Source organism: Lates calcarifer, linkage group LG18 (assembly GCF_001640805.2).
Source record: "Lates calcarifer isolate ASB-BC8 linkage group LG18, TLL_Latcal_v3, whole genome shotgun sequence".
In the NCBI taxonomy this organism is placed as follows: domain Eukaryota; kingdom Metazoa; phylum Chordata; class Actinopteri; family Centropomidae; genus Lates; species Lates calcarifer.
This window is the reverse complement of record NC_066850.1, coordinates 3,341,839-3,403,659: the sequence shown is the minus strand read 5'-3', so window position 1 is coordinate 3,403,659 and position 61,821 is coordinate 3,341,839. Positions and strand designations below refer to the sequence as shown.

Here is a 61,821-nt window from a genome sequence, read left to right as displayed (position 1 = left end):
AAGCATTTTAGCTGTTTTTCTCTTGTTGCCACAATTTGACCCTAGCAAAGCACAAAAACTTGAAAAAGTTTAAATATTATCAAACTTTTGAATTACTTCAAAATCTGGACTAAAACCTTCAGCAACAGATTTGTTGGCCACTAACAAGTTTAAACTGCTGTAAACACAACTGACATATTTTTGTAGTCAAAGCCAACAAAAAGCCAATGGGATTTTTTCATGTTTCAGTTTTTGATTATTGCAGAAAATAAGCTTAGTTTATGGTGCTTACTTACATAATAAGAACTGGTCAATAAAATGTGAAAATGTATTAAGCTTATGTTAAAGCCACAGACCTTATTTCAGACATTTAACCAAAAACCCATTGACTTTTGGACGAGGAAACAGGAAAAGCTAACATGCTAACTAACTTCCTGGTTTTAGGACTCATTCCTGCAGCTTTCTGTTAGCGTCCTGGTTACTTAGCAACCTCTTTTCCTCTCTGAACAAAGCTAACCAGACTTAGCTACATACCTACTGCAGACACCATAACACAAAGAAAAACTGAGTCGCTTTCCGCATCCAGCAGAAAAAAAGAGAAAAGCATTCATTTGGATTTGTGTCGTGAGATATCTGACTCGGGCATGTTTACCAGCTAGCCGCTAACAATGGCAGCGAAAGCAAGCTAAGACATTAAAGTTGTGGGTCAGGAAACCAAAACAATGAGCTGAAAGAAGCTAAAACAATGCGCAGAGTTAAGAAGAAATGTTTGATTATGTAAATAAATGTGAATAAAAGCTATACATCTGTGATGGTAAACATGCCGGAAATCCAGCTGGGAGAAAATTAGTGATTCATCATTTAGACAACCGTTATCTCACCAGGATAACTGAAACCAAGCAATGTTGTGCGTCTCATGCGTGAAAGGAACTATAGAGTTGCATTGTTTGCATTGCCATAGAACAGAAACAGCTTCATCAACTCACTTTGTCAGCACGTGTCATGAGTATTCATACGTTTATGTGTGGCTGATGTATGGACGGGCGGACAGATGGGTGGGCCGTCAATAGCGCTGATTGACAGAAGCACAAATAAACCAACACACACATGCTACCCCTGAGAGCGGCTGATTGACGGATAGATGTCCAGAGGGGATCTTTATATTCAGTGCTCTCTGCTGCAGCTGCCACTTCTAAGCTACTTAGTATGACACACACACACACACACACACACACACACACATATATATATACATACATATAGTAAATACAAACACATTGAGATACACACATGCATCCTTGGAGACACATGCAATTGTGCTCACATGTATTTGCTCACTGCCACATTTACTCACATACATAAAAATGACTGCAACTGTCTGCACAACTGTCCATGAATAATGCAGCCACGCATCTGTGTTTACACTTGGCATTCATCTAATCAATACATTTATGAAACGCTTCTACCTTACTGGCTAACACACACACACTGAAATATGTCATGGTGCATTAACCACCTGGGATAGACCGGAGAGTAGCCGCTATACCTTCGCAGGCGATTGATCAGATGTATGACTGTCAGGTGAGGTCAGAGCGTGTGTGTGTGTAGCCCATCCCCCACCAAACACACCCACAAACAACAACACACAAACCGACCTCTGACCTAGGTGTAATAAGGTCCTCTGAATGGAGAGGGAGTGGGCCGTAAAACGCTGTAAAAACGAACGCCGACATTCTCATCCTCTGCTGAGAGGTTACCGAGAGGCCAAAGAGAGGGAGAGAGACGGAAAGTGATGAATAGATAAATGGACGGAGGGATGGAAGGATGGTTTGGTTGACCTTTAGCCTGGGAGAAGATTGACTGAAAGTAGCTGCCCCCCCCCCCCCCTTGCTATTAACTCACAGCATCTCCTGTAAAATCAGGACACCATCAAGCCAATGATAGTTACTCTTGCAAAATGTAGTCCTGGGACAACTGATGTAGATTAATGTCCATGCAGAAGATAACCTTGTAGTCCACTGTTGGGGTATAATGATAAAAGGATTTGGGAATCAGCATACCATTGACTAAATGGAGAGCTCCCACTTTTAAAAATTGAATGAATTCCATCAAAAATGAAATGGAGGGACATATCTCTTTAGGTTTCCTGTCGTGCAGGTCATGTGACGTTTATTAGAAACAAGAGCACTTTGACTGAATATCGAATCATCTATATGGTCTGAAACAATAGCTTTAGTGTTGCAGGGTGTACGTCTGTGTACATAATGTTTTGGAGGTGGAAAACAGAAAACAGATGACGAGCCTTTTACCATTTTTAATTTTGGAATAAGAAACCAGAAACAAAAAACGACTAGTATTTTTTAGTTTTTTTTCTTTTCATGTTAACGCGGAAAAATAATTTAATACATGACGAAAACAGACTGTTTTTAAGCCCGTAACTGATGCCTCAAAATTTAAAAAATACTAGGCTTTACTACTAGCAAAACGAAAATCGGAAAATGGCTCGTTTCTTTGTTTCTGGTTTCTCACTCCAAAACAAAAATCGATTGGCTGTTATAAACACGGACCGATATCTTTCTTCTACTTTACATCCACACAACATTTAAATTATTTGATCAATTTTCAGGTATTTCTAACCGTGTGTGTGTGTGTGAGTTCCAGTGTGTCTCGCATCTGCGCGTGAACAGGCTCAGTCACCATGGAAACCTTTCAACATCAAGTTGACCCCTGACTGTCTTGGCAGTTGATGTAATTTCATGGTTACTGACTGCGTGCGTACATGTGTGTTCTTGTGTGCATGAGTGTGTACCCGGGTAGGGGTGGGGGTCACTGGTGGGCGATAAAGTTGTCAAGCACAGTTAAAACCACTGACATGTTCAATAACATCAAAGGAGGAGCATGACTTCCCTGGGTTTAAAAGAAAAAGTTGAATTTATAGTTCATTTCAAGTATGAAATATGTCACAGATGACAATACATGGTGTTGTAGCAGTGGTTTAATGACATAATAGCTTGTAACCAAGAGTTTGTGTTGCTGTCTGGCTCCTCGAAAATCCCTGAACAATCGATCTAAACAACAAATTAGCTGTTAGCTTAAGTTGACCTCACCATCTAGGCAATAAAAAGCTGAAACGATGCCAAAATGTCACTTGAAGAAAGACCCAATTCACTTTTTCGTTGCTACGCGCATAGTAAATTTGGTGTTACAGCTAAATATAATTTAAGAGGAAACTGGTTTGATTTATGTCTTTTCTCAGAAGCTAGTTTGGACATGCTTTTCATGCTTATATAACATTAGAGAGAACAGTAGTCATGCTAAACACCCACAGCTAAAACTTGCCCTAATTTCTGCAGACAGTGAGACATTTTATTAACCTTGTGATCCCTTAAGGGAATAGTTTGACATTTGCAGGAAAATGCTCATTTACTTTCCTGCCTGGAGATAGATGAGAACTGATACCACTCTCTTGTTTTTATGCTAAATATGAAGCTAAAGCCAGCAGCCTGTTAGCTTAGCTTGGGGTAAAGGGGCAAACTGTTAGCTTGACTCTGTCAAACATGTTTTCTTAATTGCGTATTTAAAAAAACAAAATACACAAACAATTGTATAATTAGTGAGCATTAGAGGTGCAAATTTACCTCTAAACAGAGCTAGGCTAGCTGTTTTCCCTCGTTTCCAGTGTTTATGCTAATAAGCTAACACCCTATTAGCTCTGGCTTTGTTTTCAGCGCACAGATAAGAGAGTGGGATCAATCAAAAAGCAAGCAAATAATGTATTTACTTACAATGTCTTCAGATGTATTTAGGTGTATGTGAGGCCACACACTGCTCTTTTTTAAACTTTGCTTGTAAGACATTCATTTAACGTCATTTTTAGTGCAGTTTACGTTGTCTTTGCCATCTTTTCTTCCCTTCTTTCTTCTTTCTCAAAGAGGAATTTGTTGTCACTGGCCACCCAGGTTTTTGTGTTTTCAACCCTTTTTGTCTTTTATCATTCTTGCGCCAAAATAAACCAAATCTGGATGTAAGTCTAAAATAACATACTGCAAATGATAACCGTCTCTTTGTATGTGGCAGCCGACCTGCAGCCGTCTCCGTTGCTCTGTGGCGGACCAGTGGTTGGGAATCATCCTCTGCCGCTAAGTGACAGACTGCGGCCGGTCCGCTCGGCAGGAGGAAGAGCAGAGATGGACGCTTGTATCTCACCGCCTGCCAGCCGCACCGCAGGAGTCGTCTGCTGTAATAGGCTTGAGCCACACACATGTTGGAAAGCAGCCTGTCCACGTGTACCCGGTCCACACAGATGGACGTGCGAGGAAGTGTGCACGCAAACATGCGACAATCACACTCGGACAATGCACATGAGAACGGGCCAAAACACATGCAAGGTTGTAGCCTGATACATGTAATTAAACATAGAGCTTGCATGCCATACACACACACACACACACATACATGTAAATATACCCACTCCACAGGGGCTGTCTGGTGTAATACGACTCAGTCACGCTATACTGTGGCTACTGCAGTGTTCGGATTAGCATTGGCTCATATGGATGGATCATAGTCTTAACTGAAATGACTTAGATTTAGACATGGAATATTAAGATGGCCTTATATGGGCATCAAAAACTCGGCTCATGCCACTGATCTAATGGACCCAACCAAAGTTAAAGCCATCGACCGAGTCAGTTGAGCTTCATATAGTACGCAACCACTTGATCTTTGCACATGTGGGGCGTGATATGGTCATCAGGTCTTACAGACGGCATCCTCATTGACCTTATCTCGCAATTTTTTGCTCACTCCTTCCATTAAAGAATTACTGTACAGGATGATATGTCTGTGTGAAAGCGTAGCTTGTTAGAATTATGCGTCAGCATTTTTATGCACCATGGCTGACCTTTACACCGTAAAAATCAGCAGTAATGTTCTCAGATGGGGCTTGATTAGTTGCAGTAAATGCTATATCTCGCCTTAAAGCTGTATCCAGTGGCCTTTATACTGTACATCAAAGACAGGGCCAGTCCATGGGGAGCAACACAGACGAGGACTGAGATGCTTTCCACAATTTAGACTGTTGTTAATTTTTTTCATGCAACCTTTGCCTAACAAGCCAGCCCCATTCAAGTACAAATTTTTATTAGAGACGACAGCCTGGGAAGCAAAACAAGTAGGCATGGATGGAAGAGGAGAGGATTTGGCCGAGGGGGATGAAAAAGAGATAGAACGATGGATGGGAAAAGGGGAGGAGAAGGAGGAGAGGAATCGTGACCAGAGCACCAGTGAAATGTCACCAGTGTGCCTGGCTGTGGCAGTGGAGTTACAGGGCACTGCTGTGACTCAATGGGAGGCATTGTGGCGTGCTAGAGGCAACAATGTGAATATCAAGGCAATTTTAAAGCATGAATGTGACAGATACTTAAACCAATATTTATATTTATATTTTCCATGTCATTTAAACAAATGTGTGTCTCCATATGATTATTTTTAATAATCCCAGTAATTGTTTATATTGATGTTAACTCTTAACTGTCTACGATCACGCCGCCATGATCAAATCACGTGATGTTTTCGAAGCGCTGCAACAAAAAAACTAGGTCACCGACTTCAAGTGCAGATTTGAAACTCTCTCCGTTTTTGTTTGATGTTGATAGACCATGTAAAACCAGAGATATGATTTTTGGCAGGCGTTGCATTTCTTTTGATATATTCGTCATTTTTTTTGTCACTTTACAAAACAGAAAAAAATGGTTGAATCAACTGATACTATTCTATGTGATGAACATACCAGAGAGGTCTGACGTGGATCCGGGGAGGCACCATAATCACAGAACCGGATGTCAGTCGCAGGAGTTAGCGGCAAGAAGTGTTTCATTAGGAAGTTTTATATATCTTGATTACATCTCAATTGATTACTCTCCGGGAATACAAAGCACTGGTGTAGCGCTCTGTGTAATTTTGAGAGTTGCAGCTGACAAGGTAAAAAACGCCTATACATATATATATACATACATATGTTCTTAATATTATATTTCAATTTAACCTTTATATGTTCATATTTGCAACCTGTTTACTTTTTCAAGTTCCAAAACATATTATTATGTGGTATATAACGGCAAAAGTATTCAAAAAATGCCAAAATAAGCTCAGACCCTGAAGGATTAATGTTTATTCAAACAAAAGGAGGAAAGAAGCGTAGTTCCAGTCGACTAGGAACTTGGAAATTCAGACTTCCAGGTACAACTGGAATGCACCATAAGACATCAAGGTGTCGGTATCCTTCGTCAGACCTGCTTGTTGTATGGTCAGACAGCTTTGGAAAATCCTAAACCTTTTACCTTTAAGGCATTAGTTTGTGTCTGACAATGTCTGGAACTTTCTGAAACCGACAATCTGACATTCACACTCGCTTCATGCTGTGATTGGCCGGCTGTGCAGCGGTGAGATAGAACTTCATTTTTCACACAGCTATTTCTGTCACGTTTCATGTGAACAACCGAGTGCAACACTAGGAAGAGACACTGTCTGAAAATGTATTTAAACTATATCACCCCACCCCGCTGGAACATAAAGGAAACCTCAGTTACTCTCTCTGTGCTCGCTGCTGTCCTCAGATAACCTCCCCACCCAGACGGAAATTTGATACTCCATCCACTGTTGGTTGTGTCTGTGCAAACGCACAGGGGCAGGTATTTGATGCATAGTACACTGTGTTTGGCACAACATGTTCAGTATGAAGCCCTGAGGAGAGAGGGAGGGAGGTTTACATATAGCTATGCTACTCTACTATTAACTGTGATGCATTCAGGTGCCAGTGCAGGTGGTTTTGAGAGAACTCTTACTAGCACTGACACGAACACAACCTGACATGCTTGAGATAATAGTAGTGGTAGTTGTAGAGCACAATAGCAGCAATTATCTGTACAGTTCAGCATGTACAGTAAACGAAGGGAATGCTCAGGTATGGATGCGACAAAGGAAAAAAAAAAGGGGCAACATTGCATGTTCAAATGCAGGAGTACACTTGTGTACACTTGACATGTGCGACGCTGCGTTGTGGAGGTGTATCTGTCTGGAGTGTGTGGAGTTGTGCTGTCTGGCTCTGTGCTTGGCATTGATATGACATTCCCTCTGCATGCTATATCTATTTTAGTGTGTGTGTGTGAGAGAGAGACAGAGATGTGTCAGGGACAAAGAGTTCACACTGCAGCAGTGCTGTCTATCTCCACCCCCCACCCCCCCACGAGTCTGCTTCCGTCTCCTCTCGGCATCTGTCTGTCTGTCTGGATGCACAGTGCGTCTCTGTCTCTCTCTTTCACACAGTTTGGGGTTGATATGTACCGTCTGTACATTTTGTCCCTTATGTGCCAGCCTGCTTATATGTAGCTGCCTGTTGCTATGAGCTCGAACTGATCACTGTACAAAGTGTTTCTCCGCTAGTTTAAAAAAATCCAGTTCACAGAAAACGTGTCTCACCTCCTTTTGGGTATGTGTAGTATTTTACTTTACTTAAATCACTTTTACAACACGCACGCAGTTACGTTTGTGTGTCGGTTTCTCGTGCGCTCTTCGACATTTTATGGCCCATGTGTGTGTGTGTGTGTGTCCGTCCCTTTTATTCCCGCTGCTCTCACTCCATCTCCTCATTTGACCTCTCGCTTTCTCTCCCCTGCTGTCTCTCGGCAGTGTATGTCAGATCCTCCCACTTTGCGTGTGTATAGTTTACCCTCTGTGTGTGTGTGTGTGTGTGTGTGTGTGAGGCCGTTTGATGCATCTTTTTTTTTTTCTGAAGTTGTCGGGTCTGCCTCCGACGGAGATGCTTGATGTGTGTGTGAAGCTGTTTCGCACTGAAGTCTACTTGTGATGTACAGCGTAGGACTCTACACAATGTGTGTGTGTGTGTGTGTGTGTGTGTGTGTGAGAGCATCCTCTCTAACCTCATACAGATATAGAAAATTTTCTTTTTTGTCTTGAATGTATGTCCAGGTGTGTGTGTGTATGAGGAAGTACTGGTCTGCAGTGTGTAGCTGTGTTTGTGTACATCACAGTTTAGCATGTGTGGTGTGTTTGTGTGTGTGTGTGTGTGTGGCCGGGGAGGGAAGCAGACAGTGCAAACGTGACTCGAGCGTCGGGAACACAGAGTTCAGACTACTGCGCCATCCCTCCCTCTTTCCCCCCCGTCTCTCTTCTCTCTTTCTCTCCCCCCCTTTTTTTGCATCCTTCCTTCCTTTTTCCTCTTCCTCTTTACTCTCCCTTTCTTCCCACTCTCTCCTCATCCTTCCCTTTCCTTTCTCTTTTTGGTCTTCCATCTCCCTCCTCCTCCATCTCCCTGCTCATCCTCTCTTCCTCTCCTCTCACTCCACCTCCCTCTTTGTCTTTCCCTCCGTCTCTCCGTCTGAGGCGACCTGCTCAGACGTCGATGAATAATTCAGACTGTGTTGCACTGCAGGTTTTCCCCTTCTCCGCCCCTTTATCCTCTCTCCTCCTCTGCATCATCCCTCCTTCTTTCCTTCCTCCCTTCTTTTCCTGTAGAAACAGGAAGAAAATTTTTGCCCCCCTTTTTTTGGTCGATTTCAGCCTTCAATTCTTGAGTCTGTGTTTGATTATAATTTTAGATAATTGATGGAGAAAGTGCACATATGAGTGTTTGTCGGTGTGTAAAAAAAAAGAAAAAGAAAGAGGGAGAGATCCCCTCAGTGTTTAGTATTCTGCAGCTCTTTCTGCAGGGGGATTCTGGGTGTCTCTCCCTCTCTGTCATATGCACACACACTCCACAGCAGGGCTCTCCCGCTACCCCTCCCTATGCAACACACGCACCTTCATCAGCATCACCCCTCTTCTCACTCCCTCTCCCCTTTCTCCTCCTGCTATCCATTTTCCGTTACTACTGCTTCGCAATGAGGCGAGGCATCGAAAGCTCCAGAGATGTGAAAAAGAAGAAGTGTGAGTCATGGAAAGAGAGAGCGGACGGTCAGTCGGGAGCGAATGTGATGACCACTCGGCAACCAGGAAACAGGCGCTGTGCAGGCTGAGCTTTCCAAGAATCTGCCCGTGACGTCTCACTGATAATCCACTACACACACAAACACACCATCGCAAATCACCTACTTTACAGGAAGGATGGCGTTGTTGGAAAATGGTGAAGGTGAATGATATCTTGTCATTACCAGTCACGTTGGGTCTCAGGGGGTTTTATCCATCAATACTGTTTTACACATACAAACATTGTCCCTTATGAGATATTCACTTACAGCACATGATTTATTAGATGAGACCTTTGTAGTCATAATCCTGCTGTGGGAAGTCCTCTGCATCATCACGTAGAGTGGATTTAATCAGTAGAAATAATAAATGACCTTCACTTGAGCACGAAATTACCGAGGCTGTCCACGATATATCACAGGATGAGTGGGTGGCCCTGATGTTTTAAACATTGTGTGTATGTTTCATGAGTTACAGCCGGTCTCCATCTGCACGTATAGCCAGAAATGGGCAGTGGGATTCAGACGGAGAGATTTTGAAACCGGCTCCAGGCAGTCGTCGTCCTGACAGAAGAGATTTTTATTTGGTGCAAAGACAACAAATGGGGTTCATGTGGTAATCGTAAGGTCAGGAATTGCCAGTAAAAACAAATAAAAGTGCATTTTTCCTTTGAAATATAACCTGTAACTCACATGGTGGTAATACTGCTTATCTTTTACATCCACAAGATGTGCATGAGCCCTAAAAAGGTAGGTTCATTCCTGCAGAGGAGACAGGACCAAAATAGAGTGTAAGACAGGTCATTTTGGGAAAAAAAGGGAAGAAAAACAAACAACCTAAGAAAAGGATGGAAAAAGAGAGGAGGAAAAGTCCAAAACAGAAGGCAGAGAAGGAGAGGGAGTAGAGAGGGGAAAAAGGGGATATTTACATGGAGGCTAACCTCCTGAAGTGGTAGTTGCCATGACTACCATGACCCGGCGTCTGAGCATTCTTGGTTTGGAGGCAAATGGGAGGGGCCGGAGCGGCGGGGGAGTGTGCCCTGCGAACCAATCTCTGCCCGGCTCTGACACATTTCCCACATGCAGAGTCCCGGTGTTAACTAGGTTACACAACGGTCTCCCCCCCAAAACAAAAAAAACAAAACAAAAAACACACACACAACAAAACACAGTCACATCACTCAAAACCAAGGTCGGCTCCTCCGGCTGCAGGCGGTGTGTGTCGAAGAAAGCCATGACACTTCAGACCAACAGGGAGACAGTGAAACAAGCACAGAGAGAGAGAGAGAGAGAGAGACAGAAAGAAGAAATACAAATGTGTGAATGATCAGCACAAAAAGTGTAGAGACACAAAGTGACAAGACACACTAACACACAGCCCTCCAACAAAGCAATTTGCTTGTGTTATATAATTACTCGACTGATGGAACAATAATATTGGGTACACAGAGTCCTGGAATGTTCCATGTCTCACCCAGACACATCACATGGCCAGAAAACAGAAAATCACCATCTATTGTACAGTGGGAAGACACTGTTTCCAGGCAAATCAGACCCTGTTTCTCTATTACAGCAACTAAAAACACATTTATAGAGCCACATTCACACTGATGTAGAAATTATAACGAAAAAAAAGCTTATATATATATATATCTATATATATATAGATATATATATATATATATATTGTGATATGGGACACATTGATATGCGTGAGACCCCATGACTGGTTTGGCTAAAACAATGACAGAATAATTTGACATTTCAACAATGCTTATTTGCTTTCTAGAGGAGGTTTTGATGAGAAAATTGTGATAGCGATAGCAACCGGTAAGCTTAACTTAAACTTAGCATAAACGCAGCTATCAGCTAGCATGGCTATATCTAAACGTAACGCTGTCTGCTAGCACGTTTTAGGCTCACTGTCCATGTAGCTACACATTACAACACATTAGACTGAAAATGGAGAGACTGCTAGCTTAGTTCTTTCCAAAACTCAAAAAAAAAAAAAAAAAAAAAAAATTTGATAAACAAAAGAATTATGGTTTTATAGGGAGTTATTTTTCAGATAAAGCCAAGCTAGCTGTTTTCTCACTGTTTCTAGTCTTTGTGCTAAGCTAACCAGCTGCTTGCTCTAGCTACATATTTACTGTACAGACATGGGAGTGGTATCAATCTTCTCGTCTAACTCTCAACAAGAATGCAAATTATCACATTTCCCAAAATGTCAAACTGTCTTTTGTAAATCTTCTACCGGACAGTACTGTTGCAGTTCTCCAGACCAGACTCGAACCACAAGTAGACACAACAACAGATGTGTTTGGTTTTTGTCTTAGCTCAGTCAAACTGTGCGGCTTGTGGTTTAACATCAAAATGTGTCTGAAACAAACAGAACAGCTACAAAACAAACATGACGTATGTTTTTCCATAATTGTTTGCACATGCGTATTTTCATATTTCCGTCAGATATGGGTTACATCCTATGATAGATGTGGACAGGCAACTAGATAATTAGATACAAGCAGCAATGTGGAACCAATCATGAAGACCTGCGGTCTCTGTTGTGAACCTTCACGACTGGCAGCCTACAGGTTTGATGCTGTCAAAATGTGCCTCGAGAAAAAGTCTGAGGGATCACCTTCTCCTGTCTGCCAGCGCCATCTGATCCTGTGCTGATTTGGGTTGGTGAATGGACTGGATGTCTCGGGAGGGATGTGCAACAGAGTGTCCTAAATTTTTAATCCCAAATGTGCTCTCAATGATTGCAGTGTGGTTCAACCCAGGTAATTCCATCATATGTGTCGCGCGGCCACAAACAACACTCCACCTGTACTCATTTTGGGTTTGAGTTCTTAATTTGTTATACTGTTTGGTCCAGGCTGAAATATCGCAACAACTGTTTGATGAATTGCTATTAAATTTAGTACAAGCATTCGTGGTCCCCAGAGGATGAATCAGAGGGTTAATGGTGCACTCCAGTTGTTGGAACACCCCCCCCGAAGTTGGATTTCCAACTCAGAGTCAGAGAAATCCCACCAAGCCCGACTTAAGAATTCAAGATGGCTACTACTGGCAACAATAATAGCGAAAACTCTTATTTGTTCAACTTTAAATCAGTCATACATATGGTACTGTTCAGTTTTTATCTGTGGTTCGTGTTCGTGGCGTCATGGTAAATACTGAACACTGGAATTTCTCACAAAAACGACATGCAATCACTACAGTCTTCCCCAGAAAAGCAAATACCACACACATAAGAGGAGCTGTCTGGCATTGAGTGGAGGGGGTTCTTATACAGCAGGTAATGAGGTGAATGAAGAACAGGTGTGCAAGGCTCCGCCTCTGCCAATGAAACACAGATACAAACACACACAGGGGAGGAGACACAAGAGGAACACACTGGGGAGAAAACGAAAACATGGACAGGAAATGCTAGGAAACTCAGGGGGTCGCAGCTGGAACCGCATGTTAGCATGATACCGTTAGCATTTAGCTCAACACACAGCTCTACATAACTATTACATAAGTCTCACGGAACCACTAGTGAGTTAAATAATAGATTCAAATAAGATTCACTAAATAAACTTATTGTCAGCATATTGGTATTTGTCAAGTATAATGCAACAAAGCCCTTTATCAAGATGATGCATTTTATTATTATAAATATTAGAAATGAAAATATAAAAAAAAAAATTGAAAAGTAAAAACAAAATCACAAAACAAGATAAAGATTTTTCTGAAACAAGGTCAAAGGTATCTGAGCATAGAAGGTTGCTTAGCATTTAGCACAAAGTTTGCAAACATCCTGCCAACATCCACTAATATGCAAATAGTCTGACTCACAAATGCAGACGCGCTAGCACACAAAGGTTCAAAAGACGCGTTTGTGGACACAGGGTAACATTCAAATCATGTGTAAACATCTGTACTGTATGTTTTAACAGCTTTGGAGTCTTACCTGCGAGTCCTAACCTGCCACAAACAAATGGCAAACATGACTGGAATACAAATACATGTTTCAGCCTCTGGCTGGTTGGCTACGTATGTGAGAATTTCCTCCTTTCCTCCGCCCCCCTTGAGGTCAGCTAAGGATTAAAGGTTGAGAAGATCATATGCAAATGTGACATTTATTAAGACGACTTACAGCTTCATGTGAATCAGTAAAGGATGAGTTTGAGTCCATCAATGGGCCCCAAAACGTAGCCCTACAGAGGCGACTGAAGGCTCCAGGTTTGATTGCAGTCAGTATATTTATCATCCAAATGTCCTGGTGCCATACCTGTGAATAAAATGCAAATTATATATTTACTACACGACTTTTATTGCGAACACCAGCATCATAAAAAATATCCTGCATTAAGAGTGAGACATAAACGTTGACACAACTGTAATTCAAGCTACTTCGTTACTTCAACTTCAACCATTATTGAAATTTTCCCTGAAATGCTGCACCACGCAAAACGTGCTGCTTCTGACTGCGTTCCTTACCTCATGTTTGGATTTGTGAACGAACAATAATCAAATGAAACCATACTTAGAGGAGCGTCTGTTGTAGAGAATCAGCTTTTTTCTTGGAAACTGTCTTTTATCTCAGTGGAAATCGGGGGAATGGTGGCAAAAGGTTAAAGGAGCAGGTTTGTGCTGTGGGATGAGAGGGAATAATGCTTTCACCCTTCACAGCTAAAGTCAAGGTGATCTTGACCGAGGCATTTGCCCCTCGGCTGCTCTGGAGCAACTGCTCTGTGGCCGGCATGTGGGATTTGAATGCGGATGTAAGGTTGAAAATGGATAAAGCATCAAGCTGCAGTAAATAAAGCAATGTTAGAAGAGCATCTTATATAGTTATACCTTGTGATACTTGTGACTATAATCAATTGGTTTTGGACTTTATATAACCTATTGATCTGCATGATGGTGACCACTTGCATATTTTTTTAAATATTCAAAATAAATTATCATGAGTTAGTCCGGTCCGTGCACATAACAGCCAGTTTTGGAGTGAGAAAACAGAAAAACCAGAAACCAGAGACAAAAAAGAAGCTGTTTTCTGATTTTTGTTTTGGAACATTGAAATCAGTAAACAAAGAACAACTTGTATTTTTAATTTGTGTTTTATGTTAACGCAGGGAAAATGAGAAATCAGTTACAGGCATAAAAACTGTCTGTTTCGTTGTGCATTAAATTATTTTTATTTTGCCCCAGAAGTCACTCAGCTAAGGTAAAAGTAGTTGACCATAGCTAGCTACTTTCACTATTTTTGAGCAGCACAGAAAAGGACTGACAACTGAAACACTAAGATGTGGGCTCATAGCACTGTTTCTTGCTCATCTATTTTCACGTTAGCTGGGCAAAGATAGCTAGCTAAGGCTGGCTTTATTTGCCTTAGCTGGACTGTGCTAGCTTACGAGGATCCTGTGCTAATGTTCATTAACTGATTTCTCATTTATCCCATATTAACACAAAACAAAAACAAGAAATCTTTGTTCGCCGATTTCATTCATTTCAAATGAAAATCAGAAAACAGCTTGTTTTACTGTTTCTCATTCCAAACCAAAAAACAGGAAAAGGCTCGTCATCTGTTTTCTGTTTTCCCACTCCAAAACAAAAATCAATTGGCTGTTACGTACCCAGTCCACACAATTTGAGGATTTTCTAATTATCACCAAATGTGTTATTGTAATTATCCAAAGATTTTTCCCACCAACAGCAACCACTCACATGTACCTGTCAAGGCCAAGTTTGACAGCAGTGTCTGTGCTGATTGGCAGAACCTCACATGAACCCAATATGTCATGTTTTTTGTTTGTTTTTTTAACCAAAAGTCACAGATTCTGCTGAATGAAAATGAACGCAGCACATCTATAACAGGAGCGTGAAAGGTGGGACTTCAAAGATCGGCTGTGTCTGTGTAAAGGATGTGATTAGGAAGCTTTCTGTCACCAGCCGACAGCCTCGGTGTGGCTAAGTTGTGGCGTGACGACAAACTGCAAGACTGAAATAGACGTTTCAGTTGTCATTTAAAAGACTGTTTGTTCCTGTTTTATTTTTCTGTATATTCCCTGAAAAGATGGTTCCTCTGATCTCTTGGCTTTTTATAGTTTTATGAGCCTCATTCTTTCTGAGACAAGGCTTTTTCAAGAGAGACAGAAGCAGACACACACTCAGAGACGTACGCACAAATCTTGATCTCTGACCCTCTAGAGTCGTCTCAGAAGGTCAGACACACTCAGACATGCATGTGCACACTACTTCATGCACACACACACACTCTGCTTCTCTGTTCTTCCTGATGGAGTGCCGCAATATGGCAAGAAAAAAGTCATCCTCATTGTCTGTCCACCAGTTAGCCAGCGAAAGGCTAATCCTGTAAACACTGGAGTTCATCCAATGGTTGACAGATTAACCCACTCCATCCTGGGACTGTCACACACACACACATGTACACACAGACACACACTCCCATCCTGGCCGTGTCGCTAATGATGAGACAGGAACTGGACAAGTCCAGTTTTTCAGAGAGAATCTGTTATAAGACAAAGCAGACATGTAAGTGTTGATTAATGATTGAGTACTTCCACGTGACACCACTTTTACTCTTCTGCAGTAATAAGTTACTTTTCAGATACTTGGAGCTGTGTTTTCAGGCGCCCATGAGTATGACCAGAAAGAAATTAAATTACTGTGAGAGGCACCAAATGAGGTAAATAATCCAATGTTTTACAAAAAAAGCTCAAGAGAAATTTGTGCATTTTTCTTCTTTCCTACTGCATTAATCATCTCACGACCTCAGATTTATTTTGTGACCCTTTAGAGGAGCCTGACATTTTGTGGATTAAAGCAGCTTCATCTCAACGAGCCACAGCATTAAAATGTTACATACGCATCGATGCATCAGTATTCACAATCTAAAAATGTGAATCATAATGCCATGTCAGTTTTAGATACTGTTCTTTCTGCACAATGACACATTAACTACATTTTACTCATAATATTTCTGCACTTTTACTTACTGAGTTTGTATTTTAAATGCAGGACTTTCACTAGTAAGGGATTATTTTAAAATTAAAGTACTGGTCCTTTTATGTAAGTGAGAGATGTGAGTAGTAGTGAGTCAGTCTGCTGTCTGATATTGAGGCTCTGAGGCTGCAGTTCTCTGCTCTAGCCACCAGGGGCTCCCTAGAGTCTCTGCAGCAGCCCTGAGGAGGGGCGCGGCTCTGCACCGATTCAGGTCAATGAGTTTCTTGTGGTGGGGAGAACAGTCAGGCTCGGTGCCAAAGATGCACACATGTAGGACACACACACACACACACACACACACACACATACATTCACACAGGCTGTCAAAAGCAGTGTGTTACTACAATAGCTTTATTATTAGACCCAGGAATATTTTCAGAACTCTGCTTGTCCCTGATATAGCATATAGAGTTTAGGAGTAGGATGGGGGTCACACACACACACACACACACACACACACACACAGACTCTAACCTGAGCACAGGATGTACAGTACCTGTGCTGTGACCTACTGTACGTGTCAGCGAGTATGTTTGACATGTTTAGTGCTTAAGCTGTAATTGAAGCTGCTTTACCTCACAAGACCTGTAAGAGTGGAAAAATCTGTGTGTGTGTGTGTGTGTGTGTGTGTGTGGCCAGATTCATTGTGTGCACATATGTATGCGCCAGGTGTCTGTACATGTCAGTGTGTGTCGCTGAGGGGTGATGAGGACCGTTGTGTAGCGTTGTTGTGTGGCGGCCGAGGATTGAGTTACATGTATAAAGTGCAGGGCGGAGATCCGGGAGCTGTGAGCTGAGCCAAGCTGGCTAGTGCTGTTACAGTACTGCTGCGACTGCAACACACACACACACGCACACACACACACTGAGTGGGGGAAATGAGGTCGACTTGGCACTCAGTCAAATTTCTCTCTCCTGCTCACTCTCGCCAAGCGCTGCGTACTACATACTACACTAGACACACACACACAGGCTCTGCTCTACTGCACCATTTTAGAAGGCTGGGGGCATACAGTGCACACACACACACACACACTCACACACTGCATTTCTTTCAAAAAACGAACACATACAGTGAATGCAGGGGGACATGCTAAGTGGATTCACCTCATAAAAAGAAGATCTTTGGTATTTCTTTGGCCTGTTTCAGCACACTGGCGGGTTTTGTGCAGACTTTTTTGGATTATCACTTTTTAAATAGCTTCAATGTATGTATGTTTCCCAGAGATCGCATATCAATCCTCTGCCAATTTGCAGAGAGTTTGTTAGCGGTAGAATTCAATAATCGGGAGCGCTCCGAGGGGATCAAAAAAAATCTACGTCTTTCATCGTAGTGCAGAAGCCTCTGATTCCCCAAGCAGCTCAATTACTCGTCTGATGTGGTTTTTATTTTTCATGGTAACTCTTCCATCATGACAGCTCAAGCTCAAGAAAAGAAAGAAAACAAAAGTATTGTGGTTTTTGCTTTGGGAAAAAAAAAAAAAAAGTCCATTGTTATGATAAATGCTCCCTTGCCTGCAGGTTGAGTTATATACAACCACAAAACTCAACATGAATGACATGTAGGTTTACTCTGTGTGTGCTGCCCACTTCCGTATTCACCTTGAGAGCAATCTTTACAGCCTTTCCTCCCTGCCCTTCTTCCATCCTCCTCCCGCCTCCCAGCACGAGGCAAAATAAGAGAGTTTCAGTCCGGTTGATTTAATCCCCTCCTGAGTTCTCTGTGGTATTTTAAAAAGACACTGGCCCTTACACAAGCTAAGCTGCTTAATATTAATACGGCAGTCGTTCGTTGCCGTTTCCTGTGTTTGCGGTGGACGCGTGTGTTGGGGCTATATATAGGCTAACTGGGCTAATAAACAGGGATTAGGAAACTCGGTGGCGCTGATTGAAAAATGGTGTACGTCAGAGGGAACAGGCAGATTAAATCCCCCTCAAGTAGTTATGTGTGGATTACAGCAGAGCGGTCACCTGACGTTAGAGGTGGGGAAGAGATGGGATGGAGAGAAGTCAGGAGAAAGACGGAGGCAGACGTTGAGTGAAGTGATAAAACAGTAAAAATGCTCTGTTAGAAGTAGAAGTCGCCTCACAGCAAGAAGGGTTCAAACCCGGGGCCCTGGCTGGGATTGGTTCCAGCCCCCTGTGATGCTGCGATGGATGTGAACACTGAAACGTCATTTACAAGCTGTGGTTACTTGTTATCAAAGCTACAATTTGGTTTTTTAAATCATATTATCATATAGACAGGATTTTACACCTCTGGAAAAACACTGCGTCTTCAATTATTTTATCTTTTTTTGCAACGATGGTAAGGCAAACAGTAGAACGTCTGTATGTGTGTATTTGGTTAGCCAATGCAGCGCTCTAATACCCTTGTGTAGTTTAATATATAACAATGGAGTTTTAATCTGCAAAGTAACAAGTAACTCCAGATTCTACAGAATGTACTTTTGTGAGATCGCAAGAAACTTTTGAGAGATCTCGCAAAAGTACATCTTGCAAGATCTAGGGAAACTTTTACAAGAAATCGCGAAACCTTTGCGAGATCTCAAGAAACTTTTGCGAGATTTTGAGGCACTTTTACGAGATGTCAAGAAACTTATGCAAACCTTCAGAATATTTTTTTTCCATGTCCTCTCCCTGGCTCCCTAACATTTAAATAAATGCAGTGAGTATAAATTAGCATAAAATCAAAATGCTGGAGTAACAATGTACCTCAGATACCTCAAAATAATTCAGTACTGATGGAGGTACAGAAAGAGGCAGGGAAAAAAAGGACCAAATAAGCAAAAATATGGGTGCTTGATGAAAAAAATACGGCTTCAAAAGGAGAGAAGAAAAACAAGGGAGGAAGAGAAACAGAGATGGCAGGGAGAACAGGCAGGCCTATTGTCGAAGAGGACAGGGAGATAATGTTACTGTTTGTGAACTGTACACTAAGCAGGCATTTTGTGATGAGTTTGCTCGAAGTGGCTGCTAAAAAACTCGCCTTTCTCATTTCCAGAACACCCATCGAGTTCACTGCCTGGCTCAACTTTCAGCACGTTGATCATATGGCACGTCGCTGGGTGAGTGACGGCCCTGCGACCTGCGGTGTGAATGCCCCGGTTACGCCACCGCCTTTGATCGTAGATGCAGGATACAGCACCGCAAAGGATGATGAGGCATGTGGAAGCTCGTCCGTTGTCCTTTGACGACCTTTTCATCGCTGACATTTTATTGTTTCCCCTCTGGCTGGGATCAGTGTGTGTGTGAGTGTATTGAGTGGTACACTTGAGCCCTGCTCCCTGACATGCTAATAGCAGGTTGTCATCTTCTACAGATTTGTTTATGATTGTGTTTCTTGTGCTCGTACGCACACACACGTACACGCACTATGTTTTGGAAAGTTTGATTGAAGCTACCGATGGCCGATACGCCGTTTATATTTAAATCAGACAATTTTCACAGCCATAAATTACATGAATTTAATGTTTCCCGCAGACTTTTATTCTTGGCAGCGTTAAGTAACAGTGCCTCTAAAACAACATTTAGAGCCTCATAAGAGCCACTAAACTGCACTGGAACACTTACAGATGAAATTTAGGTGGGTTAGCAGCTGCATAAAGAGCTGTTATAGAAAGAAAAACATGTATTATTGCTCAAATAAAGGATTTAAAATGGAGTTGACCAAGAGTCTACAGCAATACTAGCAGCTTTTTAGATACAGCTGTGCTTTAAAGTACATGCATATGTTAGCATGCTAACATACTCATAGTGACAATGTTATGTACATGTGTTTTTGATGCTACATCGATACGTTAGCATGCTAACATGCTCACAGTGACAATGTTATGTACATGTGTTCTTGATACTACATAGATACGTTAGCATGCTAACATGCTCACAGTGATAATGTTATACACAGGTGTTCTTGATGCTACATAGATACGTTAGCATGCTAATATGCTCATAGTGACTATGTAAGCTCGCTGATGTTTAGCAAATTTCATATTACCATGATGATTGTCTTAGTTTATTATGTTAGCATGCTAACAGTTGTTAATTAGCCCTGAACAAAAAGGACAGTTTAGACTTTTCCTCCTAAAAACATACTACTAAAACTGAAAATAAAACAAATGAGTAAAATGTGTAAAGCAAGAGGAATGTCCTTCATATCACCAGTAGCTAAGGGATTTAACACAAAGACACCCACACACTCTCTCACACCACATCTGTAGATGTGAACCCAGCAGGGAAAGAAATGTCAAGAACGAGAGGATTCAGTGCAGACGCTGGCCCTCAAACTCTGAGGCGGCCGCAGCGTTTTCTCCTGAGTTATGGCACGATGCAGTTCCCTGTAATTTACCTTCTGCTGGAGCACGTAGGGCTGTTCGCCCAGCATTCCTCTGCCTGCCCGCCACAACACATGAAAGCTTCGGCCACAGCTGTTCTAGATGGGGGGAAATGAGTCCCAGATGGCAAAGTGTTTTGTGTGTATGTGTGTGTCTGTGTTTCTTGCCACATAAGAGAGCGCTTTCTTACTGTACAAGTGACCTGAGTCACATCCCCCAGGGTAATGTGGGGAAGACGATTGCAGGATGGCGGCGAATGTGTAGGTGAAGCCTACTGTATGTGGACGCACGTCTGCTGCAGCTGGCGTGCACTGGACATGTGTGTGTTCTCTCTCGAACACACACAAGAGACTGTGGAAAATCACGCTGAACCCAAAGACAGCACCAGCAACAATTTTACAACCTTGCAATCGACGTTTTGCAAGCACTGCTGAGCATATGTGCTGCGTCATGCAAGCGCAGTACAGCTCGAAGGCTATTGATTACACAGCTGCAATCAGCGTCCATCCTGCTGTTAAATTATGCATGTCAATGCATAGCGGACACATTTTGGAAAGACGGGATAATCCTGGAGGTTGAAGATTATCAGTCAAGCCAGTATTTAATGCACATGTATATTCTATGTTGCCGAATTCATCCATGCATCATTTCATCCATGCATGCAACTACTCATCTTACCTCAATACCAAAACAATAACCTCTTATAATAGAAAATCTTTCCAGGTTGACAGCATTTATAAGCCTGTAAACTGCTCTTTTGCAAGAGGCAGAATAAGCTGCGAGCGGCGTCACGCTGAAAAGTAGCCAGTCATGATGAATGCAGGGCTTTGAGAGCTCAATGCGGTGCTAAGGGTCAACAATGTTTTCTTGTCTTTGCCAGAGAGTTGCACACATGGGTGAATATGCCCTGTATGTGCGTGCTGGTCCACGTGTTACATGTTCATCTGCAGACTGTTCAGAGAATGATTGTCATATTGAATGGTATCCCTTTAATTATGTTTTGATGGGTTTGTGTGTAAGCATACAATACTTGAAAGCTTTCCTTTTATAATGTGATTTCTGTAAATGGTAAAAAAGAAAAGAAAAAAGAATAACAGGCAAAAGTGGAGCAGGATTAAAGCTTCTATTTCTGTGAGCATGGAAGTAAACTGAATTTGTGGGAAATTTGAACATCAGCAATCTGAAAAGGGTTCAGTATGCTTCAAAGGAAGCGTCCGACAGTGCTTTTACCCTTTTCTGATGTGAACAATGAACGATAAAACAATCACACCTACTTTACGGAACATTTGTGTGCAAAGGTGGGAATGTAAGTTTTTATGGAACTACAACAGTGAGATTAAAATTTTGTCACGCCATTTAGCACAAACCTTGATATACTTGTTCTATTCTGATAGATATTTTTAATTATTTGTGTTTTTCAATGACAATCTGCATATTTTTTCATTATCTCTGTCTGGTGATTTGTTTAGTTACTAATTTTTGCAATGATTTTCAGTTTCAGCTTTCTGTCACTGTTTTAGCCTGGAGGGGCTGGTGGGCGGAGTTAAGCGCTCCTTACATGTAACCACCTTCGAAAGGTCAGAATTTTAATGTCACTGTTCTAACTTCATAAGTTTTTCATTCTACTATCATTTGTTGATAAATGATAAATGATGTTATCCAGTGTGACTTAAGTGCATTCATGTGTCCAAACTCAAAAGGAACCGGGTGTTATCCAAAACTGCAAGTGGAACCCTACTGTATAAACTGCAAAAAGTGTATGAGAGAGCGTCGTTGCAAGGTTTTTAAGAAGTGAATTCCTCTGAAATTGTTTGCCTTTTCCCCCATTTGTACAATCCAGAGCATCAAAACTATAAAAGATAGAGATTGGGAGGCAGTGTGATGCAACCACAAGGATATGATGGCATTGTTTTATATATGATGGGATTATATAGCTTGTTTAAAGAATAATGAAGTCTTTCTCAATCTAAATCTACTCATATTGTATTTTTTTTTTAAAATCAATTTAAACTCACAGAAGTGGACATGTAACCAGACTCTTTATCTTGAAGGCACCACATCTGTCAGCAGCCATTGCCAGGCGAACAGTAGCAGTTGCAGAAAGGGTGAAAAAAAATCAGCTTAAATAAACACACAAGCTTTTTCCTTACAATCTACACCTTACAGCTGAGAGCAGGACAAACAAAGAGTTATTGGAGGTCAAAGGTTGCGCGTGTGCTGGTATATGTTACAACACGTCAACAGACGAGGAGGGCCAGGAAGATTACAACACATTATCCGTTGCTCAGAGGAGTCTGGCGGAGTTAAGCAACGAGGTGAAAGTTCAGGTCTTGAAAATCGACAGCTGGGTGGTTGTTCCTTTCTCAATGAAGGTGATGACGGCGAATGTCTTTTGGCTGCTGAGCTGCCGTCATAGTTGGAGCTGAGGTGAAGGCTTCGTGGTTGAGACATTTCCTTGTGCAAGCTGGGTAAAGAAACAGCTTTGTTTTGGTGCTTGTCTGACCAGTTTTCTCAAGTTTTCGAGCACTTCTTTGACTTTTGCTTCCCCTGTTAAGCCTGTGCCCAAAATTTAATATGGTTTAAAGAGCTTTTAAGTTTTGAGATCCTCCTTTAAAAGTTTGCAGTCACAACAAAAGGCCAAAAGAATTGGAAAGCTCTTAAATCTAATCTATTAATAGGCCACTTGAGCTACTTGAAGTTCTGCCTCTGATTTAGGAGATTATTTTTTATTAAAAGCTATAAATCTGTTTGGTATTAAAACATTCCTCTGTTCCATCAGTGAGAAAAATTCAAGGCTCTACCTCTGTGTAGACTCAAAGTGCTGTTAACATTTTTAATTGAGAGGACTGAACTTTAATTGATCCCAGGGGGCGCAACACACACTCTGACCTTCATTTCTACTAAACAGATCCCACTGCAGTGAAGTTATGCAACATAAAGTGAAAAGGAAGAGCAATGTCCACCAGAAATTCTCACTCTTTGTCAACCCTGTTTCACTCCTGGGATACCGTACCTAAACTGGGCTGCCTCCTCTCTCTCCCCCTGTGAGACCTCTCAGCGAGCAAAGGCGCCGCCTGTTCTGCCCCAGAGTTTGAGCGAGACAGCTGGGCGCCACGTTAGCGGCCTCTGCGTCTAGACGCGGCCAACATGCCTCCTTTTTAAAACACGGTGTGAAAAGTAAAAGTGCGACTTTATATTGCGCTCACACACGGTGATGTCACCCCGTCACTGCCAAGAAAACAGCGGACCTCATTTGCATTTGGTCTTAGGCTGACAGCATCTTTTAAAATCCGTTCCAAATACCGACCGACAAAAGATCCTGGTTGGTTTTTCTCATGTTTTTTTCCCCTCTCTCTCTTTCTCTTCCGTCCCTCTCTTTTTCTTCTTTCTCAATTACTCTTAACTTTTATCTGCACTTGTTACCCTGCTGCACACACACACACACACACTCTCTCTCTCTCTCTCACACATACACACAGTACACAGCTAAGAGAAAGAGGCCTCTGTGTTCTGGAGACAAAAGCTCCTCTTTCTCCAGAATGGGAGCTGAGCTTCCGGTTGAAGCTCAGTGTGTCAGAGGGGAGAGGAAGGGCAGACGACGGGCCAAGAATACGATATGCAGCGAAGTGTGTGTGTGTGTGTGAATTTACATCTCTTCATTTATCTGTGTTTGGATCCCATGTGCTACATGTGTGAGCGTGAATATGGGTGTCTTATTTTGAACCCATTAATGCAATTGTGTTGCACTCTTTTCTCTGGAGCTCTCCCTTCCTCTGTGTGTGTGTGTGTGTGTGTGTGTATGAATGAATGTGTAAATGTGTGTGTGTTGTCAGGGTGGTCTGCCGGTTGGGTGAGGGCACTGGGTTTGTGTCAGCCTGGTGTGAACCAGTTAACCGCCCCCCTGCAGACACACTGAGCCTGATTGGTCGCCAGGGAGCGATGGGAGCGAGCTCAGTTCTCACCATTTAATGCAGAGATACAAACACCAGGGACTCTCTTTCTCTCCCTCCCTCTCTCTTTCTCTTTGTCTTCCTCACCCGTTCACTTCCTGCCTTCCTCCCGTCTTTCTCTGTTGTTGTTGCCCCTCACTCTTATTCTCGCCTTCATCTTCTCCACTCACCAGTGCTTTCTGTAGTTTTGTAGAACTTTTATTAAACTGTTCTCTTTCACGTCTAAAATTATGTTTCCAGATGATCTTTATTTGACCCGTAAACTGTGGTGTCGTCTGGATAAATTCCAGTAATGACAGTGGATTCAGTGTGTCTTGCGTGTGCGAACAGTGCAGTCAGTCAGTGAGTCCTAATTGAGATTTGAGGGTTGTGATTTAATGTTCACTGCCTGACGTTCATAGCTCTCATTTACAGCATCAGCTGAGTAGAGAAAGGGGCGCGAACACAAAGGTTTCCTCAAGGAAAACGAAGCCACAAGAGAACGACAGTAGCACCAGAAGAACTTCCTCTTAAGAGGCAGAAACCGTGAGCAGAACCAGACTCAGGGGTGGGCGTCCATCTGCCTCGACCAAAGAATGAAATAGAGGGAGGGAAAGAGAACATTAAAGAATACAGATTCCATGTTAGAAATATTAACAATAAAATGTTAAATGTCGAGCAGTGGAAGCAGCAGGAGGCATGACATCACAGATCAGATCTTTTTCCAGCCTGATTTTTGTAAATCGGAAAAGGATGTAATTTTTTATTATTTATTTTTACCCATGTTGCCTCAGCTGCTGTAGAGAGGAGGTTATATAAAACATGTAGCTCCTGTGAAGTGCATTGTTCAGGGTTAATTTTCATATGATTTGTTAATCAGATCAGACTTTAATTTCTTCAGAGCAATCATCCCATAGTTTCACACCCCTGACAATGATTTTTTTTTGTTCGTGTCTTAGGTTTTTCGAATATGAATGTTCCTCTTTATACATGCCATTTCTCATTTTAAATAAATACTCAATTCAAGCTTAAAATGGTTCACTATGAAACGTAAAGGCCTGCACAGATATATTTGTATATGACACACTGAAGACACTTCCCCACATTCACAAATAGTACAGATAAAACTTCATGTTCACACACACACACACACACACACACACACACACACCTCCGCCCTGCTTAAATAGTGTTCCTCCGCCCGTTGATAGGTGTCTGGTCCTCACAATAAATCCAACATCAAAGCAAACACGCAAACGGACGTGTTTTCTTCCTCACAGCATCTCAGGTCTGCATGTACAACTTATTAGTACATACTGTACATGACATACTGTACCGCACTCACTATCTGATCCCTCTGCACGCTCTGTGGCCGCCGTCCCACCCTCGGATGTATGTTCACACACACATATGCAAACATGTAGCTCGCTGACACCTCCCTGCAATTAGCTTCTTCTCTGGTGTTAGCATAAGCTACTGTAAACCAGTGTAATCCCTCTACTTAACTGTTTAAACACCTCCCACGCGGATCCACCCGTACAGGCCGCTGTTAGCTTTGCATTTGTATTCTGGCATTAGCCTCAGAAGTGGAGCAGTGCACATACAGATGGGCTGCACTCGGGGATCCAGTAAGAGCCATGCTGTGGATTATTTCATTCAAAGTACAATGCTGTACCATGCAGATACTGTAAATTGTTTTTAAGAGAAGTGGGTATTAAATCCCATTTCCTTCAACTCTGAGTTGATCGCTGACTCATACAGTGAAAAGGCTGTTCAGGAAATAGTCACTCATGGGTATTTTTAAGTGAATATGGTAATATTCCTATTCATTTTCCTATGCATGCGCCTTCCATGCCTTTCATGGCATGAATCACTTAAATGCTCTTCGCGCCAGACTTTAACATTCTTTAAGCAGCGTAACCTGCGCAGCTTCAGTAACACACGCACTGTAACATCCACAGGGACGTCTTCTGAAGGGTTTCCATGTGGGATGTCTCCGATGTGCACGGCTGGTTTGAGCAAACTTGTGTAGTCAGCGAGGAAGGGGAGAGGTGGTGCATTAAGGCGAGGCTAATTTGTTTGTGATTGGCATTGATTAAAGTCGGTCCTGGGAGAGCTGGGAAAACACACGGGGACTCGCTCATGATATAACGACAGTGTGTGTTACAAAAGCTACTCTCTGTCTGTTGTTTTCCCTCAAGAAATGTGTTGTAACCTGATGATTACTGCTTGTTTTTTGGCTTCTTGACTCACATCAAAATCACATCACCTGGATCCAGAGAATCAGAAGACACTCAACTTTAAATTAACCCAGAAATGCTTTATGTATGCATTAAAGTCTATATAATTACACATTAATCCTGCACATGGACGCAGTCGATTGTGACAACCCCTAATTGTTTCCTACCTGCAGTGTTTGAACTGAGTGGTCATTTTAATTGCGAACACATTTGAGGCGACAGAAAGTCACTTGTCTATTTGCTGCTAAAACAATTGCACACTATAACCCGACAGTGTAACTCTAAACCTGAGCCTTTCTAACCGTATTTTCATAAGGACTTAAATGCACAGAGGGAACAGATCTTCTATTCAGAGGTTGGCAGAAACTCTATCTTTAAATGGAGAACTAACAATGGGACAATTGAATCAGTGGGTGTGGTGGAAACACTGTGGGTTGATGATAAAGAAGGACCTGAAGAAGCTTGAAGGCGCCAACAATCAGGGTTATTACACCTAAATGTTGTGTAAATATTCGTCTGTTTTCTATCGAGTACGACAACGTGCATTTAAATAAGGCAAAAAAACTGAGAATAACAAATAACATTAAAAATATTTATCTTAATGCAGAATTCACCAGTTTATAATGTTTTATTTTCATTTTGTTTTTAAATTTGTTTCACAGTCTCACAGAACTCTTCTACACAATATACATAAACTGTGAGCACTGTGTGTCAAGAACATTTTTATCATAATGGCCCATTCACTACCACCTACTCACTATCTAAGGAATTCAGTGTAGAGGACAATACAGTGAGCTGCTCTTTGGTGAAGTGTTAAAACACTGTTCTCAGGTTGTTTTCTAATTACGTTGTTGCACAATTAAAACGTGTCAGATCAACAATCCATTATAAATATTTTCAGTTTGCAGCTGCCTTCTGTTAAATCAAATTTGGGACATGATAAATTTATTGCTCTGTGTTGTAACTTTTATTCCTAAATTCTGTTTGTTTTACTGTATTTTAGCTTCAACTCCTTAATAACAATATTTGTCTGTTTTCCTGTTTCTTTTACACTTTGTCTTAATGTTTTTCAAATTAAAAGCTCTTTGAATTTCCTTGCTGTTGAACTGTGCTGTATAAATAATCTTACAGAGCAAACGCGATGCATGATGGGATATAATGCTTGGATTAGTAACCATCGGTTGTTCACTACTTTTCACGATGCATTATGGGATACTTTGAGTTCACTATACAGGGCACAATAATTTTCACTACACATTCAGACAGCACTATAAAGAGGTCAACCTGACCTGCATCATTTTCAAGTTTCATCAGAGGGTTTATGAACCACTCACCACATTTTCCATGTTTAGTTGAGATGTCATGTTTTTTCTCCTAACGATACCAGAGTTAGGAACCAATGTGCTTATAGCTTTTTGGGAAACTCTGGAGAGGAAAAAGATGCCTGTAGCGCATCCTCCGTCACTCTGTCCCCTCCTCCCGTAGTGAGCGTGAGCAGATGGCGACATGCTCCACACCCATTTGATTACAGCTGCTTTTACATTACACGTGGGCAGCCTGGGAGTAAAAGCTGCAGATTTCATCACAGTTTCAGTTCTGTGCGATTGCAGTCGATTGACATGTTGCTTTGTTTGACTTCCATGTGTTTGTGTTTGCGCTGCGCTTGCATCGCCTCCTCCGCTGTTGAGGCAAGACACATAAACGATGATGCAAAAACAACAACAACAACAACAACAACAAAAAAAGATCTTCCTATAGACTGAGCTGGATGAGAGAAGCAACACTGATGCAACTCTGAGTGTTGACTTGGCTCTCATGATGCCATCACACACACACACACACACACACACTCATCCATCCATACCTCCAAAGATCCTTGACAGAAGAAGCCGAGCGGAGGTCCTTTAACGTTATGGCCCCTATCGCTCTTGTTAATCTGTCTGACGTGACAGCCACAATAATGCCTTTTCCCTGAAGTGTGTGTGAGTGTGTGTTTAAAATCCTGCAGTTGCAGAAGTGCAAAGAGGGACCAAATAATGTGCACAAGGCCCCAGAGAGATGAACATATGAGCACATGAACACACATCCATCCTGGCAAAGCATTCGCCTCAGACATCACATTAACCCCGTTTCCCTCTGGACGTCCACCATTAGCGAGGCCCCCCCAGACAAACCCCTCACCTCCCCTCCTCTTCCTTTCTCCCCCCTTCTTCTCCCCTTGATCTGTTTTTTTTTTGTTGCCACTTTAGGTTGCAAGGGGCCTTTTTGTCTCCTCTTGTGTTCATGAGCTGTGGACTTTGGGGAGGAAAGAAGAAGAAGAAAAAAAAAAAAAAAAACCCATCTCATTACACTCTGAGTACATGAGCTGATAACTCCCAGCTGGGTCGCCAACACGTTAGTTTAACAAAGCAGAGCGTATTGTCGGATGCATCGGCGAAAAATAACAGGAGGGAGGGGAGAGCCACAGAGGAGGAGGTGTAGTGTAGAGGTTAAAGATGATAAGATGAAGCAGTAATGGTCCCCACGGGAAGATTGGGATATCTCAGCTACTAATCTAATAGGATTCAGCAGGGAGACATAGATTACAATAAAGCAATAAAAACATTAAAAGGAATAAAAGCAGTGAGAACAGAGTGAAAAATGTTGGCGACAGACGAGGAGAGCATGCAAGCAGCAAGTCAGAGGAAAAAAAAAATATATATAAAAAGACGAATATGAGCGATGACCCTGTTCCTCTTGCACTTTCACTTTTTCCCCTCCATTGCTACAGTCAAATAACAAACGCCATACCAGAGGAGAGGAAGAAAAAAAATAAAAAACAAAAATCACACAATTAATTAAACCAATTTGACGCTGCTAACAGGAGCCTCTAGCGAGGAGTATAACCGACCCTGCGCTAATTGTTGCTACTGGTTCATTAAGTGGTTTTTACACGGCGTTGTGCGACAGCACGGGGAGGCCTCTTCTTTGGAGATGCTAATAAACAGAATTCATTACAGAAACAATGGGAAAGCTGTAATTAGCCAGATCCACCGCCCTGACAGAGTGGTGTAGTGTGTTAATTCAGTGTCAGCTGATGAATTACAAACAGCGAGGGGCTGAGCTGAAAAATGAGAGCAAGATGACTGAAGATTTCTACACAGGAGACGTGCTAATGATACGAAAATAATTAAAAGACGTTATTTTGTTTCTTATTCTTGTAGTTTTTAGTTTTTTTCTTACACCTTGATTGTGATCTCCACTGAAACATAAAATATTTCCTCATTCCTAATCATTTAATGTTTTTTTGGGGCATTATTTGTCCTCTATATCCTCTTTTCTTTTTCCACAGGGTAAAAAGGCCTTACATCCTTTCCTGTATCGAAGCATTTCTTCTTCTTTTCTGCCATTTCCTTCACATAAATTGCGATAACATACGCTGATATCACTCGGTTTTTCCTTTGAGCTGCAAATTATCTGCATTTCTTTCCCCTCCCTGCTGCTATTCATGCATAAATTACAGCTCTACCTACAGGAATATCTGATGATTTATGTCTGAAACTGTCAATTTATACCAAATTAAAAACAGCAAATGATTATTTCAGCCTTTTGAGATGTGACAGATTATAATTTTTTTTATTCTCATACTGTGCTGGCCTATTCTTGAAATTAATTGACAATTTCCTGGAAATTGGAATCAGTAATTACCTAATATGTGAATTTCATGCAGTCGTATAACATGTTTACTGTATGTGTCATCCGCAACATGATGCAGTATTTACATTTCAATAAAAATCCACAGCGCTCCTACTCTCAGCACGAAGTTTATAGCCCTTATGGACCAATATGAGGCCTCTATATAATTTAATATTACACCAATAAATATGTACAGTACAATAACCTGAGATCAGTGCGATCACAAATGTGGGGACGGCGTCTCTCCTCCTCAAATTACAGCATATCAGAGGATATTAGCATCCACATAACATTATGATCTGAGAGCCGCACCCCAGGTCCTATAAAACTATTAGCGGGGGTATCATGCTGATGGTGTCTGCACCCCCTGGGGGCAACAACATCTGCCGGGTGTGTGTGTGTGGTGTGTGTGTGAGGGAAATAGACAAAAAAAAAAAAAAAAAAAAAAAAAAAAAAGACAGAAAGAGCGCAACAATGGCTGAAATATGCACATTAGACATAGAGGCTGATGTCAGCCATGTTGGAGCGGGTGTCAACATCTGTGTGTGTGACAGACACACACACACACACGAGGAGACATATAGAGGAAGCCACATGGTTCCAAGCCCATTAAGCTGCTCATTAGAGAGCCCGTCACAGATGGTGCTGCTCTTTACACCGCACTGGAAATGGCCTCAGAAAGCTTCCCATCGTCCCCTACAGCTATACCATCCCTGTCCCACCCACACACACACACACACACACACTCCACATACATGCCTGTGTGTGGGTGTGCATACATGCATATAATGTACATCTCTCCATAAATAACAGGTGTAATGTATGTGTTTAAGTGCACATATTTAGTCAGCTTTGATTCCAACCTCACCTCATAAAATAGAACAAATTTTACTCAGTTTTTGTTTTACATTTGCACATATTCAACTCCACTGGTAAATTGTTCAGCGTGGAAATTAAAGAGCAACTTGCAGGTTGGCAACCACAGTGAATCAGTGTGTAGGGAAATGATGTAGAAACTAGATTAAAAATTTACACTACAGTGACTTCTAGAGGCGTTTTCCGCATCTAAAAAACGAGAAACTGGAAGTTTAACATTAATAAATATGGACCAGAATGTGATTTTTGCAACAGAAGAGATTGAAAATGGATATTTGTAAAAAAAAAAAAAAAAAAAAAAACAAACAAAACAAAACAAAACAAAAAAACGTTAACCTGCAAGTTTCTCTTTAAATCTAAAAAGGATTCTGTGCGTTTCCTTTCAGGGCCTTCAAACTCTGGAACGAGCTGGACCTGGTGTTACATCCCCTGGGGGAGGAGTAGGATAGCAACACACCAACCAAGAGAAATGATGGAGTCAGAGTAGAAGTGACAATACAAATGATTTATTGTTCAGCTGCTCTGTAATCACAGAGGGTTCAGGAGGATGAGACAGACGAGGCTGTGCCAAACAAATAAAACAAAGCCAGACCTGACAACCCCCGACCTCTGAAAACCAAATCCAAACAAAACTTTTTCTTTCCTTTTCCTTCATCCTAATCTTCCTGGGGTCCAACTCTGTCTTTTTTTCTCAGTTATGTAACATATTTAATGATCATGGTGAGTAAACTGTCCCCATAAAACCTTTCCATCGACTCAGCTCAGTTTAAAAATGAGCTGTACAGAGTTTGTTTGTAAGTGGCTTCACTTGTTACAAAAGTCATCAATTCAAGCAAATTAAATCATGTTTTAAGGGCGAGGGAGACTCACGAGACACCACCCAAACTGCAGACACCAGTCTCTGACAGTTTGTGATTTATTAAACCAAAAAGACCATAAATGTTTACTGCCAGTTCAGGTACTGAAACACAAAAGTCCCTGAAGTCCAGCCGACAGAGGAAAACCAAAAACTCAGGAGATATCACACGAGGATCGACGGGGAAAAGACACACAGCACGTGAACTGAAGCTGGGATGAAATGAACTGAGGGAAAGTCAGGACTTTATACACACTGAGGATGATTAACCAATTGAACACAGGTGTGACGCACCAGAACAAGCACCTTCAAAATAAAACAGGACGTTCTACACAAGGGAACACGAGGGACAGGGATACTAAGAAACCAGAAACACAACAACACAACAAACGAAAAACATGAATATGTAGAAGAACTACTTTGGAGCACTACTCCCACATGGAGCCACAAAGATGGAAAAAAGAGGATAAATGAGGACTTAAAAGTGAAATAATTAAAAAAAAATAATCTAAATAATCTAAATAAATAGATATATCAGTAAAAGAAACACACCTAACTTAAAACTGCTGCAAAAACTTTAAAAACCTACAAATTAAAAAAAAAAAATTTATTTCAACCTCAGAGCTGCTGCGTTACCAACACCATCATGATATTGATCAACATGAAAAATAGATATATTGGATATATCACCACTGATTGGTTAGAGCCAAACAAACCACTCGTCTTTATGGAGTTGATCCCTTTTCCTTCACATGACCCAAATTATTTCTGTTATTTTATTGTCCTGGTAAGGTTTTTAAACCTGTGGGGTCCCGACTGGAAAAGTACTCGTCTGATACTTCAATCAATATTTCTGTAACAGCTTTGTGCAGGGACTTACTTTAAAAACTGTCCTGTTGCAATGTGTTTTGCCTTCACAACGAGTCATCGTTTGGGATTATTATCCTTCCAGGGGCTTTGTAATCCATCATGGAAACTGCTGTTATTATTCAGTATTTCCAGAGGAAAATAAAATTGATAAATCTGTGTTTTGCATCTTTATTGATCCGTTATTTACAATCAGAACAACTTTTACCATGTTTACCTGATCAACATGATTGGAGAGGTTCAAACTGTGTCCTTAGTGTAGTATGAACTAATAAATAATGTGTCATGGGTGGAGTTTTTGGAGATTCTGGATATAGACGTTTTGGAGATAGTGGTGACCAAAAAAACCAGTGCACTGACAGAAGTGGTCAGGACTCGAGAGGGTTTTACCATTCTCATTTTTGGTCCTGCATTGCCAACTTTTGACAATCCTTCACCAAACATTTGTCCAACCTTCCCTCCCTTATCACCGTCTCTACACATCTCTTTCTTCGGGAGTGGAGATGCTACAGGATCTGTGACAGACGGTAGAAAAGAGCCATCGTTCGGCCTCTTCGGGGGTTAAAAAAAAAAACAGGGCTAAACGTCTTAACCTAGATAATTCCCTCAGCCGAACAGCTGGCTCCCACACTGCTGGCTTGAATGGACATATGCTCTGATTTCTGTCGGCGTCCGCTCTGTAAAGCTGACGTACGATGTGTCGCTGCACTATGTGTGTGATATTTATTTATGTGTATGTGTGTGCAGGTGACAGATGTTTCAGGCCTGAGCTTATAGATCTCTCATTTTGTCTGCCTTGGCTGTCAGAATTGAAACGTCTCTATTAAACGCTGTGATGAGACAATGGAGGGCTGATGTACAGTCTATCAGAAATGAAATTCCTCATCTGCTCCAATTCTCTGCTTGAGAGCCCATCGGTCTCTCCTCTCCCTCGTTTCATTGCCCCATATCTCCCTCTAAAACCCCTCCTCCTACACCCTGTCCCTTCTGTTCTTTCACCGATTCTTTTCTTTTTTTGTCCATCTTTCCCTCGTCTGATTTCCCTTCCCTCCTGGATTTATCTCTTTCTCTCTTGCCCTCCTTGATCAATATATCTCCCACTCTCTCTTTCCCCGGCCTGTCTGTCTCTCTCTGACAGCTTCTTTCTCTCCATCTCCTCCCTGTATCTCTCAGGAACTATAGGAAGAACATTATCAGCCCTCCGTCACCCTCCCTCCCTGCCTGTCTGTCTGTCTCCAGGGCGAGCAGCTGTGATGGGGCTTAATGCACTATTGATCCCTGTCACCCCTCAGAATATACCTGCTGATGCACACGTGAGCACGCTTGCATGCACACACATACACGTAGCCCCTATAGAACCAACTCTATTGCTACTCTGTGCAGCTAAATACATGTACGGGAGCGTAAATATATAATCATATGCTCACACCTTACAATCAGAGGTGGCGTTTAACCACAGTTATGTCACAGCAGCATGGTATTGCTCTTTACAGTAAGTGAGCACACACCCACACAAACAATTACTGTATATAACCTTGGAGGACAAAAGGCCACCATGCCTCTTTCACAAAGTGATAAATGTCAGAGATGTGAGGACCAGAATCGTCCATCTCTTTCATCACTCATTTCTGTCTCATACTGAACCAGTTTGTCTTTAAAATTCCTAAAGATTGCTTGTCAATCTAACAGGATATCTGACAATGTGACATTTTTTTTACATTTTCCATGAGTCCATCTGGTGCATGTTCCCTTTTTTTGGTGAACCACCAACCAACAAATAATGCTAAAGCACAGCTAATCAATTCTTGATTTAGTTATCCCATAAAAACAATTTTGCCTCTGCTAAAGTAATGCTGGAGACTAATTAACATCATTATACAAAGTAAAAACAAGAGTCATGCCAATGGAATTTTTCAACATTCTGGTAAAATGTTCACTTATTAGCCAATAGATAGATAGAAGCTCAACATGCAGCTCGAGGCAGGAAGTGATTAGCTTAGCTTAGCTTAGCTTAAAAATACGGGGAGACAAGGAGAAACAGCTAGCCTGCATCAAACAACATACCTTTACTTGCCAAGAGCTGTCTCCACCAACAAGTGTTTTACTTCTGATTCTATCACCTCTTTTTCTCTACTGAAGTTAGCATGCTAACCAGCTAGCCCCAGCCTGGCTAGCCCATCACCACCAACACAGTCGGCCCCTTTTCTTCTTGTGTTGTTGGACCAACACAACCACCACACACTAAGAGATTCACCACCAACAACCAGAGTCTGGACTCTCAGAACTCCAATTTTAGAGTAAACAAACATGGCAGACGACAATGCCTCTTGTTTGTTGTGCTTCCGTCTTAAGTCAGCTCACTTCCTGATTAGCTAATGGGTAAAATCAGCCTGAACACACCTCACACCACAGGAAAATCTGACAAGATAATCTTTAGAAGCATCAGATAATTGGTCTGACTTTGATCGGGAGGTGGGATTATCTTAACATATTTAACCAAAGATTTTGACCAAGACAAAGAGTTTTAAATCTTGAAAATGTTTCCTTTTCGAGAGAAATTAGTTAAAAACACTGAATCAAGACCAGAATGTGTCCTCAGTGGCTGCAGTTAACCAGCTACGCGGTCCACTGTGTAGCTCTTTGAATCCTGTTAAAATGATGACAGTCTTGGAAACTTTAAACTCTAAATATGGAGGCGTTTCAATTGCTGTTGGTTTTACACTATAGATATAACATCATCTTCATGTCTTTCATCAGAAACAAACAAAATTAATCATGAATATTGAAATAAAGCCCTGAGATGGTGCTGAAAAAACCCACAATAATATCATTTAAGCTCATCATAGGATCCTCTAATGTGCCATACTATCATTGAACGTAATAGAGCTCATTATAGCTTCATGCTTATATTGGAGTGTAACCAATTTGCATTAATGCTTTGTTCCAAGTATCTTTTCCTGTCTCCGAGCTATCACTGGCAGAGAAGTGATTTCTGTAAACCCATGAGAGAACACCAATCTAGGGAAAAGACCTATTTATCCCACACAGTATGTTATAGTAATCCAGCTGTCTCACACAACGCGTACTATAAAGATGCACAGCCTTCAGAAAATAGGAAGCCTAATGAAATATGATGTGCATGTGTATGAGATTTCTGAGATTTACTCCCAGAAGTCGTCACCGAGTGGAAGGTGGGAGGAATAATCCTTTGTTTTTCCATTGTATGTTAAACACAAGAGCGAGCACCATGGAGGAAATCTTTGACAGAGGCTGAATAAGTAACGATCGATGGATGGGGAATGCATTCATTTCTCAACGTGCTCCCACACCGGATGAATGTGAGGCGATGCCTAAGGTCTTAAGAGATTCGGAGGCGTGGATTGAAACTGATTGATAATGTACCACAAAGGCAGAGATGCAATATATGCAAAAATGCCACATTAGCCCATTTCACATTTCTTTGGCAGGAATATCCACTGTGTTTATCTCTATCTAAGGCCCACTTACTACCATTTCTGGAGCTTTTCAACAGCATCTTTCTCAATTGGTTCAGTTGGTAATTCTCCAGTTGGGCGCCATTAAACTACTGCAGAAGTAAAGGGTGCAATAAGTTTATACAACCATAAGTAGGGTTAAAAAATTCTGCACGTTACCCTATAGCAGGGAACTTTAATGTAGTTAAAAAGAAATTTTTTTGTAGGGTTATCTTGGCTAAAACCAGATTTAATGTAAATTCAGTTTAATTTCTACCAGAGAATCCTGCTCACTACAGCCACAGTACTGCATCTGAGCCCACAGACTACATCCAGGGAAGTTACTTTCAATGATATTACTGAGGAAAATATACTTGAGCAAAAAATAAAAAAGCTAAATGTTAGGTAGCTAACACCATTTTGTTGACAATTTGAGAGACTAGTTATCGGGGTGGGATATTCATGTTTTTTTTTTATTGTTCATCAATTAAATTTTTACTCACACATCATGACAAAACAACACATGTAGGCCATACACACCCACTGTTGCTGAGATCCAGATTGTTTACTAGGGGCCGCGCCTTAAGTAAAAAATGGGCAAAACCCAGAACTATAGCCATAACACTCAAGGTTTTCAAATTCCTTCTTCTTTCCAACTAGTGGTCAAAAACCAAAAATATTGAGTCTTCAAAATCCCCTTTCACAGAAGATGTTTTGACGGGAACAACATGTGTTATTAAAGACATAAATGAGGGTTCTGTTCTGTCCAAGAGTCCTCATAAGTCATGACAGTGTGACAGACAGCCAGCATCAACAATACCAGGACCCTGAAGCAGAGGCAGCTAAATGGAATGTGGCCGACCGTAATTTAATTGTTTACATCTGGGTTTTCTCTACAGCGACGTCAGGTCTGAGAAAAGCAGCAAATCCTCACATATAAGAAGCTGTTTTGCTTTTTCTGCTTCATACAGTTAATTAATTGATCGTTAATTCTATAGCGACTCATTCTTTCAGTACAATGAGTTATTTTGGTCTAGTCTGCTGGAAGCTCCTACTTTTATATGTTTACCTATGTTGCATTTATCCCTGTTGTTGCGTCTCCAGTTGCTGTTTTCTAGCCGTGCTGCATTTCCCCTGCTACTTTACAATATCTGGTCCTGTGATAATTGTGCAAATGGACTGTTTATCTTTTGCCCTTTCTGTGTCTCTCTCTGTCGTTCACTCCCTGTCTCCGTCGCTCTGCTCTCGCTGATGGATGGCTCTTAGTCATCGTCTGCAGAGATCAGTATACAGTCTGGGCCTCCCTCAGCCTCAGTGAATTAATGGCCGCTGGGAGTGCAGCGACAGAGCCTGGGGATCAATACATCAGACCAGTAGAAGATGCTGAGAAAGAAACACTCCCCCTGTGTTTGTGTTTTAAACTGTGTGAATATTTTGATACTGTCTCCCTTTTTATTTTAACATCTATAAACACATGCCTGTGGATTTGTGTGTGTGGATATCAGTATCAGCGCACATCTGTGTTTTTGTGAGTGTATTACTGTTGACACAGACAAATCAAAACCCTTGACTTTTCCTAATGCCCACTTTCCCTCGTCAGCGTCTTCCGGGCAGAGACGGCAAATCATTACCACTCTGTTTTTTTGTTGTTTTTTTTCTCCCTCCCCTCCCTGCTTTTCTCTTCTTCTATTCCCTCTGTTCTGTATTTCCAAAGTGCTGCTGTGGCAGTTTGTGGGATTAATTAGTAAACACAAAGTGCTAAGTGGAAAATCTTTTGCGGTGACAGATGCAGTTTGGTTATAATGATTGACGGCGAGGAGAAAACATGCAAGGAGGTGTGACGCGCTGCGTTGCTCATTAATGAACTTTGTGGAGAAAGATGCTGGGACCAGATCCCTGGGAAAAACATTGTAGACTTTCCTCTGAAAACCAGTGGTGGGCTGTCAGAGCCAGCAAGGCCTTCTGTGCTGCCTAAACACTGTCACAATCACTGAACTATATTTTTATGCTTTTTTCCCATTAATACTATTTGCATTAAACTACAATCTCTTAGCTTTTTTCTCATAGGAGGAAGAGTTCAATGACTGAAAGTCACTGAAACGCTGAAAGTTTTAATTCACTTCAGGGCTGAATGTCTGATTTTATAAGTTAATATTGATGCTTCTGCTGGATATGATGTGTGTGGCTCAGCTGTGTTTGGAGACCTATTGAATTGTGTTAATTGGGTCTTTATAGCATTGCTTCAGTAATGGCATTTACTCTGGCTACATGACATGTCTGTCCATTAATGACGGTATTAAGAGTTAGGACCGCTGCAAAAATACGTAGAAGAGAGAGGATTTAATTCACTGTGACTTTGTGTGTCTTGAGTTAAAAAATCGTTGCTTTAGTTTGAGAAATATTACTTTATATCAGCTCTGTTTGGATGAACTAACTCCTCGAGGAGCGAGTCTTTTTACTCCTTTATGAGAACTGAGCCGAGGCTTCAGATCATTAATGTGTTTGGAGTAAAAGCGGAGGTGGTTTTGTAATATTATAATATCAAAGGTTTAATATGCACTGTGCAGGTTGTAGAGAAGATGTAGAGATACTTTTACACATCTCCAGTGTTGGTGCTGCTCTAATATTAACTCCTATAGAGAGACTGCAGATATGACTCACAGGGTTCACAGGGAGGGTTTGTATTTTCTCATGCTCCTCCGAGTGTTGGTTGTTCTAGTGCTTGGAGAGGGGATATCCTTAAACACACATACTCACACACACACTCACAAGTATTTGAACGTGAGGTGGAAGTTTGTTTACATTTCCACTTTCCGAGTGTTTGTGCTCCACTGCTGCTCCGTTGCTTCCCGGTGATCGGGGAGCGCCAGGAAATCGCCGACCAAGCACGTGCAGTAGATGTTTACAGTCCACCCGTGTTTACTACCTTGCTCCTATAGGAACGACAAACAGAGAAGACACACACGATCGCACAAAAGCTTTTCACCCACAAACACACACACACGAACAGGCGCACACTTTTCAGTCGGTGGGCTGTGTGGCGGTGTGTTCAGGTTCCAGCAACTGGGGGGCTTGTTTGTTTGGTTTCCACTGCAGAGGAAATCAAGCTCAAATGCTGTGAGGGCATGACTGTTTAGCTAAACACTTCCAAACACACAAGGTGTGTGTAAATTACCCATAGACACTTGCACACACACAAACACAGCTATTGAACGTTCAGTGAGCACAGATTGCTACCGAGCCCGGCAGGTATCAGGGGGACGTTTTTTGATGAATCGTTCACTCAAATTAATAACTACAGCCCTCGAACAACAACATTTTTTCCCTCAAATTAATTGTGTAGCAGCAGCAACTAAAAATTACAGGTTTTTATGGCTAGTTGAGTCATTTCAGGAGGAGCACCCAGAGCTTTATTGTCAGGCAAATGACTGTAATGCTGAGTAATAAAGTGAATGTGTTGCAGTTATGAAGAGGTTTTTCTTTCTTTAGTTTTGTCTTTAATCTCAAACTAAGGCACAAAAGTTTAGTGTTGCAATATGCACAAAGGCTACAACATAACTGGCTCAATTTTAAAATAAAACAATAAAAATGGCGCAGCTGCATTGTCCCGGCAGTTACGGAAAAGGCAAAGTGCAATACTGTCATTTAAATTGATAAAAATAACAATAAATTAAAATAACTCACGAGGGGAAAAATTCACAAATACTCATACAATACACGTATTCATTAAATAATGAATAAAACTATGGAATTATATTATTAATGTGCAGTTACAACAGTATAGCGCCAGTTTTCATTCAAAATAAACACACATGCAAAACAAATATTCAGCTAAGATTCAATAAATAATAATTTAATTAAAAATGTAGAAGATCCTTTCTTTTATTTCTGACATCCACGTATATGTGTGTGTGATTTTGATTTTCGTGTTGGCTGCTGTTTATTTGCACCTTGCGTGTGTGCTTACAGTAACTGTTTACCTGTATTCGACTGTTTGTGTTTGTCAGTGTGACTGTGTCACTGCAGTTAAAGTACTGTACGTGACCACCATGTTTGATTGTGTGTGTGTGTGCACGCCTACGTGTGTGGGTTGAGGTGACTGTGTGCTGACACAATGTTTCTGTTTGCGTGTGTGTGTTACTGACCTGCAGGTGATGAAACCAGGCTACGGTGACACCACAGCCGGGAGCTCCCTGCCCTCCCCCCTGTGTCACCCGCTGCTGATGTTAGGGTGACCCTCGCCTCACCCGCTCTGACAACACCTTGTGCTTTCTTGTATTCATCTCCCTTTTCTTTACTTATTTTGTGCCCTTCACCCACATTTGCTCTTCCCTTCCTCCCTTTTCTTCACCTTCCTCCTCTTCTTTTGTTTCCCTCTCTCTTCGTCTTGTCTCCATCTCTTTTCTCCTCCCCCCTCCCTCCCCCATTTCTCTGATAAACTTTACCCTCCCCCTCTCTTTGATCTACAACTATCGCCAAACACAAAGAAATAAAAGACAAACAGAACTGGATTGACAGCGAGCCAGATCGAACTCGCAGGCAGACACAAATATTTTGTGTCGTAAATGTTTATTCAGGCGCTGGCGAGTGACCTCATTGAGCTCACTCACTCACTCACTCACTCACACACACACACACACACACACACACACACACACAGATCGACAAATCTTTTGCAGTTAATCCACCTGTATCAGAATTACCTTGCTTTTCAAAAGTGGGATAACAGAGACTTTCACACCATCTGTTCTGCATGTACATGTTCATGTAATCCCATTACACAAAATATGTTATATGACTATGCTTGTGTAACACACACACACACACACACACACACAACAGCTTTTTCCAACAACACACACAGATCCAGAGCAGTCGTCGTGGTTCATTGTTATGAAGACCCAGGCTGTGGTGAACTCAGCGAACCAGAAAAACAATCGGCTCAGACTTCCTGCTCTGTAGTGGTGAAGACCCCCTAACACTACTACTCACTCACCACACTCCATTCACACACACACATACATACATAGAGAATGCAGGGTGACAAGCCCCAGTGTCTTCCCGCCATCCTGTTTTCTAGCCAGAGTTTATTTTGGTCATGTGCCGGATCCGTGCTGCACAGGAAGGGGTTGCCTCACTGCGAATGTGTGTGTTTGTGCATTAGTGTGTGTGTGTGTGTGTGTGTGTGTGTGTGTGTGGAGGACCAGAATATTCAGAGGAAAATTCCTCCGTCCGTCATAATACAAACAAATCCATATTTGGGACCAGTGCTGCACAAGGCTTAGTGTAAACAACTCACTTTCCACCACCGCACGTCCTCCTACTCATATTGTTATGGAAGGTGACAAGTCATTAAGATAACTAAGAGAAATTGCTGAAATTGTTTTCAGCTGTTGTGGCTACTACTACTACTATTTACTGTATCGCAACACACACAAGCGCATTGTGGGAATTCTTGATCTCCATGCCAGTTGTATCTGCCACACAGTCTTTTCACAATAAGGTTGTTCCAGTTAAAGCTGCTCGTAATTAACGGGACACAAGCTTTCTAAACTTGCTGATAAAAATACCTGCTTGACTGTCATCAGGTCTCGATTAGATTATAATTTTCTGTGGTTAAAGACTGACAAAACAAAGACTCTATCATTGCTCCAGATTGCAGCATTCCGAGGATCAACCTTGGGAACGTGAGTTCTTCTGTTAAATCCAACTCACGTAACCTTGCAGTTAACTTGGACAGTTTCCTGTCTTTAGACCGTCACGTAGGTCAGCGTACATAACAATCAATTGATTTTTGTTTTGAAGTGGGAAAACAGAAAACATGTGACGAACCTTTTCCTGTTTTTCGTTTTGGAAGATGAAAGCGGAAACAAAAAACGAGCTGTTTTCTGACTGAAATCGGAAAACAAAGCAGCACTAGTATTTTTTTGTTTTTGTTTTATGCTAACACAGGGAAAATGAGAAATCAGTTACAGGTGTGTGTTAAATTATTTTTATTTTGCCCCAGAAGTCACCCAAGGAACAATAGCACAGGATCCCTGTAAGCACAGTCCTTTTTTGTGCTGCCCAGCTAAGGTGAATAAAGCTAGCCTTAGCTTCGTGTCAGCCACTTTGTGTCTATGGAAGATGCTTTATAAATAAACTCTACTTACCTACTTACACCATTTAATTCAACTAACTACACTACACTCATGAAACACAGGAGGCAAAAGCTCTGGTTCAGCTTTTGCCCCATTACAATGTAATGCCATCCAGTGAAGAGCTGCAATGGCCAATCTAGTTTGTGCACATTCCTGGTAGATTATACATATGAACATGTTGATGTGATAATCTTATGTACAACTTCCAGTACTAAGTCTTTCCTTGTAGTATTGCATACCTCTGTGTTGTGTTTCGGCATCTGATAAGCCTTTAGATGAATGGACTGATGCTCAAACTGTCCGTTCTGTCTTACCAGTACCTGAAGGAACACGCCATCTGAATCAGATATCTAAAAACCGAGGTCAACCGAGATCAACCAGGACCCAGATAACATGAAAAACTGGATGTCCTATTGAGAACCAGCCAGGTGACACTTCCTTTATGACTGTTACCTCTCTGACTGATACCCTTGCTAGTGAAATAGCTTGCATAACAACACCTACTACTACAACTACTAAAGCAGCTACTTGTACTACTAGTGTTAGCTAACAAGTCATTTGACTGCATCAACAGATACTACTAAAATTGTGCTGGTTCCTTTTGCCTGAGTGCTGCTACTGTGTTTGCATAGAGTGAATTAAAAGTGACTAACACACACACAAAAACCCTTCTGTCTTTTAACATGACTCAGCATTCAGTCCATGTTGAGAATGATTCATTCACAAAGCACCACAGTTTGTGTTTGTTTGATGCCCTTTCTCCTGAGCCTCACTGACTCACTGTGCTTAATTAGCAGTGAGAGCTCTGAATAGATAGTGAAGATTTTTATGTAAGAAACACACCATCTTGTCTGCCTCCTGCTTGTTTCAAACTGAGGCTGTGGACCAGAACATTCCATCCCTCGTGATTATGACTGAGTAGATTTGCTTTAATGCACATTCTGGACTATAACGAAATCAAAACTGTCTCCTAAATAGCAGTAAGTGAGCGCTTTGAACCAACCAGAACCTTTAAAATGTGCAAAATAATTAAATTCAAACACAAAAAGTAAAAACATCTATGCTGTATTTATGCTAAACTAACACATTTGAGAAATATGGTGTTACATGAGATGACTGATAGCACTTTCATGTCTGCACTATAAATGTGAAGCTATAACCAACAGCTGTAGCTGAAGCTGTATCTTAGCTTACGTTAGCAGGATTGGAGCACCTTATATCCTAATTGTTCAATTTGTTATGTGACATTTTGGGATAATACACTTCTTGCATTCAATTGTTACATTAGAAGATCAATACCACTCTCACACCTGTCCATCACATATGATTCTATAGACCCCTCAGATGATTAGCTTAGTGTAGCTTAAATATAGGAGGTTTGCTAAATCTTCAATTAATAATTTTTGCACAGCAGTTTTTAACAAGACTTAAGTGTTCTACTGTTATATTCCTGAAAATGTCAAACTGTACTTTTGATATGTAGCTTAAAATGTACATTTACTTTCTCCTGTTTATTCATCGCTTTAGATATATGGAATTAAGCACCTTTTAATGAATGCTTTAAGGCAGCATCACAGGGTCTCCACAGCAGCTGCAGGACATAACCATTCAGGGGGAAACACTGGTGTGATGTACACTTGGGCTTAGCTGCTCCATGGTTGGACAGTCAGTGGTGTGCTGACCTCACACCATGCTCCATTTCCTGTTTTCCCCAGCGCCTGTGTCAGCACGGGGGCTAATAGTACTCAGGATAGTACTCATACTACTCACGGATGTACTGTATGTATGCATGCATTACAGATACTCATGAGCAAAGAATGCAGAATATTTAGTTCACTTACACATGAATTACTGTCACTGTCACTATCATCCATCCTGCCCTACATAATAGGATTCATATTATAAATAGCACTGGTTTTATCCACATGGACACATTTATTCTAGTCTGGTTTTCTCTAGTGTGGTCAAGTTTCTACACAGAGACTTCTTACTAAATATAAAGTTAGCAGCCAGCTAGCTTAGCTTAGCACAAAAACTCAAAACGGGGGGAACAGCTAGTTGTTAGTCTGTCCAAAAACAACACAATCTGCCTCTAAAGCTTTCAAATTTACACGGTGTTCCTTGTTTTATCCTTACAAAAGCTGAAGTGTAAAAACAAGTTGTTGTTTTGCTGTGCAGAAGCTAGCTGTTGTCCCGTTTACAGTATTTATGCTACGCTAAGCTAACTGGCTGTTAACTTTAGCTCCATATTTATTAGGGTACAGAAATGAGTGGCATCAATCTTCTCATCCAACTACCGGCATGAAAACAAATGATTGTTTTTCCAGATGTGTTCAACAGTTCCCTTTAAGCTTTAGAAATAAATCTCTGTTTATAAACATAGCCAACACATTTACAGTTTTTTGAAGGAAAACAATGTTTCGAGCCAAGCCCACACCAGAAAACACATTCTTTAAGGTCACAGAATTGGTTTTGTTTAATGATTTTTTCCCCCTCCCAATCTTGAGTATTTTCCAACACACAGAACAGTTTCCAGTTCACGCTCAGGGAGTGTCATCCATCATCCTCTGACAATGATTTGGACCATAAATAGAAGAAGTGGAGTTCAGCTCTCCAGAGAGGATATGACATCGAGGGAGTCTATAGTTAGCCAGTGGAAGTCCTTGAAGTGTGGCGACTGCCAGTGTGGAAACACCATTTCACCTGAACAATAAGAAAAGATTGTACCAACAAGGGTGATTTCAACTAAACAAATGATCATACGCTTATGAGTTCCACATGAATTTGTGTGTACATAATTGCTTGTAAGTGTGTATTCAATCTCCATGTCATCATATTGTAAGAAGCTGTTAGCTTGGGACTTTCTAGAGCACACCCCATTGTTTTCATGAAGAGAGAGGGTCAAGAGGCCACTGAGGTCGACTAAGAGTTCAATACATACACACCCACCCACACTCACACACTGTGTCCAATGTTCACCTTGTGATGCATTTGACATCCTGTTTTTCCCCCATCTTGATGAGTTTCAACACCCTGGATAACAAATATACATGGTATGTGAACACACGCAAACACACACACTGTTAAAACCCAGGAACATGGTGTCAAGGAAGCATAGACTAATGAAGTAAACACTTCCTGATGTTGTCACGTCCAAAATTTCCCTGGTTATGCAATAGAAAATAAAGATTTCGTGATTAAGAATCAGTGCTTCATTTCAGGGTTAACAGCTTCCCTTGGGGAGCCATCCTGTATCGATAATAACCAGGGATAAAGCTTGAATGAATTTCACCGTTTTTATTGTCTGAGCTGTCAGCGCCATTTATGTTGACTTATTGAAGGAAAAAGTGAATGGAATGAGGCTCAGACTTCTTCATATGGCCTTGAGGTTTATCTTTGGCAGTAGCATTAATGAGGCTTTTAACGTCAACGTTGGTTTAAAGTCAGCACAATTTTTCTTTTTCATCACATCTTTTTGTTCTTTTAGCGGGCAAAGCAACATTCCTATACAGAAACAATTGTCACCTTTTTTACTATATACATACACACACATATATATGTATATGTAGTAAATCATAATAATATGACATCTATGTAGCGTTATTTTTCTATTCTGCCTTTGATTGGAATCTTCCCATGGTATCAGTTGAGTGGTAACTGAGCAGCGTGTCAGATTTAGTGCCATGTAGGTGAAAACATGCATAGCAGTCTTTAAATAGTCAAGCTAACTTCAGTTTGGATCAAAGTAATGGACTGAAGGATTGACATTGCCATCTCTTGAGCCATGCCACTAGCAATCATCTATAAGATGACAGCACCAGCAGTCACCTTAGTGGTAGACCACCAGGACAGAAAAATATTGTTTTTAAATAACAGCACTCTAAACAAGGATACACCTCTACACTGCAGTGTTAGTATATTAATGAGCTCCTGATGGACAATGTCACAACAAATACCAGCAGTGGACAAATGATCTTGGTATGTATGTTGAGCATGAGTCTACACTATTGATTATTAATGTATAACAACTGAAAATGCACACATACGTAATTTATTTACGTCTTGCATTGGCTCTCGCTCTTTATTCGAAATTCAAACATTCGAAAAGTTCGCATTCAAATTGCAATGACCTGTTTGAAATGAAGGCTGTAGTCTCTATAAGCATATCAGACCATTTCAAGTAGTTTGTTTGTGATTCAGTAGATGGCGCTCTATCAGCTTGACCTATAGACCTACCAGTAAACTAAGCTAATAATAATGCAGTGTTGTTTGGTTACAAAAATGGAGGACAGTAGTGAGCAGATCCAACACAAAGACATCTGAGAAGCAGCATGTAGAAGTATTTTGGGTTCTACACCGTGGATCACAAAGTCACGAATAAAGATAAGGCTGTTTGTCAACTTTGTAAAAAAGCAACTGACATATTCTCCAATGAGAAATCTGCACTCACCTGTTCCACCAGATGTATAGCCTCGTTTGACTGCATCTTACTCAGCAAACCCCTTGCCAGAAACTTGTATCCAGAGCTGTCAAAGCTAGCTCGGAAATACCTGTGTGAGCCAGGAACGTCTGCGCCTTGAGTATGTTCTCATTATTAAGTGATATATTTAATAAAAAGTGAGTTGTACTTGATCCCAAACACGCTGATAAACTTGCACGTCTAGCAAATAATATGTGAAATTAGTTCAAGCTGTTTGGCTTAACCACTGGTCAAATTAATTCGAATGAACTGCTCGTTATTTCGAATTCATTCGGTCTTGATTTTTTGACAAAGTGACAGACCTAGGTCTTATGCTAGCACCTGATCACTCTTACTGGAAAAAGAACTTGGGCAAAGAGACTGTAACACACGCAAATACACATATTCAGTGCATGATATTTTGTCATATGTCTGTGGTCGTCACTTGTGAATCAGTATGACTGGCAAGAGGAAGGGGGCGGAAAATACAAACAGTACATTGACTTCTACAAATAGCACACTCACTTGTGATTGATGAAAAGCCTGAATGTCTTATTCTAAATTCCAACCTGAATTTCACAATAACAAGGACCTTGCACATTCAGCCTCCTAATAAAGGAGTTCTGACTGAATGAATGCAGTGAATCAAAAATAGCTCCTGCTTTTGTCGAAGTGTCCCTGTGCGAGAGACACTGCCTCTGTATATGCTGAGACTGTGAGTCACTGTAGCTCAGCTTAATACTCAAAAATGTTCTGGAGATACAGTGTAAACATGAAAAAAACAAATAAAAACACGAAGCTAACCACCGTTGGGTTTAGGTGATGTTTGCCCGACTGTAGAGTAATATTCTATTGATTTGTCCAGAGCTACCCTCACAGTCAGTTTTAACTCTCAGTAATGCTTGGCAGAGAGGTGGCAGTTTTACTGGAATACAGTTCTTGTGTAACTGTTGGCCTTTCCACTATTGACGTGTTCTGGGATAAGGCCACATTTTCCTCACCGGGTAAACATTTGGGCTAAAGGTGGGAGGTCAGTAGTGCAAACTGATAAGAGACTTGACAAGAAATTGGAGAAATACCATGCAGTATTTTGTAATTTTGTAACTTTGTCCAGCTGATCCACCTGTGTTGTAACAAAACCGGTGTTGTCATCCACTGATCTGAGTTCATTTGAGTTGGAAATTCATTCAGAATACTCATGCAAAAGATTGTGTTTGTGTAGTAAAGCATTTGTGCGTACCAGATAAATTCAAACACCTCTGCTGCTGGTGTTGGTTAGCATCGATCGGATCACTGGTTCAGACACACTGAAAGTCCCACAGGGTCGCTATAGCAACTGGAGCCAAAATAAAGCAGCCGTCGAGACAGCAGCGGCAGCTTCAGCTGGCACACACACACACAAACACACAACCCCCTCTGGCCTTGGCACCTAGGAACAGACACAAAATGAGCTCTATATTAGACCGCAGAGGGAGAAAGGGAAAAGGACTGAGGGAGGGAAACGTTGAGGCGGAGCGGCAGAGGAGGGGAAGAACTTGTCCTGGAATAACCCCTGTTAGCTGTGTTCGGTGTTCCAAAGAGGACATATTTAGCAGCCTCTCTGATTGGCAAGAACCCAGACTTTCTCTTAGTCTCTCCTTCACACAAACACACGTGCTCGAACACACACAATGATACACTACCCAGGTCTGGGCTGGCACTCACAAGCTTGCTCTCCTTAATGTAGTCCCACCGACTCGCTACATTATTTTTTTTGGGTGTTCTTCGTGCCAAGGGGCAGACAGGCCGGCTGTTCATAGCGACGCACTGTGGACACCGCCTCCTCCTCCTCCTCTGGGCCTTCGCTCGAATGTTCCAGGAGCTCAGAGAGAGGCTCTGCAGGGCCAAGCTGGCACCTCGACGCCTGCAGAGATGACCAAACCTCCACAGCGAGTTTGTGGCCAAATAGCGATAGTAACAGCAGGCCGGTGTGATGACAATTCTGGATCCACGAGGTGAAAACTAGATAGTGAAATAATAATATGAGCTTTGTGCCAATTCCATGTAGCTATACATATCTTCATATTTTGCAAGATCCTCACAATTGGTACAGAATTTCAGTGCAGAATGGAAATAATCTCTCTTTCGGCTTCCGTCAGGGATACTGTATGTTCAACTCTGAATAAATTAGAACACTGAAAACAGTGTTTCAGTTTTTTTGGATTGCTTGCCAAGTAAAATGTAAACAGAAATTTTTAGCACTGGTAAAAATGATAGCTCAACAGCAGGGTGACAGTCAGCGCACAGGAGTCTGCGAGCCATTTAATAGAAAGTAGACTATACATATCACCCCATATGTATACAGTATATTCGTCATTGTATATTCATTCATCATAATGTAAACATTATGGTCGCAGCTGTGGCGAGGGATGGTGAGAGTCAGGCGTTGCTCTGGAAGGCAGTCACACTGAGTCATTTTACATTTACATTTCGAGCAGACGACGTGATTCACAGTGGCCTGGCTGAGGGAGCCAAAGGCCTCCGCTGTGTCAGATACATCCGCTCACGCCTCCACCATCATCTGATGTTTAATAGGCCACGAGAATCACATGTTGACTACAAATATAAACCCTGCCATCCCCATCCCTGCATGCTTAGCCATGGCAGCTGCCTGTGAGTTTTTATAAATGGAGGCATGTGACTTGGGTTTGTAATCTTGCACGGATTAGCAGAAATACAGCGTGTTGTATGATTGCTAATCATTTTAAGATGTTGCATGGCAACGAGCATGTCTGTTTTTTCCTATATCATATTTTAATATGATAACCCTGGTTTAACAGGACAGTGATACAGATAACAGTTGGTGTAATATTATGATGTATATCATATAAATTCACCATCCACTGTTGTATTCTGATAGTGGACCTTTGTTGCAAGTCATCCCTCTCTCTCTCTCTCCATGTTTTCTTTCTGCATCTTCACTGCAATCTGATTTTTAAAAAAATTATCCTGTTTTTTTTCTTATAGCACTTTTCATACAGGTTACTATAGTTAAAATTGTTTTACTGATAAAACACAATAAAGCAACAGAAAACCAAAAGTAATACAAAGTAAAATTACATATATATATTTAACAAAGATTAAAACACTAGAGCCCATATTACTACGGGGCAGTTACGTGTGTGCAGCGCTTCAATTCAAAATTCGAAAAATAAGGGTTATCATATCATAACGTATTGTATGTTGTCGTGTTGTACCGTGCCACGATGCCGTGCCATGTAGCCAACATGGTGAGAAGTATCAGAATTCAGTCAGCACCAGCTACAAAACAGCTTTACAACCACATATCAGTACTTGTGGTATAGGCAAATAACAAGGCACAACAATATCCACTTTTGTATTCAACATCATATACAGCAAACAGAGAAACAGGTAAATGGCCATACGTCTTCTGGTGTGATAAAGAAACTCTGTTAATGCTCTACTTTGTAAATATAAGTGAATATCACATACTGATGATATTGTGTTTATAATGTGGGCACGGTGTGCATCATTTCACATTAAATATAACCAATGTGGTAATCGTACATTTGCATAATGTTGTTAAGAAGGTGTGAGTTCTTGGAAATCCTGTCATTGAAACTGTGCATCACTTTCCACTTAACAAGGTTTTAGAAACAGGAGACACTGATGGTTTCAAACAGACGCTATAACACACACACACACACACACACACACACAGGCAAGAAAAACAAGTGGCAAGTCTGTCAAGGAAAAGCCCCGAGAGAGCTCTTGCTTGCAGCCTGGCAATCCTGTACCTGATCCCTGAGCCCTGACAACCACACACACACATACGCATGATGCTTTCTAGGCAAAAGTGCACTATCTAAGGAGGGTTATGAATATTCATGGACATATTCCAGAGATAGTAGCATAGACTGTGTCATGAGGGCGTTCGGAGGCGTGTGCACATGTCTTTATCTTCTGGCATGGCGTTTTTTTTGCATCGCTGCCCTTTCCCTACTATCAAAGCAACCTTGAAATGATCTTTGGATCACAGGTTCACGTGTCTGCGGGGCCTGTAAAATGCCGCCCCTTCCTGTTTCTGTTTCACACACCCATAAACACACACACACACACACAGCAGCTAAGCCTCCAGTGAACAATCTGTTCGAGCTTCCTGTGTCCACCTTTGACAACAAACACACACATGCAGATGCCAAGAAGACAGCAAAGTTCAACCCCATGATAAACTATGTCTGATACTACATGTATACACGTTTTTTCATATCTTGTATTATGTAAACATCATTATGTACACACACCTAGGTCACACATAAACATTCCCACCCTCCTATGTGCCTACAACAGTCATTTTACATCCATTAATTGGCTTCCTTTTCATACATGGCACACACACAGTTTGTAATAATAACAGTGGCAGATTTACCATCTTAATTTTTTTAAGTAGACTTCTCATTTCTACCCAGGGACCATTGATTTATCTGGCTGTAAATGACAGCTGCCACTAGCGAGCCTGCTAGTTAGCTAGCTAGCTAACATTAGCTCCATGAGTTGGTTGAAAGCTAACTTTTTAGTGTTCCAAGCTGTGTCTTTTTAAAACAAGAATCTTGTAGTATCAGAAGTGTGGTAACAGTGTTGTTTTTGTATTGCAGTGAAGTGCTAGTCTTACATTAGTGTTGAGGAAAAAAAATTATGACAGACTGTTTTAACATAATCTAGTTTAGCTCCTTAGCTTATATAGGCTACTTTTTGGGATTTTCAAACATATGTTTTCACTTTTAACATTACAAGAGAAAAAGCTTTTAGGATGATAACTACGTGTTTGACACACTTTCTCAAGTAAAGTTGGCTGGTGTTTCTGGGGTGTAAACTTCTAAGTCAGTTAAAAGTGGGACACAGCTGCCAATGTTAGCCTAACACTAGCCTAACGTTAGCCTAATGTTAGCTGTTCAGGACCAGCTTCCACACAGTGGGTAAACACTGGGTGAGCTGGTTGTGTAACAATGTGTACCTTTGCTTGTGAAGTAACACTTGGCTGAGCTACTTAGCTGCACATGCTAATATTTGAAGCCTTACATTAGAACAGACAAACTCTCACAAGTTGTCTTTTGTATTTTTGGTTTTGAAAAGGCTAATTAAAACCAACACGGTCTCCAAACACACCAGTTTGACAAGCTTGAGAGGCCTGTCCAGCCCAGTGTAGTTAACATTGCTAGGCTTGATTGGATAAATGCTGTTGTTAGCAAAAAATAAACATAATATAAAGCTACATGTCAACAGTTGCTGTTGCTAATCTACTAAAAAATATGTTTGCTTGTAGATTCAGAGGCTATGATCCAGATCGAGTTGCCAGCACGTAAAAATGTTTGACTGCTTGTGAGCATGTTTGTGCACAATTCCCAAGGGCCATGTGGAGCATCGATAAATATTTTACAGCACGCCAATCCGCTTCCAATCGTAATGGCCGGCCATTGCGGTCACAGCGGGGTAGAGGGCTGGCTTGATGAGGCTGTAGCCTGCTGAGACTGGCAGGGAGCTGGGTCAATTTCTCTCTAATGGCCTCTCATACAGTAGCTCTAATGATAAAAGATGATGTAGAGCGGCAGGGAGAAGATAAACTGCAGGAAGGAAATGGGTGATAAACGGGAGCGGAGCATTAAAAAAAAGAAATGGTTCATTTGTTATTGATTGGATGATTCTTGCTTTTTTAATCAAAGCAGCTCCGGTTGATTTGTGTCGAGCTCCAATCAAGAAGCAGTAAATAACAGTAAAGCAACATTTGAAGAACCTTGACGTGACCTTTCCCCCCGACTTCCATCTGAGCTTTGTACACAGCAGCAGGTTCACCTCACTTCCATTTCAGCACCATGTCTTAATAGTTCAACATCTTTTCCCCATTTCTGGTTGTCTGTCATGACGAATCAGCGACAGGGCACTTCTATTTAAGCCGAAAGTGCCGCAAAGTGAGCGACACGTGTTATGGCACTATCACGTCGAGCCAGGCGGAAACACTTGACTGATTTCAGGGTATGTGCAGGTATGTGCAGAAAGTGAGCCCTTCCAGGCAGTCACGTGGAGAGTAATCCATTTCTGTGATTGCAGTCTAAATAGCCTTGTGTAGGATTAGATTGTGTGTGTGTTTTGATGTGTATGACAAGTACGGGTGTGAGTATTTATTGCACACCTACCCTACAGTTGCCCCTATATGTGTGTTTGTTCCTCTTTGACCTACATGTGTGTGTTTAAGGATTGTATGTGTGTGTGTGTGACAGGAAAACTACCTGCCTGTCAGGTCAAATTGATAACCAGTCCTCTCAGGAATGCAGTTAAATGATGCAGACCGGCTCTTTGCGGCGCTTCCTTGACCAGTCAGTGGTTATGTGTCACTTACAGCTGAGCCTATTTTGGAGGAGGTGGTGTTGGTGGGGATTCCAGCCCGTATGAGGTCACTTGAAGTGTTTTTGTCATCCTCCATCTGCCTCCTTACACACAGACACACACAGTTGTTGCTAATGTAAACACACCAGTTTCAAAACCTTACAGGGAGGCTGCAGCAGCCTGAAGGTTAAAGATGGAAGCTTGTGACCAGGAGGTCATCGGGATGACATATTTTTGTAGTCCAACCCGGAAGTTAGCATCACCCTGGCTCCTTTGACAAAAAGCCAAGGTTTTTTTTACTGGGTTTTGGATTATTGCAGAAAATAAGCCCCACGTTCAATAAAAGTCTATGATACTTAAACGTTTTGTTCATCAGATAATCTTCAGCAACCTCTATAGTCTAATTTAGATGCTAGAACTTACTTCCTGGTTTTAGGACTCATTCCTGCACCACTCTTTGTCTTTGCTCTTTGTGTTAAATACAGGGTTTTTTTGGCCTTAGCCATAACACAGTAAATTACCATTATCATGTTTCAAAACAGACGCTATCATTACTGCTACAGTACGCATGCACTTTGGCAATTACGCCATCGATAAAACGCTGCACCTGTCCCACTAGATATACGATTGAAAAGGTTTGAGTCAGCCCGCCAACAGAAAATAAAAGAGACAAATGATTCTCATCACTCCAGCCTGCAGGATTGATTGCAACTTCATACTTCTGCCTTTTTCTTTGCTTTTGTAAACTTGGCGAGCTGCCAGAGCGTCTTGGGCTTCTCATAAATTCACCAGGAAAGAAGGAAACATCACAACAGATGGGTTTTTATCACATGTAAAGTATAATAATGACTGGTGATGCTCTGTAACAGAGTCATGGTGCTGTGTGTAGCTGTTGAGCAGTGAATTCAGGATATGAATAGCTTGTTGTCACAGGAATAACTGAGTCATTGGGGCCTCTTGCCTTGGTCCAAAGGCCAGCACCCCCCTCACGCCCCCACCCCTCTAGGCTTTCCTCAAGGCTTCCAACACAAAAACAAGGTCAGGCACAGGCCTATTGACTGGAAATGTTTTCACAGATAAAAGCAGGTTTGGCTCACTTGTTGTAGTTTCAGCTGGGCTCACAGAGCACTTATCTCTGAGATGAAACAAGGAAATGCAAAAGCATTTAAATGGCCCAGATTACCTGATATAAAACAAACAAAATGGAAATTGTGTGAAGGGATGAACATTCAAATCGTAATCTTCTGCAGCCTGCTTTCTTGCTAAGAGGCAGATTAAAGAAAATAGCTCAAGCCATTCCTGACTCTTTTTTTTTTTTTACTAATTTAACAGCCACATGGGTGAATGCTGTAGAAATTAACCACAGAGAGACAAAGACTACCTAACACCAGGCTAATGTCGCCACTTCTTGCTCTTTTTTTTCCTCCTTCACTTAAGTATTTTGAGATAGAAACTTAAAGCAGGTTCAGCTCTGAGTAGATCAACTGAGCGGCATAACTCAGGGACTCACTTGAGGTTTTGCACATATTAATCCTCATAAATCCAAATATTCTGAGACGAGATTTAGATTATCTCACAAAATCAGGGCCTAATTTGACAAGGTTAGCAGCGGTCAGCCAGCACTCAATCTGGACTGTGAAGTGTGTAAAATGTGGAGGAAAATAGCTGAGGGTGGTGCAGTGGTGCATCTTTTTAAAATGTATTTTACTGCTATAGCACTATATATACACTATATACTAATCTTAAAGTCAGTGTAAATCAAATTCAGAGATTTGTTTCTAAACACATTATTTATGTTAGAAAATAATTTTGGAAAACGTGTAAAGTCTGTAAACTATGCATTACTGCATTGTGGAGTTAGTCCATCAGTTTCGTGTTCAGCATAACCCCGCCCCTAAAACTGTGATCATTATAAATATTGGCGCTGTGTTAACATCAGTGCTTCTCCTGCTTGACTACATACAGGTTTAGCTAGCTAGCTTTGCCATTGTACCGCAAATGCATCTACCTTGGAGTTTGGAGGATGCTAACGGGATGCTAACGGTCACTGTGCTGCAGTGGTAGAGTGGGCATGGTTTCAGCGCCTTCAGCGGACACGCCCCCAGCATCTCAGAGCAGAGAGAACTTATTGTCATGATTTTGAAACCTAATTTTATATATATGCTTATTTTTTTAACCATATAAATTTAGCTGAACGGAAATAGCAATAGCTCTGTGGTGTGACAACCTCAAAACGCATTAGTCTTACTGCTTTACACTGACTTTAATAGTCGACAGTTTTTGCAAATTTGCTCTGCAAGTAAATGAAATGACAAGACGTGCTGGTGGACGTCAATCAAACTTTGTAATTTGGAAAAGTAAAGTGAAAGCCAAATGTTTTTGTTTTTTTTCACCCTGTCTATTTATGACATAATTTTTGTTTTATAGGATTTTCCTGGAGCCGTCTTACTGCTGTTTTAATTTGTTCCAGCTGTGAATGGATCCTAGTCATAGCTTCCACTGTAGATTTCATTTTGGGATCATCAATCGCTTGCTCCAAAGGGCAAATTGGCATCTTTGAGTCAATTCAACGTTGTCACTCCTTCCCACGATGTTTATATCTGCATAGCAAAGTGAGATACAGCCATAAACAAACCCTATATCTTGTGTTTAACTCGTGCATCCAGTAACCTTAAGTGTCTCTCGAGTAAAGCACTGCAAAGCTATCAGTATCAAAGGAGTCTGATTGTGTTTTCAAAGACATGTCAGTCATTTCAAGGGTAATCTTTATCCTTGACAAGTAAAAGAGCTGATAGCAGCTGCTCGTCCTCCACCACTGGCTGCAGCTTTACTCTGAAACTGCACACAGTTCCAGAGAAACACAGATTCTAGCTTTCACCGATGGTATTTTTGGGGTTTGCAGTACAGCCAAATTAAAACATTCTTCAGTAGGTCAGTCAGCCAGTCTGCCTGTCTGTGTTTGGACAACTGGACAGAGAGACCTTTAGAAAGGTCAGTAGTTGCGAGCCAGGTGGCTAAAGATAACACACACGCACACACATTTCTGTGCATGCACATAAACACACATACAGCTAAAGAGCTTATACAAGAAGCAGAAATGCTGAGTCAGAGTGGGGGGGAAAGGTAAGAAAAATGTGGCCCGTGTTATGATCACATGTTTCTAACTTTCCCTCCCTCTCTTACTGTATTCCTTCCACACACACCTACACACACACCAGGTGTAAAGGCTAACCATTAAACTGCTGCAGGGGTCACTGTTCTGACTGATACAGCTTAAGCTGCAGTGTTATGATGGCTGCAACAAACCTGAAATGAACTCCAAGCTTGGTGTGATCCGTTGCATCACTTAAGATGGTACAACCTGTACTCTGCCAAATACTATTAGACACACACCGCTAATCGCTTCTGAGCTACCTGGCAGTGGCTTTAAGGTTAGAGGCAAGCCTGTGAATGTGAGGCTGATGTTTTGAGCAGGACGGGGAGTGGAGTGACCCCTGTCCTCTATAGTGGTTTTTAACAGGGATTGTGTTCAAGAGACTTAACAGATGCTGGAAAACAGCTATTTTCAGCAAAATAGTAAAAGAACTTTCTTTTTTTGCTCTTTGAAATATTTGAGCACACCTCATGTAATTTTGCTGTTTTGTTATCAAGATTTTACTATAAAACAAAAACACAAACACAGTGCTGTGTGTCGCCTGGAGCAGTGAATCACTCGAGCCCCGATGCCACAAACTTCACGTGAAGTTTGATTCATGTGATTCACTTCATGTGAATCAGAAAGGTTGGCAGTGGGGCTTCCCTCAGGGGAAAGGCCTGACTGAGTGCTACAGCAGTGTCAGTCCCCTGGTGCACAATGATCCATTATATACTTAAAGAAGCATCATCATTACTTCATTTAGCATTAAATTACTGCAATTAAATGGCTGATTATGATGAGAAATAAGAGCAAAACCTGTGAACTTGAAGAGAAAACTTATTGAGATTTATTTAACATGACATTTCTGGAACATTTGGTCACAAGACACTACAGCTATTAGCATGTAGCATCAAACAAATTGTGAAAATATAGAAACAATGCACATATTACTACCATGAAGGAGTAGCCAAGCATTTGAGAAATACACTTACTTCCTTTCCTGTTAATCAGGTGAGATGATTGTTCTGTATACAAGGGTTTACAATACAGGTGTGTTTTGTAATTTTTTCCTGTTTGCAGCCTTTATGCTAAGTTAGCTTGACCACATCCTTTCCTCCCTGACATATAATGGTAAGGGTAGATTTTACTACAACAAAATAGTAACATTTTACAACAAAAAAGTATTTTATTTCCAGAAGAAAATGAAATCGATAAATCTGTGTTTTGCATCTTTATTGATCTGTTATTTACAATCAAAACAACTAAAATTAAGTGTAACGTGAACTCTCTCTTTAGAGGTGAAATAATGCGTCAAGGGAGGAGTTTTTGGAGATTTTAAATAATTAGGTTTTGGAAATAATCATGACCAGAAAACCAAAAGTGGCCATGTATGAACAAGATGTGAACAAGTAACCTGACCAAGTTCATCTCTGTCTACTCCATGAGATGAAGTTTGCTTTGTACACAGTGTTACTCATCTGTGTCTACTTCAAATAGCTGTGATATTTACATTCTTAGGGAGGTTAGGTGTGTGCCGTCTTAACTGGGTGCTGCCTGCTTTGCTTAACAATGGCTAATCCCATTCTCTACACTACCAGCATGCACGTGCATGTGCTTGTGCATGTGTGTTTGTGTGTGTGTTGTAAGCTCACTCACATGATAAAGTTGCACTAATACAGGCCCACGCGCGCTCACATTCCTATCATAGTTAGCATTTAACCAGACCATTATCAAAGAATGCTGTTGTTTTTGTTGTCGGAGGAAGCATGTGACCTGGAAGTGAGTGAGTGTGTGTTTGCTAAGTGTGTTTCAAGGAGAACCGAGCTGAACTGTGACTAAATGACAAAACTGTCTCACAAGAGAATATTTCCCTTTTATTTCCCTGGAATTGGAGGCTGCCTGTAAACCACAAAATCAACGAGAACAAAACAGGAAGCCTTAGGGGTGTTGATTATGCTAATGATCACATCTCATAATCACGTGTGTGTTAACTGACATATTCATCAAATATCTAAAACAAGAAACATTTAACATGTCTGTACAGATGAGCAAACTCCACAAACAAACTGAGGAACATGTAGGATAAGAATACAAAAATGCTACTGCAACGTGTGTCTCAGCTCAAACAGGTTGTATTATTGTAGTTTATAGGCCAAAGGTCATTCATTACTGAGTATATGTGACAGCTGATTAGAATTTAATGCGGCTCAGGCATCTGTTATGTTAACCACCCAGCTAAATTTGAATGGTTAAAAAATTGGCAAATATATAAAATTTGGTTTTAAAACCATGACAAAATAAGGAGCTGTGAGATGCTGGGGGCGTTTCCGCTGAAGACGCTGAAACCACTGAAACCACGCCCACTCTAAGGCTGCAACAGTGACTGTTAGCTTCCTGTTAGCATTGTGCTAGCACGCTGTTAGCACCACAACCAGAAAAACAGAAAAGCAGCCTTGGAGTTGTACAGATGTTCATGTTTGAGCCACCTCAAGAAACAAGTCACACTGATGTTTATTAACATAGTTAAACAAAGTACAATGATGTCACACTATTAATAAACTAACTTTGTGCTAATGATAACAAGTATGTTACTGCTAGCGGATTATCAGTACGGCTCCAAATTACAAAAGGTATAGTTTGATTGACGTCCTTTGGCGTATAAAAAAAACTATAGAAAAACAATGTTTTTTGTGGCATCAAGAGATCTTAGTTTGTTTTCATTGTTTCTTCATATATCCTCAGACGTATCGAGCATCGTACCGAATCGTGAGTTGATAATATATTTTTAAAACCTAGTTTCTACATCATTTCCCTACACGTTGATTCACTGTGGTCTCCAACCTGCAAGTTGCTCTTTAAATAGGAAACCACATCTGTGACCCTGCACAGACCTTTATTTCTTTGGCTTGGATCATCCAGAAATATGTGCTGCATGCTCACAAACATTTACAATAATATATAACCCCCCCACACACGCAATCATTCTGTGACTCTGTGCTGTAAAGATACATAAATGGTTTTGCTGCAAAATTTAGTCATCACTATAAATAGGTGCTTTAGTATCCTGATACAGTAGCACTTCCATGAATGGTGTGGAAAGCCAGAGAGAGAGTGTGTGTGCTGTTGTGGAAGAGTGCATTTGTCTCCGTCCGTTGCTTTGATATTCACGTGCCTGGTCCAAGCGTGACCTGCGTTTATTACGATGATGATGTGTGTGTGTGTGTGTGTATGGTTTTTGCTTTTTTTGGGGTGGGGGGTGGGGGGGTATAGTAATCCTTATGACGCACAGCATGGTCATAAGACACAAGTGCAATGGCAGGAATGGGTGAAGTGACAGAGGGGGGAGGGAGGGAGTGTTTGGAAGGGAGGGGGAGGGTTTGACAGGAGGGGAAGTGAGGCCACAGGTGGTCAAGTGGAGAGGGAGGAGGCGATTTGGAAGTGAAATGGGGGTCAGAAAAATAACAAGCCAACCCAGGCTGATACATAAAGTTACTACTTCTACATAAATCTTATTTTGTGAAAATAAAGCACAAGTGTAGGAGGAAAGGCCTGAGGTAATGTGCGACTGGAGAGTGTAAATATTCTCCTAAAACTCTGTGCATGATGTCACTTTATAAGAATTTGGTGTTGGCTTGTGTTAAATCTGGACCGTGTCCACGATGAAATATTTGAGGCAGCGTGTTGGATGGGCTGCGTTTAGAGGTGTAACGTAATACTGTATGTGTTGTTAGCAGGAAGATTTATTAACCAGTCTTTGATGTCTGGTGCAGCTGTCAGCATACGTCTCTGTCTTTATGTCCTTCTTTATGATGCTGCCTCAGTGACTGCAAATCAGCTGTTCAAGACTGAATGTTAGAGTGACTCAAAATGAATGATAATGTTGTAAATAAGCAATTAGCTAACTAAGTTCACCAAAAACACCCATATAGTAGTGCTATGTTCACAACTAGTTTTTCCACTGCAACAAAACAGAATGAAAGCACTAACTAAAAGTAACAGATAAATGACGGGTACTTGGGTTTATCTGACTGGTGTTAAGAGTGAGCGCCAGGCCCCGCCCATCTCCCGGGTGCTTGGCCAAAAGAATTCTCTGGGGTATGAGGTCCGTGAAAATAACATCCAACGTTTCCCATTTCATTGTTTGTTTTGGAACAATGAAATCACAAAACAAGGAATGACTATCTTTTTTGTTTGTTTATGTTAGCACAGAAAAAAATGAGAATTCAGTTACAATTAACGCTGGCCTTAGCTAGCTGACTTTCGACCAACTAAGATGAAAATAGATGTGTCGTGGTTCTCAATCCTTTTCTGTGCTGCCTGAAAATAGCTAGCTGAGGCCAGCTTTATTCACTCTAGCTGGGCAGCACAGAAAAGTCCTGTGCTATCGTTTCTTGACTTCCAGGGCCAAATACAAATAATTTAACGCACAACAAAGCAGGTGGTTTTTAAGTCCGTAATTCTCATTTTCCCTTTGTTAACATAAAACAAAAATAAAAAATGACTACTCGTTCTTTGTTTTCTGATTTCATTGTTCCAAAATGAAAATCGGAAAAGGGCTCGTTTTCCGGTTTCTTATTCCAAAACAAAAAAACAGGAAAAGGCTCATCATCTGTTCTGTTTTCCCACTCCAAAACAAAAACTGATTGTTTGTCCGTGTACATAACAGTCAAACAATGTCATATTTGGTTTTGGACAGTGGGTGTATTTGTTTATTTATTGTAAATATGTCTTTTGTGTTTATATCTAGTGGGGAGTTAAACAGCAGTAGGTGGAGTATTACCACCAGTTTCCATCCGTCTGGGTTGTTAGTGAGACTGCACCATGCATGTTTCTCTTCGTGAATAAATTACATGTATGGTTTGCACACTGTACCCTCGCCTCGGCAGCTTTCGTGTACTACGAATCCAGGGTCGTCCTAACAAGCTGCATTACCTGCATATATGGGAGCTACGTGCATCCATCAGACAGAAAAGGTTTCACTGTTGTACCTGATCACCACCTGTCTTCAACTACTGCTTTCTGTCTAGACAGAGGCAGACAGATGTGGGTGAGAGATGAGAGGAAGATGCAGAGATTAACAGACAACCTGTCGATATCTATTTCTCTCTTTTCCCTCCAATATCTTCGAGTGGCATGTGGGTGACCATGTGAAGCAGTTTGTACTTTACCCAATAATATTCACAGTGTAAACTGATGAACACTGTGTTCCATGGCACTTTCTGTACTACTGTGTCTCAGCCTCTCAAGAGGGGAGGGTGAGAAAGAAGAGGATGTAAACTAAGAAAAAAAAAGAGAGAACATGATAAGATGTGAAGAGAGGGGAGGGAATTGAGAGAGAGAGATGGTGGGTGGCACTTGGAAGGGGGGGGATGGAGTCAGAGCTGACAGGGTAGCGTGACATTTTCCTGTGAGGACAAATTGTTCCGAAAAATCAACAAAGAGGCAAAAGAGAGAGGCAGGGGTTGACACTGCAGC

General features: G+C 41.3%; 2 long non-coding RNA genes across 3 annotated transcripts; one reads left to right on the top strand and one right to left on the bottom strand.

Moving 5' to 3' along the window:
* Positions 1-15,300: 15,300 nt before the first annotated feature.
* Positions 15,301-22,813, top strand: LOC127143558 (uncharacterized). The gene is made up of 3 exons (XR_007815102.1): positions 15,301-15,509; positions 15,586-15,663; positions 18,985-22,813. It is a non-coding gene; the product is annotated as an uncharacterized LOC127143558 (long non-coding RNA).
* A 19,363-nt stretch (positions 22,814-42,176) lies between these two features.
* LOC127143553 (uncharacterized) lies at positions 42,177-49,821 on the bottom strand. 2 transcript variants are annotated; one of them, XR_007815093.1, is made up of 3 exons: positions 48,534-49,821; positions 48,070-48,258; positions 42,177-45,073 (listed from the first exon to the last, which is right to left on the bottom strand). It is a non-coding gene; the product is annotated as an uncharacterized LOC127143553 (long non-coding RNA). The 2 variants fall into 2 exon arrangements; XR_007815094.1 differs by lacking the exons at positions 48,070-48,258; positions 48,534-49,821 and adding exons at positions 45,350-45,403; positions 46,821-48,051.
* Positions 49,822-61,821: the final 12,000 nt, after the last annotated feature.